This window comes from Pelophylax lessonae (genome assembly GCF_965119305.1).
Source record: "Pelophylax lessonae genome assembly, chromosome: 7".
In the NCBI taxonomy this organism is placed as follows: domain Eukaryota; kingdom Metazoa; phylum Chordata; class Amphibia; order Anura; family Ranidae; genus Pelophylax; species Pelophylax lessonae.
In genome coordinates this window covers 299,480,970-299,546,468 of record NC_138774.1, presented here as the reverse complement: position 1 = coordinate 299,546,468, position 65,499 = coordinate 299,480,970, and the positions used below count along the sequence as shown (strand labels likewise).

Below are 65,499 nucleotides of genomic sequence, written 5' to 3'. Positions count from 1 at the left end.
GGAGGAAGGAGGTCCTGATTCCTCTATATAGATCTTTATATCACTAGAGGGGTCCCCAGCAGGGGGAAGAAGGTCCTGATTCCTCTATATAGATCTTTATATCACTAGAGGGGTCCCCAGCAGGAGGAAGGAGGTCCTGATTCCTCTATATAGATCTTTATATCACTAGAGGGGTCCCCAGCAGGAGGAAGGAGGTCCTGATTCCTCTATATAGATCTTTATATCACTAGAGGGGTCCCCAGCAGGAGAAAGGAGGTCCTGATTCCTCTATATAGATCTTTATATCACTAGAGGGGTCCCCAGCAGGAGGAAGGAGGTCCTGATTCCTCTATATAGATCTTTATATCACTAGAGGGGTCCCCAGCAAGAGGAAGGAGGTCCTGATTCCTCTATATAGATCTTTATATCACTAGAGGGGTCCCCAGCAGGAGAAAGGGGGTCCTGATTCCTCTATATAGATCTTTATATCACTAGAGGGATCCCCAGCAGGAGGAAGGAGGTCCCGATTCCTCTATATATATCTTTATATCACTAGAGGGATCACCAGCAGGAGGAAGGAGGTCCCGATTCCTCTATATATATCTTTATATCACTAGAGGGGTCCCCAGCAGGAGGATGGAGGTCCTGATTCCTCTATATAGATCTTTATATCACTAGAGGAGTCACCAGCAGGAGGAAGGGGGTCCTGATTCCTCTATATAGATCTTTATATCACTAGAGGGGTCCCCAGCAGGAGGAAGGAGGTCCTGATTCCTCTATATAGATCTTTATATCACTAGAGGGGTCCCCAGCAGGAGGAAGGGGGTTCTGATTCCTCTATATAGATCTTTATATCACTAGAGGGGTCAGCAGGAGGAAGGAGGTCCTGATTCCTCTATATAGATCTTTATATCACTAGAGGGGACACCAGCAGGAGGAAGGGGGTCCTGATTCCTCTATATAGATCTTTATATCACTAGAGGGGTCCCCAGCAGGATGAAGGAGGTCCTGATTCCTCTATATAGATCTTTATATCGCTAGAGGGGTCCCCAGCAGGAGGAAGGAGGTCCTGATTCCTCTATATAGATCTTTATATCACTAGAGGGGTCACCAGCAGGAGGAAGGAGGTCCTGATTCCTCTATATAGATCTTTATATCACTAGAGGGGTCACCAGCAGGAGGAAGGAGGTCCTGATTCCTCTATATAGATCTTTATATCGCTAGAGGGGGTCCCCCGCAGGAGGAAGGAGGTCCCCATTCCTCTATATAGATCTTTATATCACTAGAGGGGTCCCCAGCAGGAGGAAGGGGGTCCTGATTCCTCTATATAGATCTTTATATCACTAGAGGGGTCCCCAGCAGGAGGAAGGAGGTCCCCATTCCTCTATATAGATCTTTATATCACTAGAGGGGTCACCAGCAGAAGGAAGGAGGTCCTGATTCCTCTATATAGATCTTTATATCACTAGAGGGGTCCCCAGCAGGAGGAAGGAGGTCCTGATTCCTCTATATAGATCTTTAAATCAATATAAAGCTAAGATCAAGAAAATGTGGACGTGACTTCAAACTAGGAAGAAGAAAGTCCAAAACTTACCTTAGAAAGTATTATTGTACTGAATGAGTAGTTGATGCTTGGAATAGACTTCCAGCAGAGTTAGGAGTCAGTAAGATCATTTAAACACCCTTGGGACAATCATAGATCTAAAGGTTCAAAAACAACAAAAAGAACATTATAAAGGTGTAGACTTGATATAACATTTTATATAAATGTTATAAATAAATATTTATATTTATATTACACTATTTGTAGACTTGATGGACCACTTGGTCCTTTTGTGCCGTTACTCTTCTATGTTCTTTGAAATGTTTATACCTAATTGTATGCATTGTAAATCACATCTCATCTGTAGACTTGTTACCCTCGAAGCAGAACTCCAGCAAAGACTTTGTATTTATTGGCGTAGGGAACGTTCAGAAGCTTTGAAAAGTGTGGCTGCATTTGTATTCACCCCCCTTTACTCTAACACCCCTAACTAAAATCTATTGGAACCAATTGCCTTCAGAAGTCACCTAATTAGTAACTTGAGTCCACCTGTGTGTAATGTAATCTCAGTATAACTACAGCTGTTCTGTGAAGCCCTCAGAGGTTTGTTAGAGAACCTTAGTGAGCAAACAGCATCATGAAGGCCAAGGAACACAGCAGACAGGTCAGGGATAAAGTTGTGGAGAAGTGTAAAGCAGGGTTAGTTTATAAAAAATTCTCCCAAGCTTTGACCATCTCACGGAGCTCTGCTCAATCCATCATGGGAAAATGGAAAGAGTATGGCACAACTGCACCCCTACCAAGACATGGCCGTCCACCTAAACTGACCGTACGGGCAACCCTACCAAGACATGGCCATCCACCTAAACTGACCCTGGGCCCCTACCAACACATGGCCATCCACCTAAACTGACCGACTGGGCCCCTACCAAGACATGGCCGTCCACCTAAACTGACCGGACGGGCAACCCTACCAAGACATGGCCGTCCACCTAAACTGACCGGCCGGGCCCCTACCAAGACATGGCCGTCCACCTAAACTGACCGGCCGGGCCCCTACCAAGACATGGCCATCCACCTAAACTGACCAGCTGGGACTCTACCAAGACATGGCCGTCCACCTAAACTGACCGGCCGTGCAAGGAGAGCATTCATCAGAGAAGCAGCCAAGAGGCCCATGGGAACTCTGGATCCACAGCTCAGGTGGGAGAATCTGTCCACAGGACAACTATTAGTCGTGCGCTCCACAAATCTGCCCTTTATGGAAGAGTGAGAAGAAGAAAGCCATTGGTGGAAGAAAGCCATAAGAAGTCCTGTTTGCAGTTTGGGAGAAGCCATGTGGGGGACACAGCAAACATGTGGGGGGAGGAGCTCTGCTCAGAGGAGACCAAAATTCAACTTTTTGGCCTGAAAGTCAATATGAACCCCGAAATTATATATTCTCCATCTTCTCCTCCCCCCCCCCCAGATTGGAGTCAATATGAATCCTGAAATGATATATTCTCTGTCTCCCCCCCCCCCCCCAGATTGGAGTCAATATGAACCCTGAAATTATATATTCTCTGTCTTCCCCCACCCCCCCGCACAGATTGCAGTCAATATGAACCCCAAAATTATATATTCTCTGTCTTCTTCTCCCCCCCCCCAGATTGGAGTCAATATGAACCCCGAAATGATATATTCTTTGTCTTCCCCCCCCCCCAGATTGCAGTCAATATGAACCCCAAAATTATATATTCTCTGTCTTCTCCCCCCCCTTTTAGATTTGAGTCAATATGAACCCTGAAATGATATATTCTCTGTATTCTTCTCCCCCCCCCCCCAGATTGGAGTTAATATGAACCCCGAAATGATATATTCTCTGTCTTCTCCTCTCCCCCTTCCCCCCACAGATTGGAGTCAATATGGCGGACGGTTCCAAGTAAGATTCTAATGTTACATTTATAGGAGATAAATGCCGGAATATAATGCTGTGTTCTGATTGGTCCATGACAGAGGAAGCTGTTCTGACATAACAATCACACATCTCATTCACACCAATCACATTACATAACGCACAATAGAGGGCGCTGCACTCGAACCCGTGGTCATGCATTGGGGTGCGGGGGTGTGGGGGTGCAGGACCAGGATGAGGGGGAGGCAGAACAGGCAATTGCCAGAGGTAGAAGAAAAGGCGGGACAGGCAATGTATGCAGTTTAGGGAGGTCACACCCCATTGGGTGCACTATGGCACCATTGCCCCGGGTGTGAGGGTACCGTCCAATCACAATGCAGCTCCTCCACAAGGAGATTCCTGAAATAGACATTAAGTAGCAGTGTAGCGATGTAGTAGCAGTGTAGTAGCAGTGTAGTCTGTGCTGGGACAAGGTCATCTACAGCCCAGGCTGAACATGCCAAACTGCACCCCCCCCCTCCACAAGATGCATGCCCTCCCAAAAAAAAATAAACTTTGAGCGGTAATCTGCATGCTTACCCCCTAAGCATAAATCCCCCGTCCTCCTAGTAAAAACCTGTCCCCTGCTAAAATCTTTGTCCCCCCTTTCCCCAAATCCCCCCAAGCAGAAATGCCCCCCTAAAAAAAAAAAAATCACCCCTCCTAGCACAAATTCTCTACCCATAAAATTTCCCCTCCTAGCACAAATTCCCCCACCCAAAAATCAAATTTTCCCTCCTAGCATATATCCCCCCACCCAAAAATCTAATTTTCCCTCCTAGCATAAAACCCCCCCACCCAAAAATCTAATTTTCCCTCCTAGCATAAACCCCCCCACCCAAAAATCTAATTTTCCCTCCTAGCATAAACCCCCCCACCCAAAAATCTAATTTTCCCTCCTAGCATAAATCCCCCACACCCAAAAATCTAATTTTCCCTCCTAGCATAAATCCCCCACACCCAAAAATCTAATTTCCCCTCCTAGCACAAATCCCCCCCTACCCAAAAATCTAATTTTCCCTCCTAGCATAAAACCCCCCCACCCAAAAATCTAATTTTCCCTCCTAGCATAAACCCCCCCACCCAAAAATCTAATTTTCCCTCCTAGCATAAATCCCCCACACCCAAAAATCTAATTTTCCCTCCTAGCATAAATCCCCCACACCCAAAAATCTAATTTTCCCTCCTAGCATAAATCCCCCACTCCCAAAAATCTAATTTCCCCTCCTAGCACAAATCCCCCCCTACCCAAAAATTAAATTTCCCCTCCTAGCACAAGTCCCCCGCACCCAAAAATCAAATTCCCCTCCTAGCACAAATCCCCCCCTACCCAAAAATTAAATTTCCCCTCCTAGCACAAGTCCCCCGCACCCAAAAATCGAATTTCCCTCCTAGCATAAATCCCCCCCACCCAAAAAAATCAAATTTCCCCTCCTAGCATAAATTCCCCCACCCCACCCAAAAAAATCAAATTTCCCTCCTAGCATAAATCCCCCCCCCCACCCAAAAAAATAATCAAATTTCCCCCCTAGCATAAAATCCCCAACCCACCCAAAAAAATCAAATTTCCCCTCCTAGCATAAGCCCCCCCCCCCCCCCCACACCCAAAAATCAAATTTCCACTCCTAACATTAATCCCCCCCACCCAAAAATCTAATTTCCACTCCTAACATTAACCCCCCCCCCCCACCCAAGAATCTAATTTCCCTACAGCACAGAAGGACTGTGTGGGACCTATTCATTGTGTGTTGAGGAACATTGGCAGCCAATAAAAATGAATAAGCCGCCAAATGCAATGTATGAATGTTCCAGTGCACGCATCCCGGTGTGATTGAACCCAACTATGGAGATTGTCCTTCGAAGATGGATATCCTGTCTGCACTAGTGGGTAAGGACCCATCAGACAGTACAGCGGGGTTACCCAGGTGGCCATTACATGATATCTACACCACTTCCTGTCTATATACTTCATATTCCCGGGATATTCCCTGAGATTAGGATAGTAAACTGTTCTTTGTGTCACCAACATCCCGTACCTTCTAGTAATTCCTCATTATCCATCAAGATCTCATATCACAATTCACATTGATATCAATCCACACATAGTTCAAAGTGAACACAACTTGGCGCACTCATTATTTTATTTCATTGTCTACTTTCAGAGTCTTTAAGAAAACCAGCCCCGATGGCAAGGTGAGAACTATATTTCTATTCAAAAACCCACCCGCAACATGAAGCTCGGGTGTTATTATGTGTAAAGGTTTATCTCAGATATACTGTAAAGCCTAAACGTTGTGGACACCTGACCATCAAACCTTCCTTTATGCACAAAAGTATGTGAATCCCTCTTCAAATGATGGGGTACAGGGGTCTCCAGTAAAGGGTCCTGGTAATCATTTATCATACAAAGACATTGTAGACAATTGTGCTCTTCCATCTTTGTGGTAACAGTTTGGTGAAGACCCTTTTCTGTTCTAGCTTGACTGTGCCCCTGTGTACAAAGCCAGCTCCGTAAATACATGATGTGACCAGTTTGGTGTGGATGAAAACCAGTATCCTGCACAGAGCCCTGACCTCAACCCTACTTTTGGAAGACCTTTGGTATAAGGTCTTCTGTTACAATATCAGTACATGCCCTTAACCCTACAGAACACATCTGGGATGAAATGTAATGAGTTAGATCTTCTTATCCAATATCTCCATTAAAGACATGGTGTGACCAGTTTGGCGTGGATGAAACTCAGTATCCTGCACAGAGCCCGGACCTCAACTCTACTTTTGGAAGACCTCTGGTATAAGGTCTTCTGCTACAATATCAGTACATGCCCTTAACCCTACAGAACACCTTTGTGATGAAATAGAATGAGTTAGATCTTCTCATCTAATATCTCCATAAAGACATGGTGTGACCAGTTTGGTGTGGATGAAAACCAGTATCTTGCACAGAGCCCTGACCTCAACCCTACTTTTGGAAGATCTTTGGTATAAGGATTTCTGCTATAATATCAGTACATGCCCATAACCCTACTGTCAGGGACCCAATACCCTGCGCAGGCACACTGGCGTCGCTAACCAGCGAACACCTATGCGCATGCGCTGAGGCTGCCTTGGTAGAGTTCGAGGCTGCCTTGGTAGAGTTCGGGGCTACCTTGGTGGAAGTTCGAGGCTACCTCGGCAGAGTTCGAGGCTACCTCAGTGTAGTTCGAAGCTACCAAATTGGCGCCAAAAGGGCCTATTTAAACACAGCTGTCGCTCTAGGTGATTGCTGTGTTGTCTTCAGCTCTCCTGTTTCCTGTGCCTGTTATATCTGCTGTTCCTGTTTACCTGACCCGGCTTGTCTTTGGATTCTGATTACCTGCTGCCCGCCCTGACCTTGGCTTGTCCTGACTATCCTCCTGTCTCGTCCTGATCTGTTTACCTGCTACCGGCTATTGGTCCTGGACCTGTTCCTGGCTCTCCCAGGGAATCCAGGGGGCCGCGACCTGGTGTTAGCAAGCAGCCAAGTCCATCCCCACCATCTGGGGCCCTGGTGAAAACCGGCTAACACTTAGACTCCGCGCCTCTGGTGAACCTGTGCCATGCCAGTTACCCGGTAAGCCACTCCTCTTACGTCAGGCTCTGCCACGTTACCCCGTGACACCTACAGAACACCTTTGGGATGAAATGGAACGAGTTAGGTCTTCTCAACCAACATCTCCATAAAGACATGTTGTGACCAGTTTGGTGTGGATGAAAACCAGTATCCTGCACAGAGCCCGGACCTCAACCCTACTTTTGGAAGACCTTTGGTAAAATGTCTTCTGCTACAATATCAGTAGATGCCATTAACCCTACGGAACACCTTTGGAATGAAATAGAATGAGTTGGATCTTCTCATCCAATATTTCCATAAATACATGGTGTGACCAGTTTGATGTGGAGGAACTCCAGTATCCAGCACAGAGCCCTGACATCAACCCTACTTTTGGAAGACGTTTGGTATAGGGTCTTCTTCAATATCAGTACATGCTCTTAACCCTACATGACACCTTTGGGATGAAATGGAATGAGTAAGGTCTTTTCAACCAACATCTCATTTGGTGTGGAAGAGCTTGAGTGTCCCGCACAGAGCCCTGACCTCAACCCTACTGAACACCTTTGGGATGAATTGGAATGAGACAGGTCTTAGGTCAAATCATAATAAATTGTTAATTGTTCTCCAACCGGCCGGCTGAATTTTCCAAGACTTTCTCTTCACACATGGCGTTCCTCACCTACCACCACAATCTCAACTCTACTGAACATCTTTGAGTGCAGATCACGAGCCAGTTCTTGAATGGGATGTCCAACAAACTCAGAACCCGGTCCTCAACCCTACTGAACATCTTTGAGTGCAGACTACGAGCCAGTTCTTGAATGGGAGGTCCAACAAACTCAGAACCCGGTCCTCAACCCTACTGAACATCTTTGAGTGCAGACTATGAGCCAGTTCTTGAATGGGATGTCCAACAAACTCAGAACCCGGTCCTCAACACTACTGAACATCTTTGAGTGCAGACTACGAGCCAGTTCTTGAATGGGATGTCCAACAAACTCAGAACCTGGACCTCAACCCTACTGAACATCTTTGAGTGCAGATTACGAGCCAGTTCTTGAATGGGATGTCCAACAAACTCAGAACCCGGTCCTCAACCCTACTGAACATCTTTGAGTGCAGATTACGAGCCAGTTCTTGAATGGGATGTCCAACAAACTCAGACCCCGGTCCTCAACCCTACTGAACATCTTTGAGTGCAGACTACGAGCCAGTTCTTGAATGGGAGGTCCAACAAACTCAGAACCCGGTCCTCAACCCTACTGAACATCTTTGAGTGCAGACTATGAGCCAGTTCTTGAATGGGATGTCCAACAAACTCAGAACCTGGTCCTCAACCCTACTGAACATCTTTGAGTGCAGACTACGAGCCAGTTCTTGAATGGGAGGTCCAACAAACTCAGAACCCGGTCCTCAACCCTACTGAACATCTTTGAGTGCAGATTACGAGCCAGTTCTTGAATGGGATGTCCAACAAACTCAGAACCCGGTCCTCAACCCTAATGAACATCTTTGAGTGCAGATTATGAGCCAGTTCTTGAATGGGATGTCCAACAAACTCAGAACCTGGACCTCAACCCTACCGAACATCTTTGAGTGCAGACTACGAGCCAGTTCTTGAATGGGAGGTCCAACAAACTCAGAACCCGGTCCTCAACCCTACTGGACATCTTTGAGTGCAGATTACGAGCCAGTTCTTGAATGGGATGGCCAAAAAACTCAGAACCTGGACCTCAACCCTACTGAACATATTTGGGATGAATTGGAATGCCAATGGTAAACCAGGTCCTCAAATCCAACATCCGTACTTGACCTCAACAATGGGCACAAATTCCCACCCTCCAAAATCTTGTGGAAAGGCTTTCCAGGAGAGTAGAGGATGTTATAGTCACAAAAGGGGGCAACTCCATATAATGGCCATGGGGGGTTGTGGGGGAACTCTGTATTAATGTCCGTGGTTTTGGGATGCAATGTCCAACAAGCTCATATACTGTAGGTGTTATGGTCAGGTGTTCAGAGACTTTTGGCCATACGAAATACTCTATGTCTATGTCATAAAAAATACTTATTTTTCCTCTTCTAGTTAACCGTTTATCTGGCAAAGCGGGACTATGTGGACCACGTAGACTTTGTAGAGCCAGTAGGTCAGTGGCTATTTTTTCTTCATTGAATGTCTCTCCAACCCATTCTCAGAACTCTGACTGACCTCCTATTTTCAATTTTTTTGCAGATGGAATGATTGTAATTGACCCAGAGTATCAAAAGGAGAAGAAAGGTAAACAAAACGGGTTTTTACCCAAATTACATTGAGTGGGAGTTGGCTATACTTCTATAGAAGGGTTTCTCAACCAGGGTTCTATGGAACTCTAGGGTTCCGCCAGAGGTTGGTAGGGGTTCCTTGAGCAATGAGCAAGTTCTGCTTCTTAGGTGAGTTCCTACTAACACTATTGATCTTTTTAGCTATCTGTAAGGGGGGGCTCTTTTTAGTGACCACAAGCATAACAGACATTCTTCCCACTGACCACCAATGTAAGGGACATTCTTCCCACTGACCACCAATGTAAGGAGCATTCTTCTCACTGACCATCACCATTATGTATCAGGTTCCCTTAGACCGGCTAGGTTCATGCTATTGCAGCTTCCCTGCAGGCTGTAACGCTCCTGCGTTTTTGTAGTAGGCTGGATATGCAGCTGCAAAATCTCCACTCAGTAGTCATGTAGAGATGTGTTGAATAACCAGATCCAACTCTCCAGACTCATCACTGTGGGCCTGTCAGCTTCAACATACAGATATATACACACTCAATAAGATGTTCCTGGAGTGGTAGAATGTATATGACAGTATGAAGGTGATGTGCTGAAGGGACAGGTGTGAACAGTGATAGAGATGATAAGTACTTGATAGGTTTGTTCAGGAGAGTACTAGATGGTATTAGGTAGAATGCAGATAGGTTAGTAATCGAGTATGGTAACAGGTGGTAAGGACAGCAGATGACAATTACAGGATAGACTAACCCAGTGCAAGGATAGATGGTAGTAGACTCAAGAGCTAGCAATCTATGTAGCCGTGCAGATGATAGATGGTAGTAGACTTAAGAGCAAGCAATCTATGTAACAGTGCAGATGATAGATGGCAGTAGACTCAAGAGCCAGCAATCTATGTAACAGTGCAGATGATAGATAGTGTAAGTAAGGTTATGGAGGATTCCCCTGTGGGGTACTTATCACTAGTAAATGTTAGTAGTAGAGGGGTCCAGTAGAGAGGGAAAGATCCGGCAGCGAGATACAGGGATCAGTAGCGAGGTTCCGGTCTGCTCCAGGTAGAAGTAACCAGCTGGAGGTTCCGACAGGCTTGAAAGCATGTGGATACACAAGGTAGGTTGAGTGAAGGGTGGAAACAGCATGCCGAGAGTGATCGGGTAGCGAGATACAGGATCAGATATGAAACAAGTTCGGGTAGCGAGATACAGGAGCGAGTAACATCTGGTATGCTGCTTCACTGATGGCAGGTTGAACGAACGATGTGAGTGAGAACGCCGGCGGTTGAAATAGCCGCTCTGCGGCTCTCAGCGATGACATCATCTGTCTTAAAGGTGTATGCGTACCACCTAGTAAAAAAGGTGGGACGCATATTTGGAAGGAAATAAATTATTAAGGGTACCAGAGGTACCAGAATCTTACACAGGCTAGGTCCATGCTATTGCAGCTTCCCTGCAGGCTGGGTCCATGCTATTGCAGCTTCCCTGCAGGCTAGGCCTATGCTATTGCAGCTTCCCTGCAGGCTAGGTCCATGCTTTTTTGCAACTTCCCTACAGCCTAGTTCAATGCTATTGCAGCTTCCCTGCCGGCTGGGTTCATGCTATTTGCAGCTTTTCTTTAGGCTAGGTCCATGCTTTTTGCAACTTCCCTACAGCCTAGCTCCATGCTATTGCAGCTTCCCTGCTAGCTAGGTTCATGCTATTGCAGCTTCCCTGAAGGCTAGGTTATTGCTATTGCAGCTTCCCTGCAGACTAGGTCTATGCTATTGCAGCTTCCCTGCAGGCTAGGTCCATGCTTTTTGCAACTTCCCTACAGCCTAGTTCCATGCTATTACAGCTTTCCTGCGGGCTGGGTTCATGCTATTTGCAGCTTCTCTTCAGGCTAGGTCCATGCTTTTTGCAACTTCCCTACAGCCTAGCTCCATGCTATTGCAGCTTCCCTGCCAGCTAGGTTCATGCTATTGCAGCTTCCCTGGAGGCTAGTTTGTTACTATTGCAGCTTTCATGCAGGCTAGGTCTATGCTATTGCAGCTTCCCTGCAGACTAGGTCTATGCTATTGCAGCTTCCCTGCAGGCTAGGTCTATGGTATTGCAGCTTCCCTGCAGGCTAGGCCTATGCTATTGCAGCTTCCCTGCAGGCTAGGTATATGCTATTGCAGCTTCCCTGCAGGCTAGGTCTATGCTATTGCAGCTTCCCTGCAGACTAGGTTCATGCTATTGCAGATTCCCTGCAGGCTAGGTTCATGCTATTGCAGCTTCCCTGCAGGCTAGGTTCATGCTATTGCAGCTTCCCTGCAGGCTAGGTCTATGCTATTGCAGCTTCCCTGCAGACTAAGTCTATGCAATTGCAGCTTCCCTGCAGGCTAGGTTCATGCTCTTGCAGCTTCCCTTCAGGCTAGGTTCATGCGATTGCAGCTTCCCTGCAGGCTAGGTCCATGCTATTGCAGCTTCCCTTCAAGCTAGGTCCATGCTATGTGAAAAAAGGATAACACCGCTCAGGCCAGTCACTGTCTACGATCCAAAGTGGTTACTGAACCTCGGCTCGCCACTGGGAGAAGCATATATGAAGAAATTGGTCGCACACCACGATGGGATCCAATGAAGAGAAATTCCTTTATTCACATAAATGGTACAAGGTACAATAGGATAGGACAGTAAAGTCTAGACTAGGCCTATGCTATTGTAGCTTCCCTACAGGCTAGGTCTATGCTGTTGCAGATTCCCTTCAGGCTATGTTCATGCTATTGCAGCTTCCCTGCAGGCTAGGTCTATGCTATTGCAGCTTCCCTGCAGGCTAGGTCTATGCTATTGCAGCTTCCCTGTAGGCTATGTTTATGCTATAGCAGCTTCCCTGCAGGCTAGGTCTATGCTGTTGCAACTTCCCTGCAGGCTAGGTTCATGCTATTGCAGCTTCCCTACAGCCACCTTTGCGCAGGCACAGCAGCCCATTGATTTGAATGGACTATTATACGTATGGAAAATGCGGAGAAAAGGTCCCTGCCCCTTCAAACTTGCAGCCACAGGCAAACAGCATTGCGTGATAAATTTCCCAACGTGGCAAAACGTGCTGTGGGTTCCAGTGAGTGGGGATGCCATTAAGAATAAACGGCACCCCCGCTTGTCTACTAACAACAGCGCATTTTGCTGCAGGTTCCGCAAAGGATGTGATTTACACGTAGTCCTGCAAATGCATACATGTGAGCCTAGAGTTATGTAAAATAATGATAAAATATCTAAAAAGCAACCAATATAAAACCATGAATGCAAAAATTTGAAGAAAAATATGTATGGCACTCTGGATCCACTCTGTGCCTGGCTAAGAAAACACTTTAGGCTTTAATCATTAACTACTATAAAATATAAGGCGCCATCGAGGGCACTCAAGGCAGCTAAAGTGGCCTCTCGGTCAGTCGGTTATAGCATACTACAGTAAAACCTTGGATTGCGAGCATAATTTGTTCCGGAAGCATGCTTGTAATCCAAAGCACTCTTATATCAAAGCGAATTTCCCCATAAGAAATAATGGAAACTCAGATGATTCGTTCCACAACCATTTATTCATAAATCCTTCAGTTTATAGTCCATATAAAAAGATTATAGCAATGGGATAGGTTGTGTAACCATACAATGTCCATCCACAAATAGCCGCTTCCACAACGGGATTGGAAGCAAAATCCAGCAGGAGCTACAGGGTAGCAATATGGTTCCATTTAATGAAAGTACAACATTTAGCAACTCACATGGTTGATGAATAAAACAGGCACATCTAAGGATGCAGGCATCCGGGGTAAAGCTGTCCACATAGACCCTCTTCTGCACTGCCGGCTGCTAGTCTGTAATCCTGACCGGGAAGACCACCCTGTAAGCAATCTGAAAGCGAGGGGCAGCATGGAAGGGATGACGTAGATGACGGTGCGGAGGACGGTCTATGTGGACAGCTTTACCCCTGATGCCTGCATCCTTAGATGTGCCTGTTCCAATCAACAACCATGTGAATTGCTAAATGTTGTACCTTCATTAAATGTAACCATATTGCTACACTTAGAGGCGACTCTCTTCTCTTTTATACTCAGCTGTGTCTTGAGGCTACTTGTATATCAAGACATCGCTTGTATATCAAGTCAAAATTTATTTGAAAATTTTGCTTGTCTTGCAAAGCGCTCTTAAACCAAGTTACTCTCAAACCAAGGTTTTACTGTATTTGGTTAAGGGCCTGTCCAGTATACATTGTCCATATCTGTAAAGATGCAAATCAATGCAAAGCTGTTAAAACACCATTACAAGGTACTGTACCATTACAAAATGATTTGGACTAATTAGAATGTTTGCCATGTAAATGTAAACTGTAATCAAAATTGAAGATTGCACCTCACAGATAGCATAGCATGCTGTAAAGTTCAATTTTTTCATACAAATAGAGTTTTCCTATCCAAGTTCACCTCTCTCCCCTTTTATCTATAAGCTAATGATCCTGGAACCTACCTCCTGGTAATGCTGGAAAAAACACCTCTTGGTTATTCTGGAACACACCTCTGGGTGATCCTGGAGCACACCTGGTGATCCTAGAACACGACTCCTTGTGATCCTGGAAAACACCAATTGTGCTGCTGGAGGACGCCTCATGTTAACCCTGTACACACTTCCTGGTGATCCTGGAGCACACCTTCTGGTGATCCTGGATTACACTTCCTGGTGATCCTGGAGCACACCTGGTGATCCTGGAGTACACCTTCTTGTTATCCTGCAGCACACCTTCTGTTGATCTGAGAATACACTGCCTGGTAAACCTGGAGCAAACCTCCTGGTGTTCCTGGAGCACACTTCCTGGTGATCCTGGAACACACCTCATAGTGATCCTGGAACACACCTGCTGGGGATCCTGGAATTTTGGAAAACACATCCAGTGATCCTGGAACACACCTCCTAGTGATGCTGAAACACACTTCCTGGTGATCCTGGAACACATCTCCTGGTGATCCTGGAACACATCTCCTGGTGATCCTGGAACACAGCTCCTGTGGATCCTGAAACACACCTCCTGGTGATCCTGGAACACACCTCCTGGTGATCCTGGAACACACCTCCTGGTGATCCTGAAATACACCACCTGGTGATCCTGGAACACACCTAATAGTGATGCTTAAACACAACTCCTATTGATCCTGGAACACACCTCCTGGTGATCGGGGAACACACTTCCTGGTGATGCTGGAACACACCTCCTGGTGATCCTGGAACACACTTCCTGGTGATGCTGGAACACACTTCCTGGTGATCCTGGAACACACCTCTTGGTGATCCTAGAACACACCTCTTGGTGATCCTGGAACACACCTCCTGGTGATCCTGGAACACACCTCTTGGTGATCCTGGAACACACCTCCTGGTGATTCTGGAACACACCTCCTGGTGATCCTGGAACACACCTCCTGGTGATCCTAGAACACACCTCTTGGTGATCCTGGAACACACCTCCTGGTGATCCTGGAACACACCTCCTGGTGATTCTGGAACACACCTCCTGGTGATTCTGGAACACACCTCCTGGTGATCCTGGAACACACCTCCTGGTGATCCTAGAACACACCTCTTGGTGATCCTGGAACACACCTCCTGGTGATCCTAGAACACACCTCTTGGTGATCCTGGAACATACATCCTGGTGATTCTGTAACACACCTCCTAGTGATCCTGGAACACACCTCCTGGTGATTCTGGAACACACATCCTAGTGATCCTGGAACACACCTCCTGGTGATTCTGGAACACACCCCTTAGAGATCCTGGATCACACCCTTTGTTGCCTCTCACCCACAGAATACCTCATGCAATAAAATACATGTAGGTCAGCTTTCTAACCTCCAACATTAAGAACCAAACCTGTGTTAGGAATATGAATGCGAGTTTCCATGCACAGAGGGAATGAAATTACTCGGCACCGGCGTCAGGAAGCGCACTCCTCCTGCCCTCCCAATGACCCCCTATGGAGCTGTGAGGGATTATCATGTAGGGATTACATGGGAAAGATTTTGGTAGAACTCAGATGAAAGTCGATTAATGAACTCTGACACAAAATTTGCATAGCAGTTCGCCCAGCAAATATACATGTAAATTCCTTTTTATCATGGGCAGTAGTAGAACACCGCACTTTGGCCACTAGATGGAGCCGAGAAACACAAGAAATACATACAGAGATACAACATAACAATTCTAGAGAACGCTAGAGGGAAGCGGCAAATAAATGTAACCAATTCGCACAGAAGGAATAGATATAGATATATATAGAATAGATACATAGAGATCTGATGGACAAATGTGAATGTTTTATAAACAAACCCCCAATGCGCCACTTTACCAGCTAACCATTTTTTGGGAAAATAGTCATTTCTTTCATCTTTTTCCACCTACGTAACATATATGTGAGGCGGGAAAAGGGTGAGCTTTAACTCACACATGACGCACATACGCCTCATTGGGCGGCTGATGTCTCTGTACTGCAAGCATGCCCACTGCGCATTCCCAGCGCAGAGACCGTGCTGTCAAAGGCAGCGCTCAGTCCCCACTAATGATTGGTGGTTGGCTTCCTATCATGTGACCTTGGTGGTTGGCTTCCTATCATGTGACCTTGGTGGCTGGCTTCCTATCACGTGACCTTGGTGGCTGGCTTCCTATCACGTGACCTTGGTGGTTGGCTTCCTGTCATGTGACCTTGGTGGCTTGCTTCCTATCATGTGACCTTGGTGGCTTGCTTCCTATCATGTGACCTTGGTGGCTGGCTTCCTATCATGTGGCCTTGGTGGTTGGCTTCCTATCACGTGACCTAGGTGGCTGGCTTCCTATCATGTGACCTTGGTGGTTGGCTTCCTATCATGTGACCTTGGTGATTAGCTTCCTATCATGTGACCTTGGTGGTTGGCTTCCTATCTTGTGACCTTGGTGGCTGGCTTCCTATCACGTGACCTTGGTGGTTGGCTTCCTATCATGTGACCTTGGTGGTTGGCTTCCTATCATGTGACCTTGGTGGCTGGCCTCCTATCATGTGACCACTGTGACAGCCAAACACATGACTGCCGTTCCTTGATGCGCCACCCCCTTAGATGTTCAGAACTCTGGTGGGAAGGGATTCAATTATTTTTGCTCTTTTTGCGCACATCTTTTAACACAACTTTTCTTCCCTTCGGTCTCATTCAGTGTTTGTGACGCTGACCTGCACGTTCCGCTATGGGTGGGATGACATGGAGCTCATCGGGTTGTGCTTCAGGAAGGACATCTATGTGCAGTCACATTGGCTTCCTATCACGTGACCTTGGTGGTTGGCTTCCTATCATGTGACCTTGGTGGTTGGCTTCCTATCATGTGACCTTGATTGCTGGCTTTCTATCATGTGACCTTGGTGCCTGGCTTCCTATCATGTGACCTTGGTGGTTGGCTTCCTATCATGTGACCTTGGTGGTTGGCTTCCTATCATGTGACCTTGATTGCTGGCTTTCTATCATGTGACCTTGGTGCCTGGCTTCCTATCATGTGACGTTGGTGGTTGGCTTCCTATCATGTGACCTTGGTGGTTGGCTTCCTATCATGTGACCTTGGTGGCTGGCTTCCTACCATGTGACCTTGGTGGTTGGCTTCCTATCATGTGACCTTGGTGGCTGGCTTCCTATCATGTGACCTTGGTGGCTGGCTTCCTATCACGTGACCTTGGTGCCTGGCTTCCTATCATGTGACGTTGGTGGTTGGCTTCCTATCATGTGACCTTGGTGGTTGGCTTCCTATCATGTGACCTTGGTGGCTGGCTTCCTACCATGTGACCTTGGTGGTTGGCTTCCTATCATGTGACCTTGGTGGCTGGCTTCCTATCACGTGACCTTGGTGGTTGGCTTCCTATCACGTGACCTTGCTGGTTGGCTTCCTATCATGTAACCTTGGCGGCTGGCTTCCTATCATGTGACCTCGGTGGGTGGCTTCCTATCACGTGACCTTGGTGGCTGGCTTCCTATCACGTGACCTTGGTGGCTGGCTTCCTATCATGTGACCTTGGTGGTTGGCTTCCTATCATGTGACCACATTGTCAGCCAAACACATGACTGCCATTCCTTGATGCGCCACCCCCTTAGATGTTCAGAACTCTGGTGGGAAGGGGTTCAATTATTTTTGCTCTTTTTGTGCACATCTTCTAACGCAACTTTTCTTCCCTTCGGTCTCATTCAGTGTTTGTGGTGCTGACCTGCGCGTTCCGCTATGGGCGGGATGACATGGAGCTCATCGGGTTGTGCTTCAGGAAGGACATCTATGTGCAGTCATGCCAAGTGCACCCGCCATTGCCAGGGGATAAGAAGGCACTGAGTCCGCTCCAGGAGAAGCTGAAGGCCAAGCTTGGAGCCAACTCCTTCCCCTTCAGCTTCAGTGTGAGGAGACGCTTACATTTGTATGCCGGGGGGGGGGACGTTTGTTATGGGGTCTGAAATCTTATTTATTTCTTTATTTTCCAGATGGCAACGAACCTGCCCTGTTCTGTGACCCTGCAACCCGGACCAGAGGATTCTGGAAAGGTAGATCATATTATTGTAATACCATGACTGTCAGCTCCATCTAGTGGCCAAAATGTGGTATTTTATTTTTTGATTGAGGCATTTCAGTAAACACCGCATTATGGCCACTAGATGGAGATGACAACATTAGGAAACAATCAAAATGGCAAATATTCGCTTTTCCGTGTTTCATGCGACATCCACACAGCGAATATTTTATACATGGACACCTCGGTGAGCTTTGTGTATTTCTGTGCAGCAATCTGTACTAAAGACCGCTTCTACTGCTCTCTTCCCCTGTGCCGTGTGACTGGTCTTGTTTCCGCCCCCTCCTATAGATTCTACAGGCAGCCTGCAGTGGGTGGGGGTCTTCTGGTCCCCTCCCATAGCTCTGCTCTCTCTCCCTGTGCCGGGTAACTGGTCTTGTCTCCGCCCCCTCCTATAGTTTCTACAGGCAGCCAACAGTGGGTGGGGTCTCTTGGTCCCCTCCCATAGCTTTGCTCTCTCTCTCTCCCTGTGCAGGGTGACTGGTCTTGTATCCGCCCCCTCCTGTAGGTCATTTCTCTGCTCTCTCCTCCGACTATTTATGCTTCTTAGAAAAGGACCGCCTCTCTGTCCCCCCAGCCTGTGATTGGACAGTAAAGGAGAAGCAGCAGACCAATGAGCTTACACGCTCTCTCACTTGCTAGAATGAACTTTGACCTTCTCTTGCAGGCCTGCGGAGTGGACTTCGAGGTGAAAGGTTTCTGGGGAGATGATGTGGAAGAAAAAGTTTCAAAAAAGTAAGAAAACACTAAAATATAAACCCTGCAAAGCTTCTGGTAAAGGGAGCCCATAGAGCTCTCACACATAGCTTCCTTCTATATAATGTCTATTTATAAAACATTCGTTGGACGAATGTCAGGAACATTCATGCAATCTGAATGAACTTTCCCCGTATTGGTTCTAATAGATTCATCCCTGGACCATCAAGCGCCATCTAGTGGCCAAAATGTGCCATATTTTCTGTTAGAGGGAATTCAGAAAACTGTAATGCATTTTAGCCACTAGATGGAGCCGATGGTACAGGAAATAATCTATTAGAACAAATACAAAGACATTTTGTTCAGCTTGCACCAATGCTTCAAATGTTCGTGCAACAAATATTATATAACTAGAAATCTGTGTGTGTAATATAATTCAGGAGGATATTATCTAGGTATTTATTGTTATTTATTGGGTAGTTACCCTTTTCAGTCAGTAGGTGGCATGTGTGAGTCTGGTAATCGCATACAGCTGCTGGACTGGAATAATATCATGGACTATCAATGATGGGAATGGACTGACAATGATGGGAATGGACTGACAATGATGGGAATGGACTGACAATGATGGGAATGGACTGGCAATGATAGGAATGGACTGACAATGATGGGAATGGACTGACAATCATAGGAATGGACTGACAATGATGGGAATGGACTGACAATGATGGGAATGGACTGACAATGATGGGAATGGACTGGCAATGATAGGAATGGACTGACAATGATAGGAATGGACTGACAATGATGGGAATGGACTATTAATGATGGGAATGGACTGACAATGATGGGAATGGACTGACAACGATGGGAATGGACTGACAACGATGGGAATGGACTGACAATGATGGGAATGGACTGACAATGATGGGAATGGACTGACAATGATGGGAATGGACTGACAGGAAATAATCTATTAGAACAAATACAGAGACATTTTGTTCAGCTTGCACCAATGCTTCTAATGTTCGTGCAACAAATGTTATATAACTAGAAAACCATGTGTGTAATAAAATTCAGGAGTGTATTCTCTGTTATTTATTGTTATTTATTGGGTAGTTACCCTTTTCAGTCAGTAGGTGGCATGTGTGAGTCTGGTAATCGCATTCAGCTGCTGGACTGTAATAATATCATGGACTGACAACGATGGGAATGGACTGACAATGATGGGAATGGACTGACAATGATGGGAATGGACTGACAATGATAGGAATGGACTGACAATGATAGTAATGGACTGACAATGATGGGAATGGACTGACAATGATGGGAATGGACTGACAAAGATGGGAATGGACTGACAAAGATGGGAATGGACTGACAATGATGGGAATGGACTGACAAAGATGGGAATGGACTGACAATGATAGGCATGGACTGACAATGATGGGAATGGACTGACAATGATGGGAATGGACTGACAATGATGGGAATGGACTGACAATGATGGGAATGGACTGACAATGATATGAATGGACTGACGACAATGGGAATGGACTGACAATGATATGAATGGACTGACAATGATGGGAATGGACTGACAATGATGGGAATGGACTGACAATGATGGGAATGGACTGACAATGATGGGAATGGACTGACAACAATGGGAATGGACTGACAACAATGGGAATGGACTGACAATGATGGGAATGGACTTACAATGATGGGAATGGACTGACAATGATGGGAATGGACTGACAATGATGGGAATGGACTGACAATGATGGGAATGGACTTACAATGATGGGAATGGACTGACAACAATGGGAATGGACTGACAACAATGGGAATGGACTGACAATGATGGGAATGGACTTACAATGATGGGAATGGACTGACAATGATGGGAATGGACTGACAATGATGGGAATGGACTGACAATGATGGCAATGGACTGACAATGATGGGAATGGACTGACAGGAAATAATCTATTAGAACAAATACAGAGACATTTTGTTCAGCTTGCACCAATGCTTCTAATGTTCGTGCAACAAATGTCATATAACTAGAAATCCGTGTGTGTAATAAAATTCAGGAGTGTATTCTCTGTTATTTATTGTTATTTATTGGGTAGTTACCCTTTTCAGTCAGTAGGTGGCATGTGTGAGTCTGGTAATCGCATTCAGCTGCTGGACTGTAATAATATCATGGACTGACAATGATGGGAATGGACTGACAATGATAGTAATGGACTGACAATGATAGTAATGGACTGACAATGATGGGAATGGACTGACAATGATGGGAATGGACTGACAATGATGGGAATGGACTGACAATGATGGGAATGGACTGACAATGATGGGAATGGACTGACAATGATGGGAATGGACTGACAATGATGGGAATGGACTGACAATGATGGGAATGGACTGACAATGATATGAATGGACTGACAATGATGGGAATGGACTGACAATGATGGGAATGGACTGACAATGATGGGAATGGACTGACAATGATGGGAATGGACTGACAATGATGGGAATGGACTGACAATGATATGAATGGACTGACAATGATGGGAATGGACTGACAATGATGGGAATGGACTTACAATGATGGGAATGGACTGACAACAATGGGAATGGACTGACAATGATGGGAATGGACTTACAATGATGGGAATAGACTGACAACAATGGGAATGGACTGACGATGAGAGGAATGGACTGACAACAATGGGAATGGACTGACAATGATGGGAATGGACTGACAATGATGGGAATGGACTGACAATGATGGGAATGGACTGACAATGATAGGAATGGACTGACAATGATGGGAATGGACTGACAATGATGGGAATGGACTGACAATGATATGAATGGACTGACAATGATGGGAATGGACTGACAATGATGGGAATGGACTGACAATGATGGGAATGGACTGACAATGATGGGAATGGACTGACGACGATGGGAATGGACTGACGATGATGGGAATGGACTGACGATGATGGGAATGGACTGACAATGATGGGAATGGACTGACAATGATGGGAATGGACTGACAACGATAGAAATGGACTGACAATAATGGGAATGGACTGACAATGATGGGAATGGACTGACAATGATGGGAATGGACTGACAATGATGGGAATGGACTGACAATGATGGGAATGGACTGACAATGATATGAATGGACTGACAATGATGGGAATGGACTGACAATGATGGGAATGGACTGACAATGATGGGAATGGACTGACAATGATGGGAATGGACTGACAATGATGGGAATGGACTGACAATGATATGAATGGACTGACAATGATGGGAATGGACTGACAATGATGGGAATGGACTTACAATGATGGGAATGGACTGACAACAATGGGAATGGACTGACAATGATGGGAATGGACTTACAATGATGGGAATAGACTGACAACAATGGGAATGGACTGACGATGAGAGGAATGGACTGACAACAATGGGAATGGACTGACAATGATGGGAATGGACTGACAATGATGGGAATGGACTGACAATGATGGGAATGGACTGACAATGATAGGAATGGACTGACAATGATGGGAATGGACTGACAATGATGGGAATGGACTGACAATGATATGAATGGACTGACAATGATGGGAATGGACTGACAATGATGGGAATGGACTGACAATGATGGGAATGGACTGACAATGATGGGAATGGACTGACGACGATGGGAATGGACTGACGATGATGGGAATGGACTGACGATGATGGGAATGGACTGACAATGATGGGAATGGACTGACAATGATGGGAATGGACTGACAACGATAGAAATGGACTGACAATAATGGGAATGGACTGACAACGATGGGAATGGACTGACAACGATGGGAATGGACTGACAATGATGGGAATGGACTGACAATGATGGGAATGGACTGACAACGATGGGAATGGACTGACAACAATGGGAATGGACTGACAATGATAGGAATGGACTGACAATGATAGGAATGGACTGACAATGATGGGAATGGACTGACAATGATGGGAATGGACTGACAACGATGGGAATGGACTGACAACGATGGGAATGGACTGACAATGATGGGAATGGACTGACAATGATGGGAATGGACTGACAATGATGGGAATGGACTGACAATGATATGAATGGACTGACAATGATGGGAATGGACTGACAATGATGGGAATGGACTGACAATGATGGGAATGGACTTACAATGATGGGAATGGACTGACAACAATGGGAATGGACTGACAACGATGGGAATGGACTGACAACAATGGGAATGGACTGACAATGATGGGAATGGACTTACAATGATGGGAATGGACTGACAATGATGGGAATGGACTGACAATGATGGGAATGGACTGACAATGATGGGAATGGACTTACAATGATGGGAATGGACTTACAATGATGGGAATGGACTGACAACAATGGGAATGGACTGACAATGATGGGAATGGACTGACAATGATGGGAATGGACTGACAATGATGGGAATGGACTGACAATGATATGAATGGACTGACAATGATATGAATGGACTGACAATGATGGGAATGGACTGACAATGATGGGAATGGACTGACAACGATGGGAATGGACTGACAACGATGGGAATGGACTGACAATGATGGGAATGGACTGACAATGATGGGAATGGACTGACAACGATGGGAATGGACTGACAATGATAGGAATGGACTGACAATGATAGGAATGGACTGACAATGATAGGAATGGACTGACAATGATGGGAATGGACTGACAATGATGGGAATGGACTGACAACGATGGGAATGGACTGACAATGATATGAATGGACTGACAATGATGGGAATGGACTGACAATGATGGGAATGGACTGACAATGATGGGAATGGACTGACAATGATGGGAATGGACTGACAGTGATGGGAATGGACTGACAATGATGGGAATGGACTGACAATGATAGGAATGGACTGACAATGATAGGAATGGACTGACAATGATGGGAATGGACTGACAATGATGGGAATGGACTGACAACGATGGGAATGGACTGACAACGATGGGAATGGACTGACAATGATGGGAATGGACTGACAATGATGGGAATGGACTGATAATGATGGGAATTGACTGATAATGATGGGAATGGACTGACAATGATGGGAATGCATTTTATTTAGCGGTTGGATAATAATATTGTTCTGTTCTTCCCAGGAACGCAGCGCGCCTCATTATAAGAAAAGTGCAGTTCGCCCCGGAGACCACAGGGGCCGCCCCGCATGCCGAGATCACCCGCCAGTTCATGATGTCAGACAAGCCACTGCAACTGGAGGCGTCCCTAAACAAGGAGGTGACACCCCCTCTCCTATGATTGGTTGTATCATGAGGTCATTGTCTTTCCTTCTTTTTTCCTGCAGCCCGGAATTTCCAACATTGAGGAGGATTGGGGAACAGAAGAGCACTGGACCCAGATATGGGGGGGTGGCCTTAGTTTTGGGACAGACAGCTCTATGGAGACTGCTGGGCCTGGAGAGGAATCGCGGCAATGAGTGCAGCGGAGAGGAGCTCTCTTGTGTGGCGCTCTCTTTAGTGAGCTCTCTTTAGTGGCGCTCTATTTAGTGGCGCTCTCTTTACTGGGGGTCTCTTTAGCTGTGCTCTCTTTAGTGGGGGTTTCTTTAGCGGTGCGCTCTTTAGTGGTGCTCTCTTTAGTGTGGGTCTCTTTAGTGCGGCTCTCTATAGTGGCACGCTCTTTAGTGGCGCTCTCTATAGTGGCCCTCTCTACAGTGGGGCTCTCTATAGTGGGGCTCTCTTTAGTGGGGCTCTCTTTAGCGGGGCTCTCTTTAGTGGTGCTCTCTTTAGTGGCGCTCTCTATAGTGGGGCTCTCTATAGTGGGGCTCTCTATAGTGGGGCTCTCTATAGTGGGGCTCTCTTTAGTGGGGCTCTCTTTAGTGGCGCTCTCTATAGTGGCGCTCTCTATAGTGGCGCTCTCTATAGTGGGGCTCTCTTTAGTGGCGCTCTCTATAGTGGGGCTCTCTATAGTTGGGCTCTCTTTAGTGGCGTTCTCTTTAGTGGGGCTCTCTTTAGTGGTGCTCTCTTTTAGTGGTAATTTTCTGTGTTTTGCTTTCTTTAGCGGCACTCTTACATGGCGCTCTTTTTGAGTGGTACTCTTGTGTGTTTTGCTCTTGTTAGTGACTCTCTCCATAAGTGGCGCCCTCTTTAGTGGCGCTCTCTTTCAATGGTACTCTTGTGTGTGTTGCTCTCTTTGGTGACACTCTCTTGAGTGACACTTTCTTGCATGGCACTCTCTTGAGTGGCGCTCTCTTTGAGTGGTACTCTTGTGTGTGTTGCTCTCTTATGTAGCGCTCTCTTTAATGACACCCAGCAACCACGTGCAATGCAGTTTGCTAGTGCGGTGATCAAGTGGTTAAAGCAGGTGGTGTGGAGGCGATATAAGGCCTCCTTACTGCCTGTCAAATGTTCTCTGAAGAGCAATCTGCATGCGGATCGCTCTTCAGAGAGCGCCACAAGTGTGAACGAGCCCTAAGTGGCGCTTTCCTGAGTGACACTCTCTTTAGGTGGCGCTCTCCTGAGCTGCACTCACTTTGGGCTTATTTAGACCCTTTTTGACCCTTAGACCCTCTTTGATCTGACACACCCCCTCCCTGGTCTGACACGCCTCACCTTTCTCTGGTGGGAAACATCTCCTCTCTGGTCAGACACACCTTCAGTCTGGTCAGACGTGGCCCCTCCCCTTCTCTGCAATACAAGTCTATGTGAGGACACTGAAGGTAGTGAGGGGCGTGGCTAGTACTCAGCTCTGCCCACACAGAGCACTGCAGTGTGAGGGCAGGAAGCAGCATTTTCTCTGGGATAAGAAGGTATTTTAAGGCATTTCCAAGCAAAAAACTGCCCGAGGGCTATAAAAAAAAAAAAAAAATGGAAAAGTGTGAAACATGGATTTGGTTTTAATGTTTTTTCGTTCCGCCCACTCTTACCCTACTGCCCTTAGACTGTTTTACCCGGAGCGCCTTCAGGTATTTAGGACCACGATCCAGAAATGTGAAATTTCGCTACATTTCTAAATAATTGAATTGCTCCAATCTGGGTAAATACAGCTTATCGAAAAAATCTCAGTTATGCCAAATACTGGCTCCATTGACTGAACCTTTATGTACTTAATACAGGAAATGGGTCTCTTACGGCATTCCAAAGCGGCCTCCAGGTCACCTAAGCATGACTTGTACTGTTCAGCACTATTTAGCTTGGTCTCCAAACTGCGGCCCGGGAGCAGGATGTGACTCTTTGCTTGCCTTAATCTGGCCCATGTCGCAGTATTCCACCAATTGACACCAATGATGGGGCACCATTCTCTCTGCTGACACCAATGATGGGGCACCATTCTCTCTGCTGACACCAATGATGGGGCACCATTCTCTCTGCTGACACCAATGATGGGGCACCATTCTCTCTTATGACACCAATGATGGGGCACCATTCCTTCTGCTGACACCAATGATGGGGCACCATTCCCTCTGCTGACACCATTAATGGGGCACCATTCCCTCTACTGACACCATTAATGGGGCACCATTCACTCTGCTGACACCAATGATGGGGCACCATTCCTTCTGCTGACACCAATGATGGGGCACTATTCCTCCAACTGACACCAATGACGGGGCACCATTCCCTCTGCTGACACCAATGATGAGGCACTATTCCTCCCACTGACACCAATGACGAGGCACTATTCCTCCCACTGACACCAATCATGGGGCATCATTCCCTCTGCTGACACCAAAGATGAGGCACTATTACTCCCACTGACACCAATGATGGCACACTATTACTCCCACTGATACCAATGATGGCACACTATTACTCCCACTGATACCAATGATGGGGCACTATTCCTCCCACTGACACCAATGATGGGGCACTATTACTCCCACTGATACCAATGATGGGGCACTATTCCTCCCACTGACACCAATGATGGGGCACCATTCCCTCTGCTGACACCAATGATGGGGCAATATTCCTCCCACTGATACCAATGATGGGGCACCATTCCCTCTGCTGACACCAATGATGGGGCACCATTCCCTCTGCTGGCACCATTAATGGGGCACTATTCCTCCCACTAACACCAATGACGGGGCACCATTCCCTCTGCTGACACCAATGATGAGGCACCATTCCCTCTGCTGGCACCATTAATGGGGCACTATTTTCCCATTGATACCAACAATGGGGCACTATTGCTCCCATTTAAACCAATGTTGGGGCACTGATGTTGGGGTATTTTTTTTACTCCCACTGGCCACAGTCCAGCCCCCCTAAAAGCCTGAAAGACAGTAAACTGCCCTTTGCGTAGAATGTTTGGAAACCCCTGCCCTATGGGGTCATAAACCACATATTTAGTCATTCTTATTTTGCTTTCTATATATATTCATATTCTATTTTCCTTCTTTACAGATACATTACCACGGGGAACCCATCACTGTCAATGTGAAAATCAACAACTCAACCAATAAGATTGTGAAAAAGATCAAGATCACAGGTAGGTGACCACTGTGTGTAAAGAACTGAAGGAGAACTTACCGAGCGGGTTACTTGCCAATATTGTAGCTGCCAATAACAAAGCATTGGAGTATGATATAGAATGACAGGGCGTATTTTGGTTACCCTAAATATATAGGAACATTTTTATTTGTTGTTCAAGGAAGCTTGTACCAAGAAAATAAACTATATGACCAAAAGTGGACCTCCCCCCTCCAAATGGTGGAGTTCAGGTGTCTCCAGTGAAGCATCCTGGTAATACTCCATCATACAAAGACATTGTAGACAATTGTGCTCTTCCAACCTTGTGGTAACAGTTTGGTGAAGACCCTTTTCTGTTCCAGCATGACTGCCCCCCCCCATCTACAAAGCCAGCTACATAAAGACACGGTGTGACCAGTTTGGTGTGAAGGAACTCAAATGTCCTGCACAGAGCCCTGACCTCAACCCTACTGATCACCTTTGGGATGAAATGGATCCCCGATCTTGACCAAGGGTTGTTTTTTTGGACCCAGCAAGAGAGCTATGTCCTCTCATCCAGGATCAGTAGCTGAACTCACAATTGGGTACAAATTCCCACAGACACTCCCTAAAATGTTGTATGAAGCCATCCAAGAAGAGTGGAGCCAGCTCCATAAAGACATGGTTTGACTAGTTTGATTTGGAGGGACTTGAGTGTCCTGCACAGAGCTCTGACATCATCCCTACTGATCACCTTTGGGAAGAAATGGATCCCTGATTTTGACCAAGGGCTGTTTTTTTGGCACCAAACTTTGGGCCCAACAAGAGAGCCAGGTCCTCTCATCCAGGATCAGTACCTGACCTCACAATTGGTTACTAATTCCCACAGACACTCCCAAAAATGTTGTAGGAAGCCATCCAAGAAGAGTGGAGCCAGCTCCATAAAGACTTGGTTTGACTAGTTTGATTTGGAGGAACTCGAGTGCTCCACACAGAGCCCTGACCTCCTCCCTACTGATCACCTTTGGGATGAATCGGAACACCAATGGTGAGCCAGGTCTTCTCATCCAACATTAGTACCAGAAATGGGCACAGATTCCCACAGACACGCACCAAAATCTTCCCAGAAGACTGAAGGATGTTCTAGCTACAACAAAGGGCAACTCCATATTAATGCCCATGGTGTTTGGTATGGGATGTCCAACAATATCATATATGTGTGATGGGTGTAGGAACTTGAGTGTTCTGCATAGAGCCCTGACCTCATCCCTACTGAACACCTTTGGGATTAATGGGAATGCCGAATGTGAGTCAGGTCTTCTCATCCAACATTAGTACTGACCTTACAAATTTCACAGACACCCTCCAAAATCTTCAAAAGCCTTCCCAGAAGAGTGGAGGATGTTAAAGGGGGTAAACTTCATATTATTGGCAGGGGGGGGGGCTTAACAACTCCATATTAATGGCCATGGTTTTGGAATAAATTGCCCAACAAGACCATATAGGTGCGATGGGTCTTGCCTTGACCTCATCCCTACTGAACACCTTTGGGATGAATTGGAACGCCAATGGTGAGCCAGGTCTTTTCACCCAACATCAGTACCTGACCTCAAAAATGGGCACAAATTCCCACAGACACCCTTCAAAATCTTACAGGAAGCCTTCCTAGAAGAGTGGAGGATGGTAAAGCCACGAAGGGGATCAACTCTATATTAATGGGGGTGAGGGGGGAGAAAACTCCATATTAACGGCCATGGTTTCAGAATAAATTGCCTAAAAAGACCCTATAGGTGTGATGGGTGTAGGAACTTGATTGTTATGCACAGAGCCCTGACCTCACCCCTACTGAACACCTTTGGGATGAATTGGAATGCCAATAGTGAGCCAGATCTTTTTTGGCACCGAATGAGGGCCAAGCCAGGTCATCCAACATCAGTCCCTGACCTCACAAAAATTTCCAACAGACACCCTCCAACATGTAGTAGGAAAGCCTTCCCAGAAGTATGTTAGAAGAGAAGCTCCTATGTTTTATCATTAGAAAGCCGCTCCCTTGAGCTGTGAACAAGTGTCTATGCCTAGGCCAGTTCTGTATTTTGGCCTAGGCTAACAAGGCCCAGGCCTAGGGCGGCACTTTGCAGGGGGGCAGCAAAAAATCCACCCCTCTCCACCTGAGACTCTATTGGCCACTGGTTGCTAGAGCAACCTCTGTCACCCCCCCCCCCTTACTCACTCAGCCCCTCTCTCTTTCTCTCTCTCTCGCCCCCTCTCTCTCTCACCGCTCCTCTCTCGCTCCCTCTCTCTCTCTCTCACCCCCTCTCCCTCTCTATCATCCCCCCTCTCTCTCTATCATCCCCCTCTCTCTCTCTCTCTCATCCCCCCTCTCATCCCCCCTCTCTCTCGCTCTCTCTCTCTCATCCCCCCTCTCTCTCACTCTCACTCTCATCCCCCTTCTCTCTCATCCCCCATCTCATCCCCCCCTCTCTCTCTCATCCCTCCACTCTCTCATCCCCCCTCGCCCCCCTCTCTCTCTCATGCCCCCTCTCTCTCTCATCCCCCCTCTCTTTCTCACCACTCTTCTCTTTCGTCCCCCCTCTCTCTCTCCCTCCCTCCCTCCCTCACCCACCCCCCCTCTCTCTCTCCTTCCCTCACCCACCCCCTCTCTCTTATTCCCCCTCTCTCTCCCCCTCCCTAACCCACCCCCTCTCTCCCTCCCTCACCCACCCCCTCTCTTTCTTCCACCCCCTCTCACCCCCCCCCTCTCGTGAGATCTCAGGGGTTCATGCTGTGACTTGTAGTCCTTATATTTTGGAGGGAGTCACATCCGTTAAAAAAGGAGTGGGGCAAATTTACATGGGGGGGGGGGGGGTTGTGCCCAATTTTAGTCTTGCCTAGGGCAGCACAAAACCCAAATACAGCACTGGCCTAGACATTGCCGGGAGGGGGGGCAATGTACTTCTACAGGTCATATTTTGGACTTGTATATATGAACCACACTCTATATATATATATATATATATATATTGCATTATACTTTCTTCTACATGAAATAAAAACCTTAATGACATTTTGGTTGTTCTTACAGTGGAACAGGTTACAGATGTCGTGCTGTACTCATTGGACAAGTATGCCAAAATTGTTTGCTGTGAGGAGATGAAGTGAGTATTTATAGCTCACCTTTCTTTGTTTTCAGAAAATAATACTCCTGGAGGTGTTAAAAAAAAGGCAGGTCTGGCTGCAATACTTTCCTCCTATCTAATGCTGTCCTCCACAGTCATTCCTTTCTGCCACTAGATGTCCTCAGTCCTACAGAATGAATGAGGCCGAGCCTTTATTCAATCTAGAAGACTGAGGACATACTGTAAGTGCAAGGAGTCATAGACCGGCCCCCGAGCAGCACACTAATACAAGGAGGGGTACTGATGTCATTGCATCTCATTGAGGACATCTCACCCATAGCTGAAGAAGAACTGACTGACCCTAAGACATCTGAAAAAGGTAAGTATAAAAAAAGCAAAAAAATACAGCCAATGGAGGGGGTGGGGGGATGATGACTAGAAAGTAGGGGGTACAGTTATGCTTTAAAAAAGTAACAGATAATGGAAATATGATCATAGATGAGCATACACTTGGTTTTTGCTGAAGGTTCTCCTGATGGTGCTCAAAAGACATTACTCTCTGGATAAACACCCCCCCCCCCTCAAATCCATCATTAACCACCTAACTCTCCATCAAATTCACCATTGTCCACCAAACCCTCCATCCAATCCACCATTATCCACCAAACCCTCCATCCAATCCATCATTGTCCATCAAACCCTCCCTCCCATTAACCATTGTTCATCAAACCCTCAATCCAATCCACCATTGTCCACCAAACCCTCCATCCCATCCACCATTGTCCACAAACCCTCCATCCAATCCATCATTGTCCATCAAACCCTCCCTCCCATTAACCATTGTTCATCAAACCCTCAATCCAATCCACCATTGTCCACCAAACCCTCCATCCCATCCACCATTGTCCACCAAACCCTCCATCCCATCCACCATTGTCCACCAAACCCTCCATCCCATCCACCATTGTCCACCAAACCCTCCATCCCTTCCACCATTGTCCACAAACCCTCCATCCAATCCACCTGTCCATCAAATACTCCATCCAATCCACCATTGTTCATCAAACCCTCAATCCAATACACCATTGTCCACTAAACCCTTCATCCAACCCATCATTATTCACATAATCCCCCATCAAATCCATCATTATCCACCTAACCAAATTCACCACTGTCCACCAAACCTTCCACCCAAGCCACCATTGTCCACCAAATCCTCCATCCAATCCACCATTGTTCACCAAACCCTCCATCCAATCCACCGGTGTCCACCAAACCCTCCATCCTATCCACCATTGTTCACCAAACCCTCCATCCAATCCACCGATGTCCACCAAACCCTCCATCCCATTCACCATTGTCCACTCAACCTTCCATCCAATCCACTATTGTCCACCAAACCCTCCATCCCATTCACCATTGTCCACTCAACCTTCCATCCAATCCACTATTGTCCACCAAATCTTCCATCCAATCCACCATTGTCCACAAATCCTCCATCTCATCCACCATTGTCCACCAAACCCTCCATCTCATCCACTATTGTCCACCAAACCCTCCATCCCATCCACTATTGTCCACCAAATCCTCCATCTCATCCACCATTGTCCACCAAACCCTCCATCCAATCCACCAATGTCCACAAACCCTCCATCCAATCCATCATTATTCTCCTAACCCTCCATCCAACCCCACAATTGTCCACCAAACCCTCCATCCCATCCACTATTGTCCACCAAATCCTCCATCTCATCCACCATTGTTCACCAAACCCTCCATCCAATCCACCATTGTCCACAAACCCTCCATCCCATCCACCATTGTCCACCAAACCCTCCATCCCATCCACCAATGTCCACAAACCCTTCATCCAATCCACCTGTTCCCCAAACACACAAACCAATCCACCATTGTTCACCTAACCCTCAATCCAATCCACCATTGTCAACCAAACCCTCCATCCAATCAATCATTATCAACTTAACCCTCCATCCAATCCATCATTATCCACCAAACTCTCCATTCAGCCCCACAATTGTCCACCAAACCCTCCATCCAATCTACCATTGTCCACCAAACCCTCCATTAAATCCCCCATTGTCCACCAAACCCTCCATCCAATCCATCATTATTCACCTAACCCTCCATACAACCCCACAATTGTCCACCAAACCCTCCATCAAATCCACCTATGTCCACCAAACCCTCCATCCAATCCATCATTATTCTCCTAACCCTCCATACAAACCCACAATTGTCCACCAAACCCTCCATCCAATCCATCATTATTCTCCTAACCCTCCATACAACCCCACAATTGTCCACCAAACCCTCCAACCAACCCACCTTTGTCCACCAAACCCTCCATCCAATCCACCATTGTCCACCAATGTCCACACATGGTAAATACAGAGTTTTTTGCTGTCTGTGATGTTTATTAATGAAGATAATACCCCCGTGTCCTCTCTCCCCTAGTGATACCGTAGCAGCAAATTCCGCTTTTACCAAGTCATACCAAGTAACTCCCGTTTTGGCCAATAATACGGAGAAGCGTGGCCTGGCACTGGACGGCAAACTGAAGCATGGCGACACCAACCTGGCGTCCTCCACAGTGTAATTATAACCTTCATTTTCTGGGCACACATTTTAAAAATGTATTCCAAAAGTTCCCTCTGTAGCCCCCTCATCCCATTCCGCTACGTATCACCGATTCCATTCTCTGTGTCTGAATGTGAACCCTCCCCCCAGTGTATGGCAAATGTTTACATGTTCCTAACAAGCAAGTCCTCACTGACCTCTGCAGCTGCAGGTACTGTGGGCCAATTCATCCTGAAAGTTCTCAGCAGTGTCTCAGCAGCTCAGCTCCCCCTCCCAGAAGTGACTCACACCTCCCAGCTCCATCCTCCCAGCAGTGTCTCAGCAGCTCATCTCCCCCTCCCAGAAGTGATTTAGACTTCCCAGCTCCATCCTCCCAGCAGTGTCTCAGCAGCTCAGCTCCCCCCCCAGAAGTGACTCAGACCTCCCAGCTCCATCCTCCCAGCAGTGTCTCAGCAGCTCAGCTCCCCCTCCCAGAAGTGACTCAGACCTCCCAGCTCCATCCTTCCAGCAGTGTCTCAGCAGCTCAGCTCCCCCTCCCAGAAGTGACTCAGTCCACCCAACTCCACCCTCCCAGCAGGGTTTTAGCAGCTCAGATCCCCCTCCCAGAAGTGACTCAGTCCACCCAACTCCACCCTCCCAGCAGGGTTTTAGCAGCTCAGATCCCCATCCCAGCAGGGTTTTAGCAGCTCAGATCCCCCTCCCAGCAGTGTCTCAGCAGCTCAGATCCCCCTCCCATCAGTGACACAGCAGCTCAGCTCCTCCAGTTTCCCCTCCCAGCAGTGACTCAGCGGCTCAACACCCCCTGGGGTCAATGAGGATTTGTTTTGAGGCTCCATCATTACTTCCTAATAACATGTAAACACTTTACTGACCATAACCGGGCCGCAGGATTACTTTACCAATACCTTTCCATTTCAATGACTCCGCCCCTTTCCTGCAGCCTGCGCCCGGGGATGGATAAGGAGGTGCTGGGGATTCTGGTGTCCTATAAAATCCGAGTTAACTTGATGGCATCCAGAGGCGGGTAAGTGGGTGAGACCTAAATGAAAATGAAAAAAATCTCTCCCAATCACAATGCATTGAAAACTTTGTTACCCCCCCCCATCCCCTCCCCCTCTCCCTCTCTGTATAACCTCCAATCTGACTGTTTTTTCTTTTCCAGCATTTTGGGAGACCTAATATCAAGGTAAGTACACATGATGAACATACCTGAGCTGGTGATTAAATGTTTTCCTAGGGAGTGCTTCCTAACTGTGGGGGAGGAGCTCTGACTGGGGGAAGGCAAAGATCCGTGTGCATGCTTAGCAGGATCAGCACATCCCCCTCTCACTGCCTTCTTTACATAGACAGACCGCCGTTCTGTCTGCCTCGGGAACGATCGGCGGGTCCCAGCGGAGATCGGGTCAGCCAGACCCACTGATTGGCTCCCAAACACAGCGGGAGCGGATCGCCGGCAGGGCGTGCGCACGCCCCAGACCCAGAAGAAAAAAATCACATACAGGTACTTGGTTTCAGGCTAAGGGGCCGCCCTGCCGCAGTAAATACACGTGGGGCGGTCCGCAGGCGTGTAAAGCAGTGGTTCTCAATTCCGGTCCTCGGGACCCACTAACAGGCCAGATTTTAAGTATTACCTTGGGGATGCAGACTAGAATACTGCAATCACTGAGCAGCAAATGAGATCACCTGTGATGTAATTTAGTTATCTTGCAAACCTGGCCTGTTGGTGGGTCCCGAGGACCGGAATTGAGAACCACTGGTGTAAAGTAACGCAGTGCTGTATCGTAAAAAATGGCCTGGTCATGAAGAGGGGGGTAAATCTTCCGGAGGGCAAGTGGGTAATCAGATGCTAAAAGTGCTTAACAAACTGATGAGGGTGAAATATCACTTAAAAATTATTTAGTACTGCGCTCCGCGCTCTGCGCAGCCTCCTCCCGCCATATTGGATATTTCTATCGGCAAGTTTCGGTATTAAAAAAAATAAAAACATGGCTGCCGGATTCCTCCGGTATGGAATTGTATGGTGCTGTTTGCCCTCATATTGTAATGGGCTGCGCAAATTGTTGGCACCATATAAATCCTGTATAATAATAATAATAATAATAATAATAATAAAAACATTAAAAGAAAAAACACTACATAAACTGTTGGCGCCATATAAATCCTAAATAATAATAACTTAAATCCTGTATAATAATAATAATATAAATACAATATTATAATAATAATAATAATAAAAACATTAAAAGAAAAACAACGCTACACAAATTGTTGGCACCATATAAATCTTGTATAATAATAAAAATATAAATCCTGAATAATGTTAATAATAATATTAACCCTGTATAATATTAATAATAATAATAAAAACATTAAAAGAAAAATCAATGCTACACAAATTGTTGGTGTCATATAAATCCTGTACAATATTAATGATAATATAAACCCTGTATAGTAATATTAATAATAATAATAATAATAAAAACATTTAAAAAAAAACAACGCTACACAAATTGTTGGCACCATATAAATCTTGTACATAAATAATAATATAAATTCTGTATAATAATAATAATAATAATAATATAAATCCTATATTATAATAATAATAAAAACATTAAAAGAAAAATCAATGCTACACAAATTGTTGGTGCCATATAAATGCTGTATATCAATAATAATAATATAAATCCTGTATAATATTAATGATAATATAAATTCTATATAATAATATTAATAATAATAAAAACATTAAAAGAAAAAACAACGCTACACAAATTGTTGCCCCATATAAATCCTGTATAATAATAATAATAATTTAAATCCTATATTATAATAATAATAATAATAAAAACATTAAAAGAAAAATCAATGCTACACAAATTGTTGGTGCCATATAAATCCTGTATAATATTAATGATAATAATATAAACCCTGTATAATAATATTAATAATAATAATAATAATAAAAAAATTTAAAGAAAAAACAACGCTACACAAATTGTTGGCGCTATATATATACTTTATAATAATAATGCACGTGGGACGGTCCGCAGGCGTGTAAAGTAACGCAGTGCTGTATCGTAAAAAATGGCCTGGTCATGAAGGGGGGGGGGTAAATCTTCCGGAGGGCAAGTGGGTAATCAGATGCTAAAAGTGCTTAACAAACTGATGAGGGTGAAATATCACTTTAAAATTATTTAGTACTGTGCTCTGCGCTCCGCGCTCTGCGCAGCCTCCTCCCGCCATATTGGATATTTCTATCGGCAAGTTCCGGTATTAAAAAAAATAAAAACATGGCTGCTGGATTCCTCCGGTATGGAATTGTGTGGTGCTGTTTGCCCTCATATTGTAATGCGCTGCGCAAATTGTTGGCACCATATAAATCCTGTATAATAATATTAATAATAATAATAAAAACATTAAAAGAAAAAATAATGCTGCACAAATTGTTGGCCCCATATAAATCCTGTATAATAATAATATAAATCCTGTATAATAATAATATAAATCCTGTATAATAATATTAATAATAATAATAATGATATTAAAAACATTAAAAGAAAAAATAATGCTACACAAATTGTTGACGCCATATAAATCCTGTATATCAATAATAATAATATAAATCCTGTATAATATTAATGATAATATAAACCCTGTATAATAATATTAATAATAAAAACATTAAAAGAAAAACAATGCTACACAAATTGTTGGCCCCATATAAATCCTGTATAATAATAATATAAATCCTGTATAATAATATTAATAATAATAATAATAATAATAATAATAAAAACATTAAAAGAAAAAACACTACATAAACTGTTGGCGTCATATAAATCCTAAATAATAATAATTTAAATCCTGTATAATAATAATAATATAAATCCAATATTATAATAATAATAATAAAAACATTAAAAGAAAAGCAACGCTACACAAATTGTTGGCACCATATAAATCTTGTATAATAATAAAAATATAAATCCTGAATAATGTTAATAATAATATTAATCCTGTATAATATTAATAATAATAATAATAAAAACATTAAAAGAAAAATCAATGCTACACAAATTGTTGGTGCCATATAAATCCTGTATAATATTAATGATAATATAAATCCTGTATAATATTAATGATAATATAAACCCTGCATAATAATATTAATAATAATAAAAACATTTTAAAAAAAAACAACGCTACACAAATTGTTGGCGCCATATAAATCCTGTACATAAATAATAATATAAATTCTGTATAATAATAATAATAATAATAATATAAATCCTATATTATAATAATAATAATAATAATAATGATAAAAACATAAAAAGAAAAATCAATGCTACACAAATTGTTGGTGCCATATAAATCCTGTATATCAATAATAATAATATAAATCCTGTATAATATTAATGATAATATAAATTCTGTATAATAATATTAATAATAATAATAATAATAATAAAAACATTAAAAGAAAAAACAATGCTACACAAATTGTTGGCCCCATATAAATCCTGTATAATAATAATAATAATAATATAAATCCTGTATAATAATATTAATAATAATAATAATAATAATAAAAACATTAAAAGAAAAAACACTACATAAACTGTTGGCGCCATATAAATCCTAAATAATAATAATTTAAATCCTGTATAATAATAATAATATAAATCCAATATTATAATAATAATAATAATAAAAACATTAAAAGAAAAACAACGCTACACAAATTGTTGGCACCATATAAATCTTGTATAATAATAAAAATATAAATCCTGAATAATGGTAATAATAATATTAATCCTGTATAATATTAATAATAATAATAAAAACATTAAAAGAAAAATCAATGCTACACAAATTTTTGGTGCCATATAAATCCTGTATAATATTAATGATAATATAAATCCTGTATAATATTAATGATAATATAAACCCTGCATAATAATATTAATAATAATAAAAACATTTTAAAAAAAACAACGCTACACAAATTGTTGGCGCCATATAAATCCTGTACATAAATAATAATATAAATTCTGTATAATAATAATAATAATAATAATATAAATCCTATATTATAATAATAATAATAATAATAATGATAAAAACATAAAAAGAAAAATCAATGCTACACAAATTGTTGGTGCCATATAAATCCTGTATATCAATAATAATAATAATATAAATCCTGTATAATATTAATGATAATATAAATTCTGTATAATAATATTAATAATAATAATAATAATAATAATAATAAAAACATTAAAAGAAAAAACAATGCTACACAAATTGTTGGCCCCATATAAATCCTGTATAATAATAATAATAATATAAATCCTGTATAATAATATTAATAATAATAATAATAATAATAATAAAAACATTAAAAGAAAAAACACTACATAAACTGTTGGCGCCATATAAATCCTAAATAATAATAATTTAAATCCTGTATAATAATAATAATATAAATCAAATATTATAATAATAATAATAATAAAAACATTAAAAGAAAAACAACGCTACACAAATTGTTGGCACCATATAAATCTTGTATAATAATAAAAATATAAATCCTGAATAATGTTAATAATAATATTAATCCTGTATAATATTAATAACAATAATAAAAACATTAAAAGAAAAATCAATGCTACACAAATTGTTGGTGCCATATAAATCCTGTATAATATTAATGATAATATAAATCCTGTATAATATTAATGATAATATAAACCCTGCATAATAATATTAATAATAATAAAAACATTTAAAAAAAAAAACAACGCTACACAAATTGTTGGCGCCATATAAATCCTGTACATAAATAATAATATAAATTCTGTATAATAATAATAATAATAATATAAATCCTATATTATAATAATAATAATAATAATGATAAAAACATAAAAAGAAAAATCAATGCTACACAAATTGTTGGTGCCATATAAATCCTGTATATCAATAATAATAATATAAATCCTGTATAATATTAATGATAATATAAATTCTGTATAATAATATTAATAATAATAATAATAATAATAATAATAAAAACATTAAAAGAAAAAACAATGCTACACAAATTGTTGGCCCCATATAAATCCTGTATAATAATAATAATAATAATAATAATATAAATCCTGTATAATAATATTAATAATAATAATAATAATAATAAAAACATTAAAAGAAAAAACACTACATAAACTGTTGGCGCCATATAAATCCTAAATAATAATAATTTAAATCCTGTATAATAATAATAATATAAATCAAATATTATAATAATAATAATAATAAAAACATTAAAAGAAAAACAACGCTACACAAATTGTTGGCACCATATAAATCTTGTATAATAATAAAAATATAAATCCTGAATAATGTTAATAATAATATTAATCCTGTATAATATTAATAACAATAATAAAAACATTAAAAGAAAAATCAATGCTACACAAATTGTTGGTGCCATATAAATCCTGTATAATATTAATGATAATATAAATCCTGTATAATATTAATGATAATATAAACCCTGCATAATAATATTAATAATAATAAAAACATTTAAAAAAAAAAACAACGCTACACAAATTGTTGGCGCCATATAAATCCTGTACATAAATAATAATATAAATTCTGTATAATAATAATAATAATAATATAAATCCTATATTATAATAATAATAATAATGATAAAAACATAAAAAGAAAAATCAATGCTACACAAATTGTTGGTGCCATATAAATCCTGTATATCAATAATAATAATATAAATCCTGTATAATATTAATGATAATATAAATTCTGTATAATAATATTATTAATAATAATAACAATAATAATAATAATAAAAACATTAAAAGAAAAAACAATGCTACACAAATTGTTGGCCCCATATAAATCCTGTATAATAATAATAATAATAATAATAATATAAATCCTGTATAATAATATTAATAATAATAATAATAATAAAAACATTAAAAGAAAAAACACTACATAAACTGTTGGCGCCATATAAATCCTAAATAATAATAATTTAAATCCTGTATAATAATAATAATATAAATCAAATATTATAATAATAATAATAATAAAAACATTAAAAGAAAAACAACGCTACACAAATTGTTGGCACCATATAAATCTTGTATAATAATAAAAATATAAATCCTGAATAATGTTAATAATAATATTAATCCTGTATAATATTAATAACAATAATAAAAACATTAAAAGAAAAATCAATGCTACACAAATTGTTGGTGCCATATAAATCCTGTATAATATTAATGATAATATAAATCCTGTATAATATTAATGATAATATAAACCCTGCATAATAATATTAATAATAATAAAAACATTTAAAAAAAAAACAACGCTACATAAATTGTTGGCACCATATAAATCCTGTACATAAATAATAATATAAATTCTGTATAATAATAATAATAATAATAATAATAATATAACTCCTATATTATAATAATAATAATAATGATAAAAACCTAAAAAGAAAAATCAATGCTACACAAATTGTTGGTGCCATATAAATCCTGTATATCAATAATAATAATATAAATCCTGTATAATATTAATGATAATATAAATTCTGTATAATAATATTAATAATAATAATAATAATAATAATAATAAAAACATTAAAAGAAAAAACAATGCTACACAAATTGTTGGCCCCATATAAATCCTGTATAATAATAATAATAATAATATAAATCCTGTATAATAATGTTAATAATAATAATAATAATAAAAACATTAAAAGAAAAAACAACGCTACATAAACTGTTGGCGCCATATAAATCCTAAATAATAATAATTTAAATCTTGTATAATAATAATAATAATATAAATCCTATATTATAATAATAATAATAATAAAAACATTAAAAGAAAAATCAATGCTACACAAATTGTTGGTGCCATATAAATCCTGTATAATATTAATGATAATATAAACCCTGTATAGTAATATTAATAATAATAATAATAAAAAAAAAATTTAAAGAAAAAACAACGCTACACAAATTGTTGGCGCCATATAAATCCTGTACATAAATAATAATATAAATTCTGTATAATAATAATAATAAATAATAATATAAATCCTGTATAATAATAATAATAATAAAAACCAAAATAGGAAAATAAAGCTGAAAAGCAGAGAAAACAGAAAAGCAAAAGTAGCAGCAGGGGGCGCTGGAGAGGGGAGGAGCAGCTTTGAACAGATGACTCGCCGATGTTTCCAGATTTGTGTTATTTTATCCTTTTATTGTCTCTTTTTTTAGTGATGTATCTGTGGAGCTGCCACTTGTGTTGATGCATCCCAAACCAGCTGAAGGTGAGTCCATGCGTGTGGTCTAGAATATACACAATTATTGTACAACTTAAAGCGGAACTCCGATGTTTGCCCCGATAACCTCACAAGTGTAGCCACAGTTTGTCCTGAATTTTCTTTTTGCCTCAAGTTATCCCCTAAGATACAGTGCCTTGCAAAAATATTCACACCCCTTGAAATTTTCCACATTTTGTCATGTTACAGCCAAAAACATAAATGTTTTTTATTGGGATTTTCTGTGATAGACCGACACAAAGTTGCACATAATTGTGAAGTGGAAGGAAAATGATACAAATAAATCTGTAAAAAGTGGGGGGGGGGGGGAGTATTCACCTGCCTTTTCTCTCAGGGCCATCTTAAATATTGATTGGACCCTGGGAAAACATTTTCTTACCCCCCCCCCCCCCCCCGAATCAATCTATCAGCTATTTACAGGCAGCGCAGGATGAAGGGGCAGCTGGTTGATGGCTCAGAGTAAACAGGGCCGTATTTAATACAGGGCAAAAGAGGCAGCTTTGGGCCCCACAATAATGACTGGGCCCAGGGCAGCTGCCTCTTTTGCCCTGTATTAAAGACGGCCTTGTTTACTCTGATACCCCTAACTGAAATCTATTGGAACCAATTGCCTTCAGAAGTCATCTAATTAGTAAATTGAGTCCACCTGTGTGTAATGTAATCTCAGTATAAATACAGCTGTTCTGTGAAGCCCTCAGAGGTTTGTTAGAGAACCTTAGTGAACAAACAGCATCATGAAGGCCAAGGAACACACCAGACAGGTCAGGGATAAAGTTGTGGAGAAGTGTAAAGCAGGGTTAGGTTATAAAAAAATCTCCTAAGCTTTGACCATCTCACGGAGCGCTGTTCAATCCATCATGGGAAAATGGAAAGAGTATGGCACAACTGCAACCCTACCAAGACATGGCCGTCCACCTAAACTGACCGGCCGGGCCGCTACCAAGACATGGCCGTCCACCTAAACTGACCGGCCGGGCCGCTACCAAGTTATGGCCGTCCACCTAAACTGACTGACCGGGCCCCTACCAAGACATGGCCGTCCACCTAAACTGACCGGCCGGGCAAGGAGAGCATTCATCAGAGAAGCAGCCAAGAGGCCCATGGAAGAGTGAGAAGAAGAAAGCCATTGGTGGAAGAAAGCCATAAGAAGTCCTGTTTGCAGTTTGGGAGGAGCCATGTGGGGGACACAGCAAACATGTGGGGGGAGGAGCTCTGCTCAGAGGAGACCAAAATTCAACTTTTTGGTCTATGTGTGGGTGAAAACTAACACTGCACATCACCCTGAACACACCATCCCCACTGTGAAACATGGTGGTGGCAGCATCATGGTGTGGGAATGCTTTTCTTCAGCAGGGACAAGGAAGCTGGTCAGAGTTGATGGGAAGATGGATGGAGACAAATACAGGGAAATCTTAGAAGAAAAGACTTGAGACTGGGGCGGAGGTTCTCCTTCCAGCAGGACAATGACCAGAAAAATCCAGCCAGAGCTACAATGGAATGGTTTACATCAAAGCATATTCATGTGTTAGAATGGCCCAGTCACAGTCCAGACCTAAATCCCATTGAGAATCTGTGGCAAGACTTGAAAATTGCTGTTCACAGATGCTCTCCATCCAATCTGACAGAGATGAGATATTCTGCAGAGAAGAATGGGCAGAAATGTCCTCTCTAGATGTGCAAAGCTGGTAGAGACATCCCCAAAAAGACTTGCAGCTGTAATTGCAGGGAAAGGCGCTTCTACAAAGTATTGACTCCGGGGGGTGAATACAAATGCAGCCACACTTTCCACAGATTTATTTGTATCATTTATCATTTTCCTTCCACTTCACAATTGTGGCCACTTTGTGTCGGTCTATCACATAAAATCCCAATAAAATACATTTACGGTTTTGGTTGTCACATGAGAAAATGTGGGGAATTTCACGGGGTGTGAATACTTTTACAGGGCGCTGTATATGAAAATTTAAAGGGAACATGCTCCACGCCTTTAGTAAATCAGCCCCCTCATCCCAGATCCGCCATGTCTTGGTCATGCGTGTCTTTTATGGTGACAGATGATTGGACTGTATGACTCTTCTATACTGACAGTGAAATCACCGATCTCATCATTCACATTCATTCAGCAATCTGTATGCAGACAAGTAACTTTTTATTCTTTTATTGCTTTACATCAACCTTTGACCCCTCCAGGTACAACAAGGTACGAGATAACTACCTGCAGCTCCCGTGCTTTGTACATAGACGTGTTTGTCTCGTGATTTTAGAGAATCCAGTAGAAGATATAGATTAGATCTAGTCCAGTCCTGCTGGTGTGTCTGCGTGTCTACTATTTATTTCTGTGTCTTTTTAAAGAGTAACCTGTCTGGGTGATCTCTGTACATTGCAGGGATTGTAACACACTTTGTAGCAGATTCCTACCTTTTGTTGCTGTTTGTTTCTCTGCAGGGGCGTACCTACAGGGGTCACAAGGGTCGCCACTGCGACCCAGCCCCGTGCTCCAGGGGACCTGTGCAGCCTCCCTGTACTCCTGATAGGAGAGAGGCAGGGGCGGCGGCATGTAGTGGAACTGATCCCTCTATGCAACCGCTGAATGCCCGCTTCTCCTCCTCTCCCTCCGGCAGCCGCTGAATGCCCACTTCTCCTTCTCTCCTTACCGCAGCTGCTGAATGCCCGCTTCTCCTCCTCTCCTTCCCGCAGCTGCTGAATGCCCGCTTCTCCTCCTCTCCCTCCGGCAGCCACTAAATGCCCGCTTCTCCTCCTCTCCCTCCGGCAGCTGCTGAATGCCCGCTTCTCCTCCTCTCCCTCCAGCAGCCGCTGAATGCCCACTTCTCCTTCTCTCCTTACCGCAGCTGCTGAATGCCCGCTTCTCCTCCTCTCCTTCCCGCAGCTGCTGAATGCCTGCTTCTCCTCCTCTCCCTCCTGCAGCCTCTGAATGCCCGCTTCTCCTCCTCTCCCTCCTGCAGCCGCTGAATGCCCGCTTCTCCTTCTCTCCTTACCGCAGCTGCTGAATGCCCGCTTCTCCTCCTCTCCTTCCCGCAGCTGCTGAATGCCTGCTTCTCCTCCTCTCCCTCCTGCAGCCTCTGAATGCCCGCTTCTCCTCCTCTCCCTCCTGCAGCCGCTGAATTCCCACTTCTCCTCTCCCTCCTGCAGCCACTGAATGCCTGCTTCTCCTTCTCTCCCTCCCGTAGCCGCTGAATGCCCGCTTCTCCTCCTTTCCCTACTGCAGCCACTGAATGCCCACTTCTCCTCTCCCTCCTGCAGCTGCTGAATGCCCGCTTCTCCTTCTCTCCCACCTGCAGCCGCTAAATGCCCGCTTCTCCTCCTCTCCCTTCCACAGCTCACTTCTCCTCTACCTCCTGCAGCTGCTGAATGCCCGCTTTTCCTCTTCTCCCTCCTGCAGCCGCTGAATGCCCGCTTCTCCTTCTCTCCCTCCCGCAGGCAACGAAAGCCCATTTCTCCTCCTCTCCCTCCTGCAGCCGCTGAATGCCCACTTCTCCTCTCCTTTCTGCAGTCGCTGAATGCCCGCTTCTCCTCCTTTCCCTCCTGCAGCTGCTGAATGCTCGCTTCTCCTCCTCTTCCCCCCTGCAGCCACTGAATGCTCGCTTCTCTTCCTTTCCCTCCTGCAGCCGCTGAATGCCCGCTTCTCCTTCTCTCCCACCTGCAGCCTCTAAATGCCCGCTTCTCCTCCTCTCCCTTCCACAGCCACTGAATGCTCACTTCTCCTCTACCTCCTGCAGCTGCTGAATGCCTGCTTTTCCTATTCTCCCTCCTGCAGCCGCTGAATGCCCGCTTCTCCTTCTCTCCCTCCTGCAGCCGCTGAATACCCCCTTCTCCTCCTCTCCCTCCTTCAGCCACCGAATGCCCGCTTCTCCTCCTTTCCCTCCTGCTGCTGCTGAATGCCCGCTTCTCCTCCTCTCCCCCCCTGCAGCTGCTGAATGCCCACTTCTCCTCCTCTCCCTCCTGCAGCCGCTGAATACCCCCTTCTCCTCCTCTCCCTCCTGCAGCCACTGAATGCCCGCTTCTCCTCCTTTCCCTCCTGCTGCTGCTGAATGCTCGCTTCTCCTCCTCTCCCTCCTGCAGCCGCTGAATACCCCCTTCTCCTCCTCTCCCTCCTGCAGCCACTGAATGCCCGCTTCTCTTCCTTTCCCTCCTGCAGCCACTGAATGCCTGCTTCTCCTCCTCTCCCTCCTGCAGCCACTGAATGCTCACTTCTCCTCCTCTCTCTCCTGCAGCTGCTTAATGCTCACTTCTCCTCCTCTCCCTCCTGCAGCCACTGTATGCTCACTTCTCCTCCTCTCCCTCCTGCAGCCACTGAATGCCCGCTTCTCCTCCTCTCCCTCCCGCAGCTGCTTAATGCTCACTTCTCCTCTCCCTCCTGCAGCCACTTCCAATAAAAAAAAAACATCTGTAACAGTAAAATTTTACTGGACGGTTCCAGTAAAATATATATATTAAAATATTATAAATATTAAATATATTAAAAATAGATTAAAAAAGAGACCTTCCCATATTGCTTTGCAACGTATTTTTTGTTTTTTAAGTATTTTGTTTTTGTAAAAAAAGACAAAGAAAAACATAAAGCAACAGTAACAATTTTGTACTATTGCTTTCATTTTTTTTGGTTTTTCTTTTTTTTTTCTATCAAAAAAACATTAGTAGCAATAAAATGTTACTTTTGCTTTTTTTTTTTTTTTTTAATTTTACGTTGTTTTCTTTAAAAAAAAAAAAACCCACATCAAATAACAGGTATCAAATACCTAAACAAATAATCATAAAAAACACATGAAGTCTAGAAGTCTACTCATATACATTTTTTAACCAAGACTGCTAAAGCTTTTACCAATGATTAACACACAAACAAATGATAATTATGTATAAATGTTCGTTACTTGAGATTCATGCAACTTTCACCCAAGATTCACACATTTTCCTACCGTAATTGGATTCAATTGGGAAACGTGTACTTCCTTGGTGAAAGTTGTGTGAATCTTAAAAACATTTATGAACAGACCCTACAAAGAAGTAACCTTCAGTAGCCATCCTAATCTATGTTCTTTAGATACCAGCAGCAGAAGGGGTGGAGTAAGAAAGGCAAGATGGGTCAGGAACTAGAGGAGCAAAAAAGGGCGGAATGAGTCAGGAACTGGAGGAGCAAGGAAGGGCGGAATGAGTCAGAAACTGGATGAGCAAGGAAAAGCAGGATGGGCCTGGAACTAGAAGAGAAGGAAGGGCAGGATGGGTCAGAAACTGGAGGAGCAAGGAAGGGCAGAATAGGGCAGGATGGGCCTGGAACTAGAGGAAAAGGAAGGGCGGGATGGGTCAGGAACTGGAGGAGCCAGAAAGGGCAGGATGGGTCAGGAACTGGAGGAGCCAGAAAGGGGCAGGATGGGCCTGGAACTAGAAGAGAAGGAAGGGCAGGATGGGTCAAAAACTGGAGGAGTAAGGAAGGGCAGAAGAGGGCAGTTTGGGCCTGGAACTAGAGGAAAATGAAGGGCAGGATGGGTCAGGAACTGGAGGAGCCAGGAAGGGCAGGATGGGTCAGGAACCGGAGGAGCCAGAAAGGGGCAGGATGGGTCAGGAACTGGAGAAGCAAGGAAGGGCAAAATAGGGCAGGATGGGCCTGGAACTAGAGGAAAAGGAAGGGCAGGATGGGTCAGGAACTGGAGGAGCCAGAAAGGGGCAGGATGGGTCAGGAACTGGAGGAACCAGGAAGGGAAGGATGGGTCAGGAACTGGAGAAGCAAGAAAGGGCAGAATAGGGCAGGATGGGCCTGGAACTAGAGGAAAAGGAAGGGCAGGATTGATCAGGAACTGGAGGAAAAGGAAGGGCAGGATGGGTCAGAAACTGGAGGAGCAGGAAGGGCAGGATGGGTCAGGAACTGCAGGAACCAGGAAGGGAAGGATGGGTCAGGAACTGGAGAAGCAAGAAAGGGCAGAATACGGCAGGATGGGCCTGGAACTAGAGGAAAAGGAAGGGCAGGATGGGTCAGAAACTGGAGGAGCAGGAAGGGCAGGATGGGTCAGAAACTGGAGGAGCAGGAAGGGCAGGATGGACCAGGAACTGGAGTAGCAAGGAAGGGCAGGATGGGTCAGGAAGTGGAGGAGCCAGAAAGGGGCAGGATGGGTCAGGAACTGGAGGAGCCAGAAAGGGGCAGGATGGGTCAGGAACTGGAGAAGCAAGAAAGGGCAGAATAGGGCAGGATGGGCCTGGAACTAGAGGAAAAGGAAGGGCAGGATGGATCAGGAACTGGAGGAAAAGGAAGGGCAGGATGGGTCAGAAACTGGAGGAGCAGGAAGGGCAGGATGGACCAGGAACTGGAGTAGCAAGGAAGGGCAGGGTGGATCAGGAACTGGAGGAGAAGACGGGCAGGATGGGTCAGGAATTGGAGTAGCAAGGAAGGGCAGGATGGGTCAGGAAGTGGAGGAGCAAAATGGCAGGATGGGTCTGGAACTGGAGGAGCAAGGAAGGGCAGGATGGGTCAGGAAGTGGAGGAGCAAAAATGGCAGGATGGGACAAGAACTGGAGGAGCAAGGAAGGGCAGAATGGGTCAGGAACTGGAGGAGCAAGAGACGGCAGGATGGGTCAGGAACTGGAGGAGCAAGGGAGGGCAGGATGGGTCAGGAAGTGGAGGAGCAAGGAAGGGCAGGATAGATCAGGAACTGGAGGAGCAAGGAAGGCAGGATGGGTCAGGAACTGGAGGAGCAAGGAAGGACAAGAGGGGTCTGAAACTAGCAGGGAGTCAGAAACTGGATGAGCAAGGAAAAGCAGGATGGGCCTGGAACTAGAAGAGAAGGAAGGGCAGGATGGGTCAGAAACTGGAGGAGCAAGGAAGGGCAGAATAAGGCAGGATGGGCCTGGAACTAGAGGAAAAGGAAGGGCAGGATGGGTCAGGAACTGGAGGAGCCAGAAAGGGCAGGATGGGTCAGGAACTGGAGGAGCCAGAAAGGGGCAGGATGGGCCTGGAACTAGAAGAGAAGGAAGGGCAGGATGGGTCAAAAACTGGAGGAGTAAGGAAGGGCAGAAGAGGGCAGTTTGGGCCTGGAACTAGAGGAAAAGGAAGGGCAGGATGGGTCAGGAACTGGAGGAGCCAGGAAGGGCAGGATGGGTCAGGAACCGGAGGAGCCAGAAAGGGGCAGGATGGGTCAGGAACTGGAGAAGCAAGGAAGGGCAAAATAGGGCAGGATGGGCCTGGAACTAGAGGAAAAGGAAGGGCAGGATGGGTCAGGAACTGGAGGAGCCAGAAAGGGGCAGGATGGGTCAGGAACTGGAGGAACCAGGAAGGGAAGGATGGGTCAGGAACTGGAGAAGCAAGAAAGGGCAGAATAGGGCAGGATGGGCCTGGAACTAGAGGAAAAGGAAGGGCAGGATTGATCAGGAACTGGAGGAAAAGGAAGGGCAGGATGGGTCAGAAACTGGAGGAGCAGGAAGGGCAGGATGGGTCAGGAACTGCAGGAACCAGGAAGGGAAGGATGGGTCAGGAACTGGAGAAGCAAGAAAGGGCAGAATACGGCAGGATGGGCCTGGAACTAGAGGAAAAGGAAGGGCAGGATGGGTCAGAAACTGGAGGAGCAGGAAGGGCAGGATGGGTCAGAAACTGGAGGAGCAGGAAGGGCAGGATGGACCAGGAACTGGAGTAGCAAGGAAGGGCAGGATGGGTCAGGAAGTGGAGGAGCCAGAAAGGGGCAGGATGGGTCAGGAACTGGAGGAGCCAGAAAGGGCAGAATAGGGCAGGATGGGCCTGGAACTAGAGGAAAAGGAAGGGCAGGATGGATCAGGAACTGGAGGAAAAGGAAGGGCAGGATGGGTCAGAAACTGGAGGAGCAGGAAGGGCAGGATGGACCAGGAACTGGAGTAGCAAGGAAGGGCAGGGTGGATCAGGAACTGGAGTAGCAAGGAAAGGCAGGATAGGTCAGGAACTGGAGGAGAAGACGGGCAGGATGGGTCAGGAATTGGAGTAGCAAGGAAGGGCAGGATGGGTCAGGAAGTGGAGGAGCAAAATGGCAGGATGGGTCTGGAACTGGAGGAGCAAGGAAGGGCAGGATGGGTCAGGAAGTGGAGGAGCAAAAATGGCAGGATGGGACAAGAACTGGAGGAGCAAGGAAGGGCAGAATGGGTCAGGAACTGGAGGAGCAAGAGACGGCAGGATGGGTCAGGAACTGGAGGAGCAAGGGAGGGCAGGATGGGTCAGGAAGTGGAGGAGCAAGGAAGGGCAGGATAGATCAGGAACTGGAGGAGCAAGGAAGGCAGGATGGGTCAGGAACTGGAGGAGCAAGGAAGGACAAGAGGGGTCTGAAACTAGCAGGGAAGAAGAGTGCAGGGTGGACCTGGAACTAGTAGGGCTGTACAAATTTGTATTGTATTGCTTCAATTTTTATTTTACAATTTTTTCAATAATTTATTAAAATGATCACAATGAGAGCAAGTGCAACATTTTGGGGTCCTTGCAGGACCCCTTCATCAGGCATGTGATGGCACATGCCTAACAAAGGGATCCCGCAAGGCTCTGAAACCTTTCACGTGTACTTATTATGATGTGATTGCTTTAATAAATCATCGGATTATTTTACGGGCTCATGGTCTGCTGGCAACATGCTTGTTTCATCATGGAAGGAGAAGAGTAGAGAGGTGACCTTATCATCATGAAGATGCTCCTCCATAATCCAATGAGCAGGCATGTGATGGGGGATTCCATAGCCGAGAATGATGGTGTCTCCATCTCCTTGCTAAACAATATGGTGGACGAAGGGGAGACATAGGAAAGGCTTAAAGTGGTCTTTTGCTGGCTGTGGCCAGGCATAGCTAAATAAAATGGGTCACCTATCCACCCCTATCCCCAGCGTCATGTACTTACCTCTCCATATCCCCCCACTTCTGGGGGCACAGAGAAAATGCCCGACACCTTTAGGTATAGGACCCACCTCTTCTCTCCCATGAGGATGCTAGGAGCCTCATAATTGGCCCAGACCTGCCACATGGGAACAGGGAAGGAGTCGATTGAACTGTCTGAGCTCCAACACATCAGTTTGGGGTAAGGGAACACACTTAGGGTCACTGCAATGGTATGAATCCGGCCTTAATATTAAATTGCATGTGAATATTGTAAGAGTTCTTCTAATTCTTCTCCTAATACTTCCAGTGCGGAGGACGTGGTGATCGAGGAGTTTGCTCGCCAAAAGCTACAGGGAGAGCAAGATGATGAAGAGGACAAGGAAGAGGCGAGCTGACAACATTATTCCAAATCATCAATGACATTATTTGCAAAAAATAACCCCCCTACCCCTCCCCCCTGCATCCTAATCTGGGTCTACTAGAGTTGCAAATTGTCTTTTTTTTTTTAGTCCATGTTCAATGTAATAATACCAAACTGTGACAATAAATGACTGATATTTTCTTTTAGACACAAAAAATGGCTATAAATTGGTTATTCACTGTTTCCATGTCAAATGGGGGGGGGGGGGGGGGTTGTTCACACTGGTCTCGTCTGGCTCTCCTGCAACTGCAAAAATGCCATGGCAGTCCATTTATATAAATGAGCAACTACGGTGGTCAGATATTACTAGGGGCCTACAGGGGTCAGATATCACTAGGGGCCTACAGGGGTCAGATATCACTAGGGGCCTACAGGGGTCAGATATCACTAGGGGACTACAGGGGTCAGATATCACTAGGGGACTACAGGGGTCAGATATCACTAGGGGACTACCATACTTAGACATCACTAGGGGACTACAGTGGTCAGATATCGCTAGGGGACTACCATACTTGGATATCATTAGGAGACTACTGTGGTCAGATATCACTAGGAGCCTACAGTGGTCAGATATCACTAGGAGCCTACAGTGGTCAGATATCACAAGGGGACCACCATACTTAGACATCACTAGGTGACTACGGTAGTCAGATATCTCTAAAGGACCACCAAAACCAGATATCACTAAGAGACTACTGTGCTTAGATATCACTAGAGGGCTACCATGGTCAGATATCACTAGAGGATTACCATGGTCAGATATCACTAGAGGATTACCATGGTCAGATATCATTAATGGACTACCATACTCAAATAACACTAGATGACTACTGTGGTCAGATATCACTAGGGGACTACCATACTCGGATATCACTAGGTGACTACGGTAGTCAGATATCTCTAAAGGACCACCAAAACCAGATATCACTAAGAGACTACTGTGCTTAGATATCACTAGAGGATTACCATAGTCAGATATCACTAGAGGATTACCATGGTCAGATATCACTAGAGGATTACCATGGTCAGATATCACTAGAGGACTAATGTGGTCATATATCACTAGAGGACGACTGTGGTCAGATATCACTAGAGGACGACTGTGGTCATATATCACTAGAGGACTATGGTGGTCAGATATCACTAGAGGACTACTGTTGTCAGATATCACTGGGGAGACCACTGTGGTCAGATATCACTAGAAGATGACTTTCAGATGTTTCAGATATCTTCCCGCAGAGTTCAGAATGTTGTCCAGCTGCTGCAATAATTACAAAGTATATTGTGACACTTCCCGATGGATTCTCCATCATATAATATTCATAAATAATTGAAGATTTGGCCTGTGTATAAGTGACAATTTTAGTAAGGCTTTGTAGATCTAGAGAGAACGCAAACATCTTTAGGGATATATTGCCACTGGAATCTCCACAAAGTTTCACTGTATGACTAAATGTGAATAAAACAAGTGTGCAACAGAACAAAGTAAATGTACAAGAATAAAAAAGTGCAAAATCAAAATATATACAGTAAAACTGTCTACACGCAGCACTGGGGGGGGGGGGGGGGGAGAAGGAACTGAGAGAAGCAGAAACTATCAGGATGGGAAAGGGCAGGATGGGTCTGGAACCAGCAGGATAGGGAAGGGCAGGATGGGTCTGGGACCAGCAGGATAGGGAAGGGCAGGGTGGGTCTGGGACTATCAGGATAGGGAAGGGCAGGATGGGTCTGGAACTAGCAGGATAGGGAAGGGCAGGATGGGTCTGGGACTAGCAGGGTAAGAAAGGGCAGGATGGGTCTGGGACCAGCAGGATAGGGAAGGGCAGGATGGGTCTGGTACTAGCAGGATAGGGAAGGGCAGGATGGGTCTGGAACCAGCAGGATAGGGAAGGGCAGGATGGGTCTGGAACTAGCAGGATAGGGAAGGGCAGGATGGGTCTGGGACTAGCAGGGTAAGAAAGGGCAGGATGGGTCTGGGACCAGCAGGATTGGGAAGGGCAGGATGGGTCTGGAACTAGCAGGATAGGGAAGGGCAGGGTGGGTATGGAACTATCAGGATAGGGAAGGGCAGGATGGGTCTGGAACTAGCTAGATAGGGAAGGTCAGGGTGGGCCTGGTACTAGCAGAATAGGGAAGGGCAGGGTGGGTCTGGAACCAGCAGGATAGGAAAGGGCAGGATGGGTCTGGAACTAGCAGGATAGGGAAGGGCAGGATGGGTCTGGAACTAGCAGGATAGGAAAGGGCAGGATGGGTCTGGAACTAGCAGGATAGGGAAGGGCAGGATGGGTCTGGAACTATCAGGATAGGGAAGGGCAGGGTGGGTATGGAACTATCAGGATAGGGAAGGGCAGGATGGGTCTGGAACTAGCTAGATAGGGAAGGTCAGGGTGGGCCTGGTACTAGCAGAATAGGGAAGGGCAGGGTGGGTCTGGAACCAGCAGGATAGGAAAGGGCAGGATGGGTCTGGAACTAGCAGGATAGGGAAGGGCAGGATGGGTCTGGAACTAGCAGGATAGGGAAGGGCAGGATAGGTCTGGAACTAGTAGGATGGGAAAGGGCAGGATAGGTCTGGAACTAGCAGGATGGGAAGGGCAGGATGGGTCTGGAACCAGCAGGATAGGGAAGGGCAGGATGGGTCTGGAACCAGCAGTATAGGGCAGGATGGGTCTGTAACCAGCAGGATAGGGAAGAGCAGGATGGGTCTGGAACTAGCAGGATAAGGAAGGGCAGGATGGGTATGGAACTAGAAGGATAGGGAAGGGCAGGATGGGTCTGGAACTAGCAGGATAGGGAAGGGCAGGATGGGTATGAAACTAGCAGGATAGGGAAGGGCAGGATGGGTCTGGAACCAGCAGGATAGGAAAGGGCAGGATGGGTCTGGAACTAGCAGGATAGGGAAGGGCAGGATGGGTATGGAACTAGCAGGATAGGGAAGGACAGGATGGGTCTGGAACTAGCAGGATAGAGAAGGGCAGGATGGGTCTGTAACCATCAGGATGGGAAAGGGCAGGATGGGTCTGGAACTAGCAGGATGGGAAAGGGCGGGATGGGTCTGGAACTAGCAGGATGGGAAAGGGCAGGATGGGTCTGGAACTAGCAGGATAGAGAAGGGCAGGATGGGTCTGTAACCATCAGGATGGGAAAGGGCAGGATGGGTCTGGAACTAGCAGGATGGGAAAGGGCAGGATAGGTCTGGAACTAGTAGGATGGGAAAGGGCAGGATAGGTCTGGAACTAGCAGGATGGGAAGGGCAGGATGGGTCTGGAACCAGCAGGATAGGGAAGGGCAGGATGGGTCTGGAACCAGCAGTAAAGGGCAGGATGGGTCTGTAACCAGCAGGATAGGGAAGAGCAGGATGGGTCTGGAACTAGCAGGATAAGGAAGGGCAGGATGGGTATGGAACTAGCAGGATAGGGAAGGGCAGGATGGGTCTGGAACTAGCAGGATAGGGAAGGGCAGGATGGGTATGGAACTAGCAGGATAGGGAAGGGCAGGATGGGTCTGGAACCAGCAGGATAGGAAAGGGCAGGATGGGTCTGGAACTAGCAGGATAGGGAAGGGCAGGATGGGTATGGAACTAGCAGGATAGGGAAGGGCAGGATGGGTCTGGAACTAGCAGGATAGAGAAGGGCAGGATGGGTCTGTAACCATCAGGATGGGAAAGGGCAGGATGGGTCTGGAACTAGCAGGATGGGAAAGGGCAGGATGGGTCTGGAACTAGCAGGATAGGGAAGGGCAGGATGGGTCTGGAACTAGCAGGATAGGGAAGGGCAGGATGGGTCTAAATCTAGCAGGATAGGGAAGGGCAGGATGGGTCTGGAACCAGCAGGATAGGGCAGGGCAGGATGGGTCTGGAACTAGCAGGATAGGGCAGGGCAGGATGGGTCTGGAACTAGCAGGATAGGGAAGGGCAGGATAGGTCTGGAACTAGTAGGATGGGAAAGGGCAGGATGGGTTTGGAACCAGCAGGATGGGAAAGGGCAGGATCGGTCTGGAACTAGCAGGATGGGAAAGGGCAGGATGGGTCTGAACTAGCAGGATAGGGAAGGGCAGGATCGGTCTGGAACTAGGAGGATAGGGAAGGGCAGGATGGGTCTGGAACTAGCAGGATGGGAAAGGGCAGGATGGGTCTGAACTAGCAGGAGAGGGAAGGGCAGGGTGGGTCTAAATTTAACAGGATAGGGCAGGGCAGGATGGGTCTGGAACTAGCAGGATGGGAAAGGGCAGGATGGGTCTGGAACTAGCAGGATAGGGAAGGGCAGGATGGGTCTGGAACCAGCAGGATAGGGAAGGGCAGGGTGGGTATGGAACTAGTAGGATGGGAAAGGGCAGGATGGGTCTGGAACCAGCAGGATTGGGAAGGGCAGGATGGGTCTGGAACCAGCAGGATAGGGAAGGGCAGGATGGGTCTAAATCTAGCAGGATAGGGAAGGGCAGGATGGGTCTGGAACTAGCAGGATGGGGAAGGGCAGGATGGGTCTGGAACCAGCAGGATTGGGAAGGGCAGGATGGGTCTGGAACCAGCAGGATAGGGAAGGGCAGGATGGGTCTAAATCTAGCAGGATAGGGAAGGGCAGGATGGGTCTGGAACTAGCAGGATAGGGAAGGGCAGGATGGGTCTGGAACTAGCAGGATGGGGAAGGGCAGGATGGGTCTGGAACCAGCAGGGTAGGGAAAAGCAGGAAAGGTCTGGAACTAGTAGGATGGGAAAGGGCAGGATAGGTCTGGAACTAGCAGGATGGAAGGGCAGGATGGGTCTGGAAGTAGCAGGGCAGAGAAGGGCAGGATGGGTCTGGAACTAGCAGGATAGGGAAGGGCAGGATGGGTCTGTAACCAGCAGGATAGGGAAGAGCAGGATGGGTCTGGAACTAGCAGGATAAGGAAGGGCAGGATGGGTATGGAACTAGCAGGATAGGAAGGGCAGAATGGGTCTGTAACTAGCAGGATAGGGCAGGGCAGGATGGGTCTGGAACTAGCAGGATGGGAAAGGGCAGGATGGGTCTGGAACTAGCAGGATGGGAAAGGGCAGGATGGGTCTGGAACTAGCAGGATGGGAAAGGGCAGGATGGGTCTGGAACTAGCAGGATGGGAAAGGGCAAGATGGGTCTGGAACTAGCAGGATGGGAAAGGGCAGGATGGGTCTGGAACTAGAAGGATAGGGAAGGGCAGGATGGGTCTGGAACTAGCAGGATAGGGAAGGGCAGGATGGGTCTAAATCTAGCAGGATAGGGAAGGGCAGGATGGGTCTGGAACCAGCAGGATAGGGAAGGGCAGGAAAGGTCTGGAACTAGTAGGATGGGAAAGGGTAGGATAGGTCTGGAACTAGCAGGATGGAAGGGCAGGATGGGTCTGGAACTAGCAGGGCAGAGAAGGGCAGGATGGGTCTGGAACTAGCAGGATAGGGAAGGGCAGGATGGGTCTGTAACCAGCAGAATAGGGAAGAGCAGGATGGGTCTGGAACTAGCAGGATAAGGAAGGGCAGGATGGGTATGGAACTAGCAGGATAGGGAAGGGCAGGATGGGTCTGGAACTAGGAGGATGGGAAAGGGCAGGATGGGTCTGGAACTAGCAGGATGGGAAAGGGCAGGATGGGTCTGGAACTAGCAGGATGGGAAAGGGCAGGATGGGTCTGGAACTAGCAGGATAGGGCAGGGCAGGATGGGTCTGGAACTAGCAGGATAGGAAAGGGCAGGATGGGTCTGGAACTAGCAGGATGGGAAAGGGCAGGATGGGTCTGGAACTAGCAGGATAGGGAAGGGCAGGATGGGTCTGGAACTAGCAGGATAGGGAAGGGCAGGATGGGTCTGGAACCAGCAGGATAGGGCAGGGCAGGATGGGTCTGGAACTAGCAGGATAGGGCAGGGCAGGATGGGTCTGGAACTAGCAGGATAGGGAAGGGCAGGATAGGTCTGGAACTAGCAGGATAAGAAAGGGCAAGATAGGTCTGGAACTAGCAGGATGGGAAAGGGCAGGATGGGTCTGAACTAGCAGGATAGGGAAGGGCAGGATGGGTCTGAACTAGCAGGATAGGGAAGGGCAGGGTGGGTATGGAACTAGCAGGATAGGGAAGGGCAGGATGGGTCTAAATTTAACAGGATAGGGCAGGGCAGGATGGGTCTGGAACTAGCAGGATAGGGACGGGCAGGATAGGTCTGGAACTAGTAGGATGGGAAAGGGCAGGATCGGTCTGGAACTAGCAGGATGGGAAAGGGCAGGATGGGTCTGAACTAGCAGGATAGGGAAGGGCAGGATGGGTCTGAACTAGCAGGATAGGGAAGGGCAGGGTGGGTATGGAACTAGCAGGAAAGGGAAGGGCAGGATGGGTCTAAATTTAACAGGATAGGGAAGGGCAGGATGGGTCTGGAACTAGCAGGATGGGAAAGGGCAGGATAGGTATGGAACTAGCAGGATAGGGAAGGGCAGGGTGGGTATGGAACTAGCAGGATAGGGAAGGGCAGGATGGGTCTAAATTTAACAGGATAGGGAAGGGCAGGATGGGTCTGGAACCAGCAGGATAGGGAAGGGCAGGATGGGTCTGGAACCAGCAGGATAGGGAAGGGCAGGGTGGGTACGGAACTAGTAGGATGGGAAAGGGCAGGATGGGTCTGGAACCAGCAGGATAGGGAAGGGCAGGATGGGTCTGGAACCAGCAGGATAGGGAAGGGCAGGATGGGTATTGAACCAGCAGGGTAGGGAAGGGCAGGATAGGTCTGGAACTAGTAGGATGGGAAAGGGCAGGATAGGTCTGGAACTAGCAGGATGGGAAGGGCAGGATGGGTCTGGAACTAGCAGGATAGGGAAGGGCAGGATGGGTCTGGAATCAGCAGTATAGGGCAGGATGGGTCTGTAACCAGCAGGATAGGGAAGAGCAGGATGGGTCTGGAACTAGCAGGAAAAGGAAGGGCAGGATGGGTATGGAACTAGCAGGATAGGGAAGGGCAGGATGGGTCTGGAACTAGCAGGATAGGGAAGGGCAGGATGGGTATGGTACTAGCAGGATAGGGAAGGGCAGGATGGGTCTGGAACCAGCAGGATAGGAAAGGGCAGGATGGGTCTGGAACTAGCAGGATGGGAAAGGGCAGGATGGGTCTGGAACTAGCAGGATAGGGAAGGGCAGGATGGGTCTGGAGCTAGCAGGATAGGGAAGGGCAGGATGGGTCTAAATCTAGCAGGATAGGGAAGGGCAGGATGGGTCTGGAACCAGCAGGATAGGGCAGGGCAGGATGGGTCTGGAACTAGCAGGATAGGGCAGGGCAGGATGGGTCTGGAACTAGCAGGATAGGGAAGGGCAGGATAGGTCTGGAACTAGTAGGATGGGAAAGGGCAGGATAGGTCTGGAACTAGCAGGATGGGAAAGGGCAGGATGGGTTTGGAACCAGCAGGATGGGAAAGGCAGGATGGGTCTGGTACCAGCAGGATGGGAAAGGGCAGGATGGGTCTGGTACCAGCAGGATGGGAAAGGGCAGGATCGGTCTGGAACTAGCAGGATGGGAAAGGGCAGGATGGGGAAGGGCAGGGTGGGTATGGAACTAGCAGGATGGGAAAGGGCAGGATAGGTATGGAACTAGCAGGATAGGGAAGGGCAGGGTGGGTATGGAACTAGCAGGATAGGGAATGGCAGGATGGGTCTAAATTTAACAGGATAGGGAAGGGCAGGATGGGTCTGGAACCAGCAGGATAGGGAAGGGCAGGATGGGTCTGGAACCAGCAGGATAGGGAAGGGCAGGGTGGGTATGGAACTAGCAGGATGGGAAAAGGCAGGATGGGTCTGGAACCAGCAGGATAGGGAAGGGCAGGATGGGTCTGGAACCAGCAGGATAGGGAAGGGCAGGGTGGGTATGGAACTAGTAGGATGGGAAAGGGCAGGATGGGTCTGGAACCAGCAGGATAGGGAAGGGCAGGATGGGTCTGGAACCAGCAGGATAGGGAAGGGCAGGATGGGTATGGAACCATCAGGGTAGGGAAGGGCAAGATAGGTCTGGAACTAGTAGGATGGGAAAAGGCAGGATGGGTCTGGAACTAGCAGGATGGGAAGGGCAGGATGGGTCTGGAACTAGCAGGATAGGGAAGGGCAGGATGGGTCTGGAACCAGCAGTATAGGGCAGGATGGGTCTGTAAACAGCAGGATAGGGAAGAGCAGGATGGGTCTGGAACTAGCAGGATAAGGAAGGGCAGGATGGGTCTGGAACTAGCAGGATAGAGAAGGGCAGGATAGGTCTGGAACTAGCAGGATAGGGAAGGGCAGGATGGGTCTGGAACTAGCAGGATAGGGAAGAGCAGGATGGGTCTGGAACTAGCAGGATAGGGAAGGGCAGGATGGGTCTAAATCTAGCAGGATAGGGAAGGGCAGGATGGGTCTGGAACCAGAAGGATAGGGCAGGGCAGGATGGGTCTGGAACTAGCAGGATAGGGCAGGGCAGGATGGGTCTGGAACTAGCAGGATAGGGAAGGGCAGGATAGGTCTAGAACTAGTAGGATGGGAAAGGGCAGGATAGGTCTGGAACTAGCAGGATGGGAAAGGGCAGGATGGGCTTGGAACCAGCAGGATGGGAAAAGGCAGGATGGGTCTGGTACCAGCAGGATGGGAAAGGGCAGGATCGGTCTGGAACTAGCAGGATGGGAAAGGGCAGGATGGGTCTGAACTAGCAGGATAGGGAAGGGCAGGATGGGTTTGGAACCAGCAGGATGGGAAAGGGCAGGATCGGTCTGGAACTAGCAGGATGGGAAAGGGCAGGATCGGTCTGGAACTAGCAGGATGGGAAAGGGCAGGATGGGTCTGAACTAGCAGGATAGGGAAGGGCAGGATGGGTCTGAACTAGCAGGATAGGGAAGGGCAGGGTGGGTATGGAACTAGCAGGAAAGGGAAGGGCAGGATGGGTCTAAATTTAACAGGATAGGGAAGGGCAGGATGGGTCTGGAACTAGCAGGATGGGAAAGGGCAGGATAGGTATGGAACTAGCAGGATAGGGAAGGGCAGGGTGGGTATGGAACTAGCAGGATAGGGAAGGGCAGTATGGGTCTAAATTTAACAGGATAGGGAAGGGCAGGATGGGTCTGGAACCAGCAGGATAGGGAAGGGCAGGATGGGTCTGGAACCAGCAGGATAGGGAAGGGCAGGGTGGGTATGGAACTAGTAGAATGGGAAAGGGCAGGATGGGTCTGGAACCAGCAGAATAGGGAAGGGCAGGATGGGTCTGGAACCAGCAGGATAGGGAAGGGCAGGATGGGTATGGAACCAGCAGGGTAGGGAAGGGCAGGATAGGTCTGGAACTAGTAGGATAGGAAATTGCAGGATAGGTCTGGAACTAGCAGGATGGGAAGGGCAGGATAGGTCTGGAACTAGCAGGATAGGGAAGAGCAGGATGGGTCTGGAACTAGTAGGATAGGAAATTGCAGGATAGGTCTGGAACTAGCAGGATGGGAAGGGCAGGATGGGTCTGGAACTAGCAGGATAAGGAAGGGCAGGATGGGTATGGAACTAGCAGGATAGGGAAGGGCAGGATGGGTCTGGAACTAGCAGGATAGGGAAGGGCAGGATGGGTATGGAACTAGCAGGATAGGGAAGGGCAGGATGGGTCTGGAACCAGCAGGATAGGAAAGGGCAGGATGGGTCTGGAACTAGCAGGATAGGGAAGGGCAGGATGGGTCTGGAACTAGCAGGATAGAGAAGGGCAGGATGGGTCTGTAACCATCAGGATGGGAAAGGGCAGGATGGGTTTGGAACTAGCAGGATGGGAAAGGGCAGGATGGGTCTGGAACTAGCAGGATAGGGAAGGGCAGGATGGGTCTAAATCTAGCAGGATAGGGAAGGGCAGGATGGGTCTGGAACTAGCAGGATGGGGAAGGGCAGGATGGGTCTGGAACCAGCAGGATAGGGAAGGGCAGGATGGGTATGGAACCAGCAGGGTAGGGAAGGGCAGGATAGGTCTGGAACTAGTAGGATGGGAAAGGGCAGGATGGGTCTGGAACCAGCAGGATAGGGAAGGGCAGGATGGGTCTGGAACCAGCAGGATAGGGAAGGGCAGGATGGGTATGGAACTAGCAGGATAGGGAAGAGCAGGATAGGTCTGGAACTAGTAGGATGTGAAAGGGCAGGATAGGTCTGGAACTAGCAGGATGGGAAGGGCAGGATGGGTCTGGAACTAGCAGGATAGGGAAGGGCAGGATGGGTCTGGAACTAGCAGGATAGGGAAGGGCAGGATGGGTCTGGAACTAGCAGGATAAGGAAGGGCAGGATGGGTATGGAACTAGCAGGATAGGGAAGGGCAGGATGGGTCTGGAACTAGCAGGATAGAGAAGGGCAGGATGGGTCTGGAACCAGCAGGATAGGGAAGGGCAGGATGGGTCTGGAACCAGCAGGGTAGGGAAGGGCAGGATGGGTCTGGAACTAGCAGGATAAGGAAGGGCAGGATGGGTATGGAACTAGCAGGATAGGGAAGGGCAGGATGGGTCTGGAACTAGCAGGATAGAGAAGGGCAGGATGGGTCTGGAACCAGCAGGATAGGGAAGGGCAGGATGGGTCTGGAACCAGCAGGGTAGGGAAGGGCAGGATGGGTCTGGAACTAGCAGGATAGGGAAGAGCAGGATGGGAAAGGGCAGGATGGGTGTGGAACCAACAGGATAGGGAAGAGCAGGATGGGTATGGAACCAGCAGGATATGGAAGGGCAGGGTGGGTATAGAACCAGCAGGATAGGGAAGGGCAGGGTGGGTATAGAACCAGCAGGAGAGGGAAGGGCAGGATGGGTCTGTAACAATCAGGATGGGAAAGGGCAGGATGGGTATGGAACCAGCAGGATAGACATTTACTGTATTTTTGCCATTATCGACACCGAAAACTCTATTTTGGGTGGCTGACATATTAGTGCATCCCTAGTTAAAACCTCCATTGGTTGATTTCTTGCTGTCAGTGTGCCATTCCAGAAGTTTCCCTTCACTTCCTGTCCAGAGAGGAAATCTCCCAAAGGGCGAGGAATTCCCATCTCAGACAGTTGTTAGTGGATTAGGAGGTTTTGCTCTTCGTTTTCTGGGGACAGCTCTAAAATTTTGTATTTCCGGTCACTTTCTTTTTTTTTCGGTGACATCAGGACAAATAAAAAGGGTGACTCTACCCAATGGAGACACAGGCGGGGTCTAATGGCGGCCGGCCACACTGTCAGCTTATTGTGTGATTCAATCAGAAGAATTATACGGCCATAACTTATCTTTTGATTGATTTAAGAAGGGATTCGATCAAACTGAGCCGTATTTTGATTGATTTATGAGGCAGCACTATTGGGCACTGATGAGCACTAATAAGGGGGCACTGATGAGGAGGCATCGATGAGGCTGCACTAATGAGGTGGCACTGATAGGCAGCACTGGTGGGCACGGATAGGTGGCACTGATGAGGCTGCACTGGTGGGCACTAATGAGGTGGCACTAATGGGCACTGATAGACAGCACTGGTGGGCATGGATAGGTGGCACTGATGAGGTGGCACTGGTGGGCACTGATAGGTGGCACTAATGAGGTGGCATTAATAGGCACGGATAGGCAGCACTGGTGAGCACAGTTAGGTGGCACTGATGAGGCGGCACTAATGAGCACTGATAGACAGCACTGGTGGGCACTGATAGGAGGCACTGATAGGCGGCACTGGTGGGCACTGATGAGGTGGCACTGATGGGCATGGATAGGTGGCACTGATGAGGAGGTAATATTCTATATACATTTGTATATAGTGGTTATTATATACTCATATAGTATTATTGTGATATAATTGATGATTTATATTTCTATATAGATTTGTGTTCTGTGGGATATCCCCCGCCTTCCTCCTCCCCCGGCTTCCTCTGGGTGTACCAAGATGGCGCCGACGCGTCTTGTTTGTCTGGCGGTGGCGCGCCGTGCCCCTCCCTCCCCGCGGTGGCGCGCACGTGACGAGCTCGCTCCCCTTTCCCCTGTGCAGCGTGCCCGCGCAGTGAGTCGGTGGCGGAGGGTCGTGTCGTGTGAGGTGCGGGGACTCGGCGCCATCATGAGCTCGGCCGGCGGAGGAGAATTCGGGAATCCTCTGAGGAAGTTTAAGCTGGTGTTCCTGGGAGAGCAGAGCGGTGAGCGGCCGGGAGGGGGAGCGCTGGGCCCGGGGAGAGGAGGAGGAGGAGGCCTCGCCGGGCCTGAGGAGGAGGGGAGTTGTAGTTCCATTCTTGCTGCAGAGGAGAGATGGACATGCTGGGAGTTGTAGTTCCTGTATTCTGCAGCCAGAAGAGAACTACAAATCCCAGCATGTCCCCTCCCTGTATTCTGCAGCCAGAAGAGAACTACAACTCCCAGCATGTCCCCTCCCTGTATTCTGCAGCCAGGAGATGAGGGGATATGCTGGGAGTTGTAGTTCTCTCCTGGCAGCAGAATACAGGGAGGGGACATGCTGGGAGTTGTAGTACTCTCCTGGCTGCAGAATACAGGGAGGGGACATGCTGGGAGTTGTAGTTCTCTTCTGGCTGCAGAATACAGGTTGGGGACATGCTGGGAGTTGTAGTACTCTCCTGGCTGCAGAATACAGGGAGGGGACATGCTGGGAGTTGTAGTACTTTCCTGGCTGCAGAATACAGGGAGGGGACATGCTGGGAGTTGTAGTTCTCTCTTGGCTGCAGAATACAGGTTGGGGACATGCTGGGAGTTGTAGTACTCTCTTGGCTGCAGAATACAGGGAGGGGACATGCTGGGAGTTGTAGTTCTCTTCTGGCTGCAGAATACAGGGAGGGGACATGCTGGGAGTTGTAGTACTCTCCTGGCTGCAGAATACAGGGAGGGGACATGCTGGGAGTTGTAGTACTTTCCTGGCTGCAGAATACAGGGAGGGGACATGCTGGGAGTTGTAGTTCTCTCTTGGCTGCAGAATACAGGTTGGGGACATGCTGGGAGTTGTAGTACTCTCTTGGCTGCAGAATACAGGGAGGGGACATGCTGGGAGTTGTAGTTCTCTCCTGACTGCAGAATACAGTGAGGGGACATGCTGGGAGTTGTAGTTCTCTTCTGGCTGCAGAATACAGGGAGGGGACATGCTGGGAATTGTAGTTCTCTTCTGGCTGCAGAATACAGGGAGGGGACATGCTGGGAGTTGTAGTTCTCTTCTGGCTGCAGAATACAGGTTGGGGACATGCTGGGAGTTGTAGTTCTCTCCTGACTGCAGAATACAGGGAGGGGACATGTTGGGAGTTGTACTTTTCTAGCTGCAGAATACAGAGAGGAGACATGCTGGGAGTTGTAGTTCTCTCCTGGATGCAGAATACAGGGAGAAACATGCTGGGAGTTGTAGTTCTCTCCTGGATGCAGAATACAGGGAGGGGACATGTTGGGAGTTGTAGTTCTCTTCTGGCTGCAGAATACAGGGAGGGGACATGTTGGGAGTTGTAGTTCTCTTCTGGCTGCAGAATACAGGGAGGGGACATGCTGGGAGTTGTAGTTCTCTCCTGACTGCAGAATACAGGGAGGAACATGCTGGGAGTTGTAGTTCCTGTATTCTGCAGCCAGAAGAGAACTACAACTCCCAGCATCTCCCCTCCCTGTATTCTGCACTCTGCAGCCAGGAGATGAGGGTACATGCTGGGAGTTGTACTTTTCTGGCTGCAGAATACAGAGAGGGGACATGCTGGGAGTTGTAGTTCTCTCCTGGATGCAGACTACAGGGAGAAACATGCTGGGAGTTGTAGTTCTCTCCTGGCTGCAGAATACAGGGAGGGGACATGTTGGGAGTTGTAGTTCTCTTCTGGGTGCAGAATACAGGGAGGGGACATGTTGGGAGTTGTAGTTCTCTTCTGGCTGCAGAATACAGGGAGGGGACATGCTGGGAGTTGTAGTTGTCTCTTGGCATCAGAATACAGGGAGGGGACATGCTGGGAGTTGTAGTACTCTCCTGGCTGCAGAATACAGGGAGGGGACATGCTGGGAGTTGTAGTACTCTCCTGGCTGCAGAATACAGGGAGGGGACATGCTGGGAGTTGTAGTTCTCTCCTGACTGCAGAATACAGGGAGGGGACATGCTGGGAGTTGTAGTTCTCTCCTGACTGCAGAATACAGGGAGGGGACATGCTGGGAGTTGTAGTTCTCTCCTGACTGCAGAATACAGGGAGGGGACATGCTGGGAGTTGTAGTTCTATCCTGGCATCAGAATACAGGGAGGGGACATGCTGGGAGTTGTAGTTCTCTTCTGGCTGCAGAATACAGGGAGGGGACATGCTGGGAGTTGTAGTTCTCTCCTGACTGCAGAATACAGGGAGGGGACATGCTGGGAGTTGTAGTTCTCTCCTGGCTGCAGAATACAGGGAGGGGACATGTTGGGAGTTGTAGTTCTCTCCTGGCTGCAGAATACAGGGAGGGAGTTGTAGTTCTACAATAGATTCCTGAGGCTGCATAATACAGAGAAGGGGAATGCTGGGAGTTGCAGTTCTCTTGGTTGTAGAATTTTGATGGTGCAGGGTATGCTGGGAGTTGTAGTTCTGCCCCAGGCTGCAGAGTGGGGGAGGGGGATGTGACTCTCGTGGAGGAGGGCGGTGTTGTGGTGGGTGGGGGTTGTAGTACATGTCTTCTATGTGAAGTGTAAGCTCCTACGGTTTATCCTGCAATGTGGTGTTATAGAGACTCCTCCCACCTCTCCTCATTGGTCACAGAGGAATCTTCAAATCTGGGTGTTCCATGTCTCCTCCCCCTCTGTGGTCCCACCCACCCGCTTCAGGGTGTGGCAGTGAAGGTGATTCTAGAGGGAGGAACCACAGCACACAGCGGGGAGGGGTTTCGGGTAAACAGCCCCTCCCAGCTAAACTCTGTGGTCCCACCAACCAGGTCCAGGATGTGGTGATAAAGTAAAGGCTTGTGGGAGGAACCACGGCACACAGCAGGAAAGGGGAGGGTCCAGGTATGCTGCACCACCCACTGAACTCTGTGGTCCCTCCCACCAGCTCCATGATATGAAGATGAAGCTGGTGGGAGGAACCATGGCACACAGCAGGAAAGGGGGAG

The 65,499-nt window shown here is 46.3% G+C and overlaps 2 protein-coding genes across 3 annotated transcripts in view; both read left to right on the top strand.

The window, feature by feature from the left end:
- Positions 1-5,318: 5,318 nt before the first annotated feature.
- ARR3 (arrestin 3) lies at positions 5,319-50,521 on the top strand (the record flags this gene model as incomplete). Its single annotated transcript, XM_082263295.1, has 15 exons — positions 5,319-5,339; positions 5,562-5,648; positions 9,113-9,173; positions 9,260-9,304; positions 17,496-17,692; positions 17,777-17,836; positions 18,530-18,597; positions 23,819-23,954; positions 27,083-27,167; positions 30,210-30,282; positions 32,719-32,856; positions 33,782-33,865; positions 34,004-34,027; positions 41,190-41,242; positions 50,391-50,521. The coding sequence occupies 15 exons, from the start codon at positions 5,319-5,321 to the stop codon at positions 50,405-50,407; spliced, it is 1,149 nt and encodes a 382-aa protein (XP_082119421.1). The 3' UTR covers positions 50,408-50,521.
- Positions 50,522-62,413: 11,892 nt separating this feature from the next.
- The window catches only part of RAB41 (RAB41, member RAS oncogene family), a 40,336-nt gene continuing 37,250 nt past the window's right edge, over positions 62,414-65,499 (top strand). The window contains exon 1 of one of the 2 annotated variants that reach the window (XM_082263840.1): positions 62,414-62,594. In XM_082263840.1, coding sequence (XP_082119966.1) covers positions 62,519-62,594 — 76 coding nt within the window. In that variant the 5' untranslated portion in view covers positions 62,414-62,518. The remainder of the gene's footprint in view (positions 62,595-65,499) is intronic. The other variant, XM_082263841.1, reaches the window with a different exon arrangement.